We start from the raw sequence: 72,089 nt of genomic DNA on the forward strand, positions 1-72,089 counted from the left end.
TTTTGGCCAGTTTCCAATCTCCCCTTTCTGGGTAGTTATTGAACATGTGGTGGCCTCAAAATTCCAGGTATTCTTGGAAGACACTGATTATCTAAATCTGGCACAGTCTGGCTTTAGGTCGGGACACGGAACTGAAACAACAACTGCCTTAGTACAGTGATTCTCAACCTTCCTAATGACATGACTCCTTAATACAGTTCTTCATGTCGTGGTGACCCCCAACCATAAAATTATTTCCATTGCTACTTCATAACTGTAATTTTGCTACTGTTATAAATTGTAATGTGAATATCTGATATGAAGGATGTATTTTCATTCACAGGACCAAATTTGACACAAATACCCGATATGCCCAAATTTGAATACTGGGGGATTGATTTTGTCATTTGGGAGTTGTAGTTGCTGGGATTTATAGTTCCCCTGCAATCAAACAGCATTCTGAACTCCACCAATGATGGAATTGAACCAAACTTGGCACACAGAGCTCCCATAACCAGCAGAAAATACTGGAAGGGTTTGGTGGGTATTGACCTTGAGCTTTGGAGTTCTAGTTCAACTACTTCAGCAAGCACCATGGACTCAAAAAATGATGGATCTGGACCAAACTTGGCACAAATACTCAATATATCCAAATGTGAATACTGGTGGAGTTTGTGGAACATAGACCTTGACATTTGGGAGTTGTAGTTACTGGGATTTGTAGTTCACCTACAATTAAAGAGCATTCTGAATCCCACCAACGATAGAATTGAGACAAACTTCCCACACAGAACCCCTATGACGAACAGGAAATACTGTGTTTTCTTATGATCTTTGGTGACCCCTCTGAAACCCCCACATGACACCCCCCCCCCCAGGGTCCCGACCCCCAGGTTGAGAAATGCTGCCTTAGTGGATGATCTACACCGGGAACTGGACAGGGGGGAGTGTGTCCCTGTTGGTTCTCCTTGACCTCTCAGTGGCTTTCAATAGCATAGACCATGGGTCACAGGAATAAGGCTTGGAGGCACTGTATTGTATTCGCTATTTTGAGGTTACTATTTGGGTTCTTTGATGAAAGTAGTGATGCAAAAATCAAGAAAGCATTTGCCTAAAAATCCAAACTTTGTAAACCTCGCAGATCAGTCATAGTACAGGCATATGTAAATTAATTATATTTGAGATGGTTTCCTACAACCTTTCAAAAACAGAAGAATGAGGCAAAAATTCTTTTAATGGCAATATTAATGTTTTGCAAGAAGAATAGTACAAAGTAAGTATATCTGTATTGTGTTAGTATAATTTTTATTTTGTGTTGCTCTTTGTATGAGCTTAGGGTCTTATTATGCTTTAGAAAGTAGCATATTCTTAATACATCTGTGGTTATTAAGTTATGGCCAAAGCTATTCTTAATAATTTTTTGATTAAGATTAGCTTTGGCTGTGAGGATGTACAGAATCATCTCTGTGTTTTATTTCAGCTCCCCCAATCCCATATTTCTCCTTTCTGCAAAATGGCCCTTGATTTATCCCTCTAATTTTGCACCCAACCCCTGCCTATGATTTATACATGAGGTCAGCATATATCTGAGAGTATAATACCTTACTATTTCAAAGACAACAAGGAATTGTTTTTCCTGAATAGGCAGGGGAAATTTCTCTTTGGGAATTTAAAGAGGAATGATCTACTAAGGGAAATTGACAAGGAAGGCACTTTTTCCAACTTCTGCTGAGGTCACTGTGAGCATTATGTGTTCCAGGAGTGGCACAATATCCAATACAAACTCACTGCTCTGAGAATTGCTTTGTGAAACACTCATTTTCAAAACAAGAAATCAGCTTTGAAATTTCTCAAAAATGTGTTTCATTTGTTTTTTGTTTTTGGATTTGAAAGAGAGAAGGAATAGAATTCCAGCTGCGTGGCTTAATCAGATTAAATAGAGAAAATAAAACACTTTTCTTTGTTTGAGGTTTAATGCTGATTAAGATTCATGTCACCAAACAATTAGGAATATAGACAACTCTTCGCCCTGTTGTCAGGAGGCTAAAACGCTTACATTTTAGTCATTTTAATCACAGCAGTAGAACTTAACATCGTTAAGTCCAGTATCATCACTAAAGATTCCAGTTTTGCCAAGGTCCACTTTTGTTTGGATCCCACAAATTGCACCAGGTTCACAATCCTTGCTCCAGGGTCCAAAATGACCCCACTCTTTTGACTCTCCCTTCATCACATCCCCATTTTGACATCTGAACTGAATGTTGTTGGCTCCACTATCATCAAGCATTCCCTGTGAACTTTCCACATTTAGGGAGAAGGAGTTCAGGTGGTCTTTGGGACAATTTTTACTCTTTGACCACTCGCCGTTCCTGTCAGAGAAAATAATGATCAGAATGGTCAGAGAAATACATTTAGATGGAATCCAGAAAAACTAGTTGCTGACCTATGGAATAAAGCCATAAACTATGGTTGGAGGAAAATTGGCCTGCAGGTTATTTTGAATTAACAACTTGCACAGTTCTTTCTGACTAGAGTTTTGGAGAGATGAAATCCAAAATATCCATCAGGTCAAAGGTTCCTCACCCCTTCTTGTAAACCTTGGTGATTTGCTTCTAACTACATGCAGTTCAAGAGCTTATAGCTGTATGATTAGAATACTGTTGATTAGTTGTCAATCAATGAACAGTGAGACAATGCATAGATAATAGGCCTGGGTAACAACGGAAAAATTTGTTTCTAAAATCGATTCGTTTTTTGGGGGGTTTTGCGTTTCGATATTTAAAATAATTACAAAATTTTCCTTTTAAAAAGTTCGATATTTACGAAATTTCGTAAATGGTAAAAAAATAACAAATCGATTTCCGAAACAATAACGAATCGATTCGTTAATGGCGGACGCGACCGCGAAATACGCTAAAAAACCTCCAAAAACTTCTGAAGCTTCCCTCTCCCTCTGTTGTTGACTGTTGGTGTGATATTATAATTTTTTTTCACTAATTAAACCATAAAACTGGCCCAGACATGCGGAAATAATAACGAAACGACCTCGGAACAATAACGAAACGAATACAATAACGAAATACGAAGCATTTACAAAACATCTTTAAAAATTCGTTTTTTTAAAAAATTGCTCCAGAATGGTTCGTTATCGCTTCGTAATCAACAAAATTAACGAATTATTAACGAATTACGAATTAACGAAACGAAACCGCCCAGCCCTAATAGATAAATCCATCTGATTCAATGGCTCTGCTGTAGCTGAGACTTGTCAGTTTCTGCATTTTGGGTTATGCAGTAGATTTCCAAAAAGTGATTTAATGCTGTAAGCATGGGTATGTAATAATGTTCAGCAGAGATAGTGTTAAGTGTGTTAGTTCCTGCTTCCTGTATGTGACATACAATGCCTTGTATGGAATGTGAGTAGGCGTGTTCTACTGAGTATGAAGAAGAAGCCAAGAAGCCATTACTGAGTTGTCTTTTGCTGCAAGCAGACGCTACCATTCAACTCTGCTATGTATATAGTCTGTAAGTAAAGCAATTGGTTTATTGCTTTATGGTTGTGTGTTGGAACATTTTTATCTCCTCGTCAACCAACAATCAACAAGACTAACAATTGAATTTAGATTTCATCCCTAAAATAGTAGTAAATGTGGAAATATCCACATTACAGCATATCACAGTATGTCTTAATTGTCTAAGCAGAATAAAAGAATCATAGAGTTGGATGAGACCACAAGGCCCATGCAATCCAGCCACCTGCCATGCAGAAACAAAGAAACACACCTGGAACTTAGAAGCAAGAGTGAAAATATAATGTATATGCCAAGCTGATCAGAATCAGTTAACGATATATGCTGATGTTAAACCAGTCTATATGGCTTTATAAATTTGATAAAAAGAGGTATTTTCTAACACCTTCTGTACCACCTCCCACCAAGGAAAACAGCACTGTCTGTGGAGAACAGAAGAGCAAGCTTCCATGGACTTGTCTTTGTTGGGGATTGTCAGGGGAGTTCTGAAAGTGCCTGATTGCAGTTGTATAACTGGACAATGAAAGAAGACATTAATTTTTCCAGAATGTTAAAAAGTATATTTGATGGCAATCTGGGGAAATTCAATAACACCATCTCCTTCTGTTGATCAACAGGAAACATACAACTTGATTATTGGGTGTTCGCTTAATGAACACACACGTATAACAGTAATGTCCTGAATTATTTGGACTTTGGGTGAATCCAGACAGGCCTTTATCCCAGGAGAATCCATGTTTAAAAAATGCAGACTTTCCTGGGGGCCTGCTCACTCATACCTCAGAAAGAGTGTGTTTTCTGGGGTGGGTGTCCAGACATTCTCCTGGGACTACTGCAACAGAACATCTAGAACATCTTTCCTGGTACTGATATTATTATTACTACTACTAGTAGTAGTAAAAGTAGTAGTATGCAGTTTATTCTCTTAACAAAGATTCAAAGCAGCAGACAGTGCTAAAACAATATAATATTACTATCTAAAGATTATAACATTAAAATAGAATTTAACACCAAGCAACTTAACGGTAAACAGTGTAAATAATTAAAAACCTATTTAAAAATGCTGATCTAGAGAATTTCAGTGAATCTACTCTTTTGTTGTTCTACGGAATAAAATCAAAGAAGAAAAGGAAGAAAACAAATCCTCACGCTCCAACTGTAGACTCAATTATTTCTCCAGATTTACAGTAAAGACGGACGCCATTCAGAGATGTATCATCCTTGAACATACCTTGCGGTGCATGTACCTAATAAAAATGAAAAAAAAAAGACAGTGTTGAAATATTTGCTCTAATTGGCCTTTATGTATGTTTTCTGTCAGAATTTTTGAGGTGCACTGGCTTGTACCCCTAAATAAACATTATTCTGCTGCAAATATAGCCTTAAACCTAGTTTACTCTGAAATTATCATACTCCGAGTGGATTGTGTAATTTGGCTTTGTATTTCTTGAGCTTCCTGATGCTTTCCAAAATGGCAAATCTAGTACAGGCAGTCCCATCCAATTTATAAACAACTTATAATTAAGAACGGGGGTGAAACAACAAGAAGTGAGAGAAATCTACCTCTAGAAAAGGAAATTAACCCCTGAAAGAATTGTCATGGGGAAAAGGTGTCTCTATTGAAAGCTTATCACAATCCTCATTTCCATGTGCAGCCAATGGAAGTGAACCATATGAATAAAGCAATTTTGTTAGGAAGAATGGTGTAGATTGAATCTGGGATTTTCAATGTATTGTCAAGAGCTTTCATGGCCGGAATCACTATGTTGTTTGTAGGTTTTTTGGGCCATGTTCTAGAAGCATTCTCTCTGGACGTTTCACCTGCAACTATAGCAGGCATCCTCAGCCCAAAAAACCTAAAACAACTCTGGGATTTTCATTTTTCAAAGAATGCACTTTTTAAATGACTTATTATTACATGTAGCCGGGGGGGGGGGGGGGGGCTTGAGGGGCTTCAGCCCCCCCCCCCCCCGAAATTCTCATGGTGGTTCGCGAAAAGGCCTTACTGGTGCATTATTTAAACTGTTATGTTTATTCATATCATGATCTGATCACCATACTCAATATATCCCATATGCATGGGGGTATTGGGGTAACAATACAAAAGGTTTGCTAGGCTATTCCCTCTTTCACTCAGACTCAGCCCCCCCCCCCGAAACTCAGCCCCCCGAAACCCCCCCTGAAAATTTTAGCCCCTCCCCCCCCCCCCGAAACGAAATCCTGGCTACGGGCCTGATCTGTGCCATCCATGATTACATTCCTATTTAAGTGATTACCTTTCTATTTAAATAAATTCCCTTTTTGTAAGCTTGTCTTGGGTTTTAATCATGGAAAAACTCCAAAAGTCGTTGGGATATTCCACAACAATTGAAAGTGGTAAGAGGCATGCAGAGGATCAATATGAATGAATAAAAAAGCTTTCAATTCAGCCTGAATAGAAGTAGTCATTTTGTAATGTTCAGTGATACTTCTACTGAACTTTCTTTTACAATCACGTTTCAGGCTGAATTTGACTTTTTTTTTTAAATCATGCCTTAAACCCAGTTACTAGTGCCAACTAAAGGGGATTAATTTGATCATAGGTGTTGACTTATAATCATAGGTCTTACTTACTTACAACAACTGGATTTAGACTACTTTCTTTTGCTGATACACATGTGGCTCTCAAAATCAATTCTTTCTAATCAATCATGATACAGTTATAAATCAATGAACTAACCATCGAGAATTTCCTCAATGTGCACTTTTGGGGTTTTGTGGTTAATTCTGGGGAAAGGGGGAATTAAAATGAAAGAAGGAAAGGGCTTTTGGCGTATTGTTAACCTTTATTTACCTTAATTGCAAATCCAGTGGCATATCCTGTTGTACAGAATTGTGTTTCTCCCCAATCGCCCTGCGCTCCTCCATTTGGCACTGTTAAGACTGCATTTGATACCCGGCTTTCTGCATCCCAGACACAGCAGAAGACCAAGCAGATCACAATGTTCACTGAGAGGTCCATTGAAAAGCAATCAAATTAAGATTCACCTGCAAAATATTTCTGAAAAATAAATATCTCAAGATTTTTAATATGATTTACTGGAAATTCCTCATTAATCACTTCTGAAATCTAAAGGCAATTACATCTAGCTACAAAAAAGTACTTCAAGGGCCCAAATGCAGGATGGGAAATAATAGTGGATATATTCCTTTCCCCTTTAATTATAGGAACTAATCATGAATCAACCTGCAAATTGAGAAATCATTGGAGATGTGGAAAATTGTTATCAATATAATTCCAATGAGATTCCCCGGCTGACAGCATGCATGGAACATTGTAATATAAAAGTCTCAATGTATTGTTGAAGGCTTTCATGGCTGGAATCACTGGGTTGTTGTGGGTTTTTCAGGCTATATGGCCATGTTCTAGAAGCATTCTCTCCTGACGTTTTGCCTGCATCTATGGCAAGAATCCTCAGAGGTTGTGAGGTCCTATAGCAGTGGTTCTCAACCTGGGGTCCCCAGATGTTTTTGCCCCAGAAATCCTAACAGCTGGTAAACTGGCTGGGATTTCTGGGAGTTGTGGGCAAAAAACATGGTTCTCAATCTGTGGGTCCCCAGGTATTTTTACCTTCAATTCTCTGTAATCCTAGCCAGTTTACCAGCTGGGAGGTGAAGGCCAAAACATATGGGCACCCTCAGGTTGAGAACCACTGCTCTAGAGATCTCAGTAATCTTCATTTATTATATAGCTATAGGGATAGAGTCAGACATTTTCAAAACACACACTCTTTGCCCTTCAATAGCTATGGGAAGGTGCTAGGTGCCTACCTTTTCTAAGTGGTCAGTTAGGGATAGTTTTTTTTTTTGCAGAATTTAGAATGTAATACCCCTCAGACACAAAAGGACATAAGCAGGTAGAGATATGCTTTCATCTTCCAGTAGTAGGAACCCAGCCTTTGTCAGTTAAATTGACCTTTAAAGCCCTACATGATTTGGATCCAAGTTACCTACAGGATCATATTCTTCTGCAGAATCAGCCCCAAACATTAATGTCCTTTGAGGTATTTATTTATTTATTTACATCTTTTATATCCCGCCCATATCAGCCCGCAGGCGACTCAGGTTCCAGCCTGCCAGAACCCAACTGGCAACCACTATCCAGAGGAACTTTTCATCAGCCATCCCAAGACTGTTGAACGACCTGCCAGGAGACCTCCGGCAGCTAAATCAGCTGTCAGAATTTAAGACACAAGTGAAGACCAATCTCTTCTAGCAGGCCTACCCAGACAATTTTAATGACAAATTTTAAACTTCCACTCTATGTTGAATTTTTGTTTTGTGTATTTTAATATGTATTTTATGGAAATACATATTAATACATGTATTCTATGCAGTGTTTTTAAATGATTATGTGTTTTAGCAATGTAGGAACCCACCTCGAGCTGTGAGGAAAGGCGGATAAGAAATAAAATAATAATAATAATAATAATAATTATTATTATTATTATTATTATGGAACACAACACCCTCTAACATTACAGCTTTTATGATTTAGCATACTGCCCCACCCCACCCCACCCCTTACTGCATCACAAGTTGGAGCAATCTCTAAATAATTCTGATGAAGGAATACACATTTAAATACCCTGAGCTGATTCAATTTGGTTAATCTCTATTACAACAGACCCATTGAGTCACTTGTTATATTATATATTATATAAGGTATAGTAATCAGATGGTTCTCTCGAGTTGGGACAAACAGGAATTAAAATCCTGTATGGATTGCCTTTGTGGAAAAAAAATACTGTCCTTCAGTTCATCCCAACAATTACCACAAAACTACATGGCCTGACCAAATTTTTCCTTAGTTCTATTTTTTAGCACTAATAAGACTTGTATATTTCTTTCTTGCTCTTCCCAGTTCCCTCAGAAAGTCTCATTGTGAAGTACAATGCCGTTAAACTTACAGTGCAATAGCAATTGGGTGTCCTACAGGTGGAATGAGAGAAAGCCTGCAGTGAGCAGCAAATATAAGGGCATCCGGGGAGGGGAGTAAAGAGGGGCAGGACAAAAAAAAATGTGGAGTCACTTATTCTGAGTTATAACTTACTATGCAATATTGCTTGATAACTGAATGTAACAGAATAAAGGCTGTGAAGAATTATTTCTCCATTGCTTATCCTTTTTCTCTATTGTCTGCAAAAACAGAAACCTATTCACTGTAGTAGGAAGTGTCCTAAAGCTAAGACCCATTTCCAAACAGAAGGTTAGCAAATGGTCCAAATCCAAACTACAGAATACAGCAAAGAGGCAACAATGGCAGGGAATAATATCATTGAAGGAGATAGTCTGTTCTAAGATCCAAAATTGATTCCAACAGAACCTAGAGTCAAGGGTTAATCCAAACATCCAAATGCTGAAGTTCAAGATATATTTTAAAGTACATGAAACAACAGATCTCAAACAGTCAGAGGCCACCACTCCAAATACTGAAGTTGCTGCCAGCAAGAAGGATCTTAAGCCTCTTTTATGCAAGCTTCTCATGTGTTTTTTATTGATAGCCCATTTCTCTGATAACCTAGAGGACCTGCAAAATAACTTTCTGCCTTTGCAAGTCTAAAAGAACAGGAACACTTAACCCTACCTCCATCTACTCAGATGAATGTGCTGGTACTTGCTCTGTAGTCTGAGAAGTGCTAGCTTCCTCCATGGGCTCTTCTTTCAAGCTCGGCTGAGAAAGCTGTGTTTAGCAATGCTGAACTCTAGCTCAAAAGATGGCCTTTCAAACAGCACCTCCTCACCCTCGTTGTCAGAACAATTAATGACAGGAAGTGTGAGGTGACTCTGGAAGAGAAGAAATTCTTTTTTATGAGCTCTCTCAAATACTTTAATCATGCTTTCATTAATATATGCCTCCAAAAGGTTTAACCCATATTTATTCACCAAATCCTGCCATGTATAGAGAGGTGCTTGCATGCATATTTGTGTGAAGAAACTAGTCATCTTCTTGTGGACAGGATTTCTGGTCACCGCACCAAACTCTTGTTGTGGCATTACTTTGACTTTGATGTATGGCAATCTTATGAATAACAGATCTCCAAATCACTGTGTAACTTCTCAACAATCCTGCTTCAATCTTGCATATTCCATATACATTTGTAATGGAATCTTCTTCTTTTGTTATTACTTTCTGCTCTAATAAGCATTATTATTCTTTATAATGAATCGTGTCTTCTCATGATGGGGCCAAAGTATCACAGTCAGCTTACCTTCTTGGGAGAGGTCAGTCCAGATTTGCTCCAATATCTGTTTTTGGCAGAGTGTAGTATCCACAGAACTCTCCTCTAGTATCACCTTCCAAATGAATTGAGTCTCTTCCCAACAGCTTTTTTTAACTGTACAGCTTTCATATTCATATGTAGATATATGATGGCATGGACTAATCTGTCTTTGATATAGAATGATATCTTCACAGTTCAGGATCCTGTCTAATTGCTTCTTCTCTGCCCTTCCAAGTTCTAGCCTGCTTCTGATTTCTGGACTAAACTCATCCTTCTAATTGACTGATCCAATGGATAGAAATTTTGAGAGCCGCAATTCTTAAATATATGCAAATAATTGGTGACCATTCTGTTTTGTTTTCTTAGTCCCAACCTATAGTGTAGATGCACCCCAAGACAACACTTATGTACTTTCCATTAGTTCAGTACAATGAAGGAAAGATTATGTCAAAATATTCATTAGAAGCTGAAAGACAGATTTCCAACAGAAGAATAATGAAACAGAATTTTGCACAGTTCTAGGTATATTTGATGTCTTGAGGTATTGCACAGATATAGCGGGATGTTTGTGAGAAAGCACATAGGCTACCTATGCAGAGATTTTTGAGTTGCTTTTATTTTGTGTAAAAAACATTGATAATTTTCCCCAAAAAATTAAATTGCATTTTTGTAAGAAGCCCTGAAATATGAAAGATTATGTATTGTATTTGCTATTTTGAAGTTACCATTTGGATTTCTTGATGAGGGCAGTGACGCAATGATCAAGAAAGTAATTTCCTAAATATCCAAACTTTACAAATCTCGCAGGTCAGCTGCCTAAGTCGTAGTAGAAAACACAGGCATATGGAAATTAATTTATATTTGAGATTGTTGGCTACAACCTTTCAAAGACAGAAGAAGAACGAGGCAAAATGCCTTTCAATGCCCATTTCAATTTCAATATTAATGTGTTGCAAGAAGCATAGTACAAAGTAGGCATATCTGTATTGTGTTCGTATAATTTTTATTTTGTACTGCTCTTTGTAAGAGCTAAGGTTCTTATTATGCTTTAGAAAGTAGCATATTCTTAGTACATCTGTGGTTATTAAGTTATGGCCACAGCTGTTCTTAGTAATCTTATGAATAAGATTTGCTTTGGCTGTGAGGATGTACAGAATCATCTCGGTGTTTTATTTCAGTTGCCCCAATCCCATATGTCTCCTTTCTGCAAAATGGTCCTTGACTTATCCCTGGGTCACATTAAATCTCTAATTTTGCACCCATACCCTGCCTATGATTTATACATGAGGTCAGCATATAACCAAGAGTGTAATATCTTACAATTTCAAAGACAACCAGGAATTGTTTTTCCTGAATAGGCAGGGGAAAATTCTCTTTGGGAATTTAAAGAGGAATGATTTACTAAGGGAAATTGACAAGGAAGGCATTTTTCCACCTTCTGCTGAGGTCACTGTGAGCATTATGTGTTCCAGAAGCGGCGCAATATCCAATACGGACCCACTGCTCTGAGAATTGCTTTGTGAAACACTCATTTTTAAAACAAGAAATCAGCTTTGAAAGTTCCCAAAAATGTATTCCATTTGCTTTTGTTTTTGTTTTTTTGTTTCTGAGAGAGAGAAGGAAGGGGCTTCCATCAGTGTGGTTTAATCACTTTGAATAGAGAAAATAAAACACTTCTCTTTTTTTAAGGTTTAATGGTGATTAAGATTCATACAATTAGGAATATAGATAGCTCTTCGCCCTGTTGTTAGGAGGCTAAGACACATTGGAATCATTTAAATCACAGCAGTAGAACTTAACATCATTAAGTCCAGTGTTATCACTAAAGACTCTACTTTTGCCAGGATCCACTTTTGTTTGGATCCCACAAATTGCACCAGGTTTGCAAGACAAGCTCCAGGGCCCATAATGACCCCACTCTTCTGACTCGCCCTTCAGCAAGTCGAACATCTCCCCGTTTCGACAGTAGAACTGAATGTTGTTGGCTGCAGTATCATCAAGCACTCCCTGTGGTTCTTCCACATTTAGAGAGAAGGAGTCTAGGTAGCCTTTGGAACAATTTTTACTCTTTGACCACTCGCCTTTCCTGTCAGAGAAAATAATGATCGGAATGGTCAGAGAAATACATTTAGATGGACTCCAGAAAAAATAGTTGCTGACCTATGGAATAAAGCCATAAACTATGGTTGGAGGAAAATTGGCCTGCAGGTTATTTTGGATCAACAGCTTGTGCAATTCTTTCTGACTAGAGTTTTGGAGAGATGAAATCCAAAATATCCATCAGGTCAAAGGTTCCTAACCCCTCTTTTAAACATTGGTTATTTGCTTCCAACTACATGCAAACACTATATATACCAACAAACAATTCAAGAGCCTATAGCTGTATGATTAGAATACTGTTGATTACTTGTCAATCAATGAACAGTGAGACAATGCATAGAGAAATCCATCTGATTCAATGGCTTTGCTGTAGCTGAGACTAAGAATAGGATTTAGATTTCATCCTCAAAATAGTAAAAACTGTGGAAATATCTACAGTACACCATGCTATTGTATATCTTAATTGTCTAAGCAGAATAATAGAATCATAGAGTTGGACAAGACCACAAGGACCACGTAGTCCAGCCACCCGCCATCAGAAACAAAGAAACAAACCTGGAACTTAGAAGCAAGAATGAAGATATAATGTTTATGCCGAGCTGATCAGAATCAGTTAACGATATATGCTAATGTTACACCAGTCTATATGACCTTGTAAATGGGATAGAAAGAGGTATTTTCTATCTCCTTCTGTACCACCTTCCACCAAGGAAAGCAGTGGAGAACTGTCTTTGTTGGGGAATGTCAAGGGAGTGCCTGAAAGTGTCTGACAATGGACAATAAAAGAAAATGTTAATTTTCCAGAATGTTAAAAAGTATATTCAATTGCAATCTGGGAAAATTCAATGACACCATCACCATCTCCTTCTGTTGCTCAGCAGGAAACATACAGCCACTTGATTATTGGGTGTTATCTTAATGAACACACAGGTAAAATAGTAATGTCCTGAATTGTTTGGATTTTATTGTTTATCCTGGACATCTCTTTTCCTTTTGTTGCATGATACTTGAGAAGCTGCTGGTGTGAGTACTGTCAGCCTGTGAAAACTCAAGTTGTAAAAATAAATGTTGGTGCATCTACACTGTAGAATTTATGCTGTTTGACACTACTTTCAATGTCATGACTCATTGATAAAGAATTCTGGTACTTGTGGTTTGGTGGGATATCAAAACTTTTGGACAAAGTAAGTTAAAGAACTTAGAAAACTATAGCTCCCATGATTCCTTAGCAATCAGTGATGTTACTAAAGGTGTGGTCAAACAGTATTAATTCTACTATGCAGTTTATTCTCCTATCAAAGATTCAAAGCAGCAGACAGTGCTAAAACAATATAATATTACTATCTAAAGACTATAAACATTAAAATAGAATTTAACCCTAAGCAATTTAAGAGTAAACTGTTTAAACCATTAAAAACCAATTTAAAATACTAATCTAGAGAATTTCAGTGAATCTACTTTTATTCTAAGGAATTAAATCAAAGTGGAAAAAGAAGAAAATAAATTCTCACGATCCAACTGAAGACTCAATTGTTTCTCCGGATGTACAGTAAAGACGGATGCCATTCAGAGATGTATCATCCTTTAGTATACCTTGCGGTTTCTGTACCTAATAAAAATGAAAAAAGAGACTGTGTTGAAATACTTGCTCTAACTGGCCTTTATGTATGTTTTCTGTCAGAATTTTTGAGGTGCACTGGCTTGTAATTCTAATCAAGCACTATTCTGCTGCAAACATGGCCTAAAACCTAGGTTACTCTGAAGTTCTCATACTCTAATAAGATGGTATAATTGGGCTTTGTACTTCTTGTACTTCCTGATGCTTTCCAAAATGGCAAATCTAGTACAGGCAGTCCCGTCCAACTTACAAACAACTTCCACAAGCAGCCAATGGAAGTGAACCATACGAATGAAGCAATTACGTTAGTAAGAAGGGTGTAGATTGAATCTGGGATTTTCATTATTCAAAGAATGCACTTTTTAAATGACTTATGATAACTTCTGTGCCATCCATGATTACATTTCTTTTTTTTTTTAAAAAAAATCCCTTTTTGTAAGCTTGTCAAAGGTTTTAATCATGGAAAAACTCCAAATGTAGTTGGAAGCTAGTAAGAGGCATATAGGGAGTCAATATGAATATGGAAAAAGCTTTCAATTCAGCATGAATAGAAGTAATCATTTTGTAATATTCAGTGATACAGAACTTATACAGAACTAAATGGATCAGTACAACCAGAGATATGTTGGTATGCCATCAGAATATGGGGCTCCCAGGTCAAAAGATGGTCAAAATGCTACTGGGGAAGAGCAGAGAATAAGTTCAACTAGCTCCAGATGTCATGAAGCAGCTACTACTGCGGACAAAAGGAACACCGAAGAAATGGAGTAGCCTTCATAATTAATAATAAAGCCCAAAGGAAGGCTAGCGGCCTACGATTCTGGAAAGCGAATGACAAATCCAATGTTCTAAAGATCAACACACTATAGGAACCTGTAATGTAAGATCTAAGAACCAGGGCAAACTAGATGTTATTATAGGTTAGATGTCAAGATTAAGATAGACATTATGGGGGTCAGCAAACTGAAATGGACTGTAATGGGCCACTTCACATCAGATGACCACCAGATCTATTATTGTGGACAAGAGGAACACCGAAGAAATGGAGTAGCCTTCATAATTAATAATAAAGTCAATGATCTCAATTCGAGTTCAAAGTAAGCCATTTAATATCACAGTGATCCAAATATATGCCCCAACCTAATCTGCTGAAGAAGCATAAGTAGATCAGTTCTATGAGGATCTGCAACACCTATGGGATAATACATCAAAAAGAAACACTATTTTCATTACAAGAGACTGGAATACTAAAGTGGGTAGTCAAATGACAACTGGAATCACAGGCAAGAATGGTCTGGGACAACAAAATGAAGTGGGATGTATGCTGATAGAATTTTACCAGGAAAACTCACTGTGTATAACAAACACTCTCTTCCAGCAACCTAAAAGATGGCTTTATACATGGACTTTATCAGATAGTCAACACTGAAATCAGACTGACTACATCCTTTGTAGCCAAAGGTGGCAGACATCCACCCATTTGGTGAAAATAAGACCTGGATGGATGTCCGCCACCACTGGCTTCAAAGGATGTAGTCAATCTGATTTCACTGTTGACCATCTGGTGAAGTCCATATATAAAGCTGTCTTTTAGGTTGTTGGAAGGTCTAACTTACTCACAACTAACAACTGATTTAGACGGCTTTCTTTTGCTGACACACACAAGGCTCTCAAAATCAATCTTTTCTAATCTATCACGATACAGTTATAAACCAACAAACCAACCATCAAGAATTTCCTCAATGTGCACTTTTGAGGTTCTATGATTAATTTTGGGAAAGGTGTTTGAAAAAGAGGATACTATAGAAAGACAGTTACCTTAATTGCAAATCCATTGGCATGTCCTGAAGTACAGAATTGTGTTTCCCCCCAAATGCCCTCCGCTCCTCCATTTATCACTGATAGGACTTCATTTGATTCCCGGCTTTCTGTATCCCAGAAACAGCAGAAGACCAAGCAGATCACAATGTTCACTGAGAAGTCCATTAGAAAGCAATCAATTTAAGATTCGCCTGCAAAATGTTTCTGGAAAATAAATATCTCAAGATTTTTAATACGATTTACTGGAAATTTCTCCTTCATCACTTCTGAAATCTAAAGGCAATTACATTTAGTCACCAAAAAAAAAAAATACTTCAAGTGCCCAAATGCAGGATGGCAAATAATAGTGGATATATTCCTTTTCCCTTTAATTATAGGAACGAATCCGCCTTGAGTCGCCGATTGGCTGAGAAAGGCGGTATACAAATACAGTAAATAAAAAAATAATCCTGAATTAACCTACAAATTGAGAAATTGTTGGAGATATAGGAAATTGTTATCAAGATAACTCCAATGAGATTTCTTGGCTGACGGCATGTATGGAACCCTGCAATATAAAAGTTTCACTTGCAGAACTAGGTTCCATCTCACCCCTTTCAGCCAGACTCATTATTTGGCTAATTCAATGCACCAATCGCTCTTCCATGGTTGGTGGCAAGCAAAGGGCTCATTGAGGAGGATTGCAAGCTATCCTCTAGAGATGAGGTTCTCAATCTGTGGGTCTCCAGGTGTTTTGGCCTTCAACCCTCTGTAATCCTAGCCAGCTGGGAGGTGAAGGCCAAAACATCTGCGCACTCACAGGTTGAGAACAACTGCTCTACAGATCTCAGTAATCTTCATTTATTATATAACTAGAGGGATAGAGTCAGACATTTTCAAAACACCTTCAATAGCTATGGGAAGGTGCTAGGTGCCTGCTTTTTCTAAGTGGTCAGTTAGGGGTGGGGGTTTTTTGTAGAAGGTAGAATTTAATATACCACAGACTCAAAAAGACATAAGCAGGTAGATTTATGCTTTCATCTGACAGTAGTAGGAACCCAGCCTTTGTCAGTCAAACTGACTTTTAAAACCCTACATGGTTTGGATCCAGGTTACGTACAGGATCGTCTTCTTTCATACAATTTGCCCTGAACACTGATTCCTCTGAGGGATGACTGCTCCAACCTGCCAGAACCAGGCCCGTAGCCAGGGGGGGTTTCGGGGGGGGGGGCTGAGTTTCCGGGGGGCTGAGTCTGAGTGAAAGAGGGTCTACCCTAGCAAACCTTTTGTATCATTACCCGAATACCCCCATGCATATGGGATATATTGAGTATGGTGATCAGATCATGATATGAATAAACATAACAGTTTAAATAATGCACCAGTAAGGCCTTTTCGCGAACCATCATGAGAATTTCGGGGGGGGGGGCTGAAGCCCCCCGAGCCCCCCCCCCCCCCCCCCCCCCGGCTACATGCCTGGCCAGAACCCAACTGACAAACATTATTGAGAGGATCTTTTCTTTGGCCACCCCAAGACTGTGGAACGACCTGCTGGTAGATCCCTGACAGCTAAATCAGCTATAAGAATTTAAGACACAAGTGAAGACCAATCTCTTCTAGCAAGCCTGCCCAGATGGTTTTAATCACAAATGTTAAACTTCCCCTCCATATTTAATTATTGTTTTGTGTATTTTAATATGTATTTTATGGAAATCTGCTTTAATAAGTTTATCCCATGCAGTGTGTTTAAATGATTGTGTGTTTTTATTATGTATTTAGCAATGTTGTAACCCACCTTGAGCTGTGAGGAGAGGCAGATAAGAAATACAATTATTATTATTATTATTATTATTATCATCATCATCATCATCATCATGAACACAACACCCTCTAACATTAAAGCCTTTATAGTTTAGCATATTACCCCCTTGTTCCATCACAAGGTGGAGCAATCTCTAAATAAGTCTGAGGAAAGAATACACTTTAAATACCCTATCCTGATTCAATTTGGTTAATCCCTATTAAAACAGACCCATTAAATCACTTGTCATAAGGTATATTCATCAGAGGTCTACTCTAGTTGGGACGAACAGGATTTAAAATCCTGTATGGGTTGCCTTTGTGGAAAAAAAATGCTGTCCTTCAGTTCATCCCAAAAACTACCACAGAACTACATGGTCTGACCATATTTTTTCTTAGTTCAATTTGTAGCAACTAATAAGACTTGTATATTTCTATCTTGCTCTTCCCAGTTCCCTCAGAAAATCTCGTTGTGAAGTACAATGCAGTTAAACTTACAGTGCAATAGCAATTGGGTGTCCTACAGGTGGAATGAGAGAAAGCCTGCAGTGAGCAGCAAATATAAGGGCATCCAGGGAGGGGAGTAAAGAGGGGCAGGACAAAAAAAAATGTGGAGTCACTTATTCTGAGTTATAACTTACTATGCCCTATTGCTTGATAACTGAGTGTAACAGAATAAAGGCTGTGAAGAATTATTTGTCCACTGCTTATCTTTTTCTCTATTGTCTATAAAAGCAGAAACCTATTCACAGCTGTAGGAAGTATCCTGAAAAGAGCCATTTCCAAACAGGGGGTTAGCAAGTGGTCCAAGTCCAATCTACACAATACAGCAAAGAGGCAACAATTGCAGGTAATAACACCATTGAAGGAGATAGTCTGTTCTAAAATCCAAAATTTATTCCAACAGAATTTAGAGTCAAGGGTTAATCCAAACATCCTAATGCCAAAGTCCAAGAGATATTCTAAAGTACATGAAACCAAACGTCTTCAATAGTCCGAGTTCACCACTCCAAAAACTGCAGTTGCTGCCAGCAACAAGGGGCCACTCTTAAGCATCTTTTATGCAAGCTTCTCAGGTTTTGTCTCATTTCTCTGATAACCTGGAGGACCTGTGAAATAACTTTCTGCCTTTAAAGGTCTAAAATAGCCAGAACACTTAACCCTGCCTCCATCTACTCAGGTGAATGTACTTGTACTACCTCTGCAGTCTGAGAAGTGCTAGCTTCCTCCATGGGCTCTTTCAAGCTTGGCTGAGGAAGCTGTTTGGCAATGCTGAACTCTAGCTCAAAAGATGGCTTTTCAAATAGCATTTCCTCACCCTCGCTGTCAGAACAATCAATGACAGGACGTGTGAGGTGACTCTGAAAAAGTAGAGCTGTAATTCTTTTCTTTGAGCCCTCTCAAATACTTTCATTGTACTTTCTTTAATATATGACCCCAAAAAGGTTTAACCCATATTCATTCACCAAATCCTGCCAGATATAGAGGGATGCCTGTGTGTATATTTGTGTTAAGAAACGAGCCATGTTCTTGTGTACAGGATTTCCAGTCATCACACCTAACTCTACGACTGACTCTTGTTGTTGTGGCATCACTTTGACTTTGATGTATGGCAACATTATGAACAACAGACCTCCAAATCACTCTGTAACTTATCAACAATCCTTCTTCAATCTTGCATATTCCATATGGTGTCTGCCATTATTGAGTCTATTCACTTGTAATGCAGTATTTTTCTTTTACTATTACTTTCTACTCTAATAGAAGGGTGAGAAGGGTGGCCTGTAAATGTCATACATACATAAATACATAATAAGCATTATTATCCTTTAATAATATCATGTCTTCTCATGATGGGGCCAAAGTATCACAGTCTCAGCTTAGTCTGTCTAGGTCGGTCAGTCCAGATTTGCTCCAATATCTGTTTTTTGGCAGACTGTGATATCTACAGAACTCTCCTCTACTATGACCTTTCTAGTGAATTGAGCCTCTTCCCAACAGATTTCTTAACTGTACAGCTTTCATAGTTATATGTAGATACTATGATGGCATGGACAAATCTGTCTTTGATATACAACGAAAGCTTCACAGTTCAGGATCCTGTCTAATTCCTTCTTCTCTAGCCTTCTGACTTGCTTCTGATTTCTGGACTAAAGTCATCATTCTGATTGACTGATCCAATGGATAGAAATGTTGAGAGCCGCAATTCTTAAATATATGTAAATTATTGGTGACCATTCTGTTATGTTTTCTTAGTCCCAACCTACAGTGGAGATGCACCCCAAGACAACACTTATGTACTTTCCATTAGTTCAGTACAATGAAGGTAAGATTATCTCAAAATATTCATTCGAGGCTGAAAGACAGATTTCCAACAGAAGAAGTATGAAATAGTTATAATTTTGCACAGTTCTAGATATATCTGATGTCTTGAGGTATTGTATAGATATAGTGAGATGTTTGAGAGTAAGCACATAGGGTATCTATGCAGAGGTTTTGAGTTGCTTTTATTTTGTGTAAAAAACATTGCTAATTTTTCCTAAAAAGTTAAAATGCATTTTTGTAAGAAGCCCTCAAATATGAAAGATTTTGTATTTTATTTGCTATTTTGAAGTTACTATTTGGATTATTTTCAAATACAGAAGAAGAATGAGGCAAAATGCCTTTCAATGGCCATATTTTGCTTCCCGGTGAATCTTCTCTGTGTTTTATTTCAGCTGCCCAGATCCCATATGTCTCCTTATCCCTGAGTCATATTAAATCTTTAATTTTGGACCCAAACCCTGCCTATGAATTATACATGAGGTCAGCCTATATCTGAAAGTATAATCTCAGTTATACTCAGTTAATGATATATGCTAGTGTTTTACCAGTCTATATGGCTTTGTAAATTGGGTAGAAAGAGATATTTGTTACCTCACCAACAATAAAAACAGCAATGTCTGTGGAGAACAGAGTAGCAAGCTTCCATGTTTTTGTCTTTGTTGGGAAATGTCAGGAGAGTGCCTGAAAGTGTCTGGTTACAGTTATACAACTGGACAATGAAAGAAGACATTAATATTCCAGATCACTAAAAAGTATATTCAGTGGCAATCCGGGAAATTGCAGTGGCATCATCTCCTTCTGTTGCTCAGCAGGAAACGTACAGCCACTTGATTCTTGGGTGTTCCCTAAATGAACACACACTTAAATCAGTCATGTCCTGATTTTTTTGGACTATATTGTTTATCATGGCTTATATTTTTTGTTGTTGCATAATATTTGAGAATCTGCTGGAGCCTATGAAAACTCGTGTTGTAATATCTTGTTGCATCTGCACTTCAGAATTAATGCAGTCTGACACCATTTTCATTGGCATGACTCAATGATATATAATCTTGTATTTGTAGTTTGGTGGGGCACCAGACCTTTTTGTCAAAGTAAGCTAAAGAAGTTATAAAACTATAGTTCCCGTGATTCCACAGCAATGAGCCATCTTACTTACAGTGGTGTCAAACAGCACTAATTCTACTGTGTGTTATTGTTCATTCATTCAGTCATCTCCGACTCTTCGTGACCTCATGGACCAGCCCACGCCAGAGCTCCCTGTCAGCCGTCACCACCCCCAGCTCCTTCAAGGTCAGTCCAGTCACTTCAAGGATGCCATCCATTCATCTTGCCCTTGGTCGGCCCCTCTTCCTTTTACCTTCCACTTTTCCCAGCATAATTGTCTTCTCTAGGCTTTGCTGTCTCCTCATGATGTGGCCAAAGTACTTCAACCTTGTCTCTAGTATCCTTCCCTCCAATGGGCAGCCGGGCTTTATTTCCTGGAGGATGGACTGGTTGGATCTTCTTGCAGTCCAAGGCACTCTCAGAACGTTCCTCCAACACCACAGTTCAAAAGCATCTATCTTCCTTCGCTCAGCTCTAGTGTGGACTGATCCATAAGGCCACAAAGAGTCGAAAATGACTGAACAAATAAACAACAAACAAGCAGCCTATGGAAGTGAACCATATGAATAAAGCAATTATTTTAGTAAGAATGAAATAGATTTCTTTCACTTCCTGTTGTTTCACCCTGGTTCTGAATTATAAGTTGTCTGTAAATTGGATGGGACTGCCTGTACTAGATTTGCCATTTTGGAAAGCATCAGAAGCACAAGCAGTACAAAGCCCAATTACACAATCCACCCAGGATTACCTGTTGAACGTGTCTCTCCCTATGAACCATCAAGGACTTAAAAATAATCTGGGGAAACCCTGCTCTCGGTCCCGCCACCATCACATTTGGTGGGGACAAAAGACAGGGCCTTCTCTGTGGTGGCCCCTTGGCTGTGGAACTCCCTCCCCATATGCCCCCTCCCTCTTGACTTTTCGCAAGACACTTAAAACTTGGCTGTGGGAGCAAGCGTTCGCAGAATAGATGGTTTTTATTGGTGAAGATGAGATTTTATGGACCATATTTTTTGGACTGATTTGGGTGACATTTTAAACCTGGTGAACTATTTTAAATGTATATTTATTATCATTTTATATCATTGTGCCTTTATTGGTGTTTTTATATTGTTGGAAGCAGCCCTGAGTCCCTCTTTGGAGGTCAAGGATAGGATGGGATACAAAGGTTATAAATTAATAATAATAAATAAATATGAGAATTTCAGAGTAACATAGGTTTTAGGCCATATTTGCAGCAGAATAGTGCTTGATTAGGGATATTAGTCAATGCACCACAAAAATCTCAATCAAAAAGGAATCATTTCATCATAGATGTTTACTTATATTCATTGGTCTAACAACTGGATTTAGACTACTTTCTTTTGCTGACACTCATGTGGGTCTCAAAATCTATTCTTTCATATCAATCACAATTCAGTTACAAATCAATAAACTGCCCATCAAGAATTCCCTCAATGTGCACTTTTGAGGTTCTATGATTAATTTTGGGGAAGGGGAAATCATAATAAAAGATGGAAAGAAGGAAAGAGATTTTGACATATTGTTACTCTTCAAGGTGTTTGAAAAAGAGGGTATGATAGAAAGACATTTACCTTAATTGCAAATCCATTGGCATGTCCTGAAATACAGAATTGTGCCCGCCCCCAAAATCCCTCCACTCCTCCATTTGGCACTGTTAGGACTGCATTTGATTTCCGACTTTCTGCATCCCAGACACAGCAGAAGACCAAGCAGATCACAATGTTCACTGAGAGAGCCATTGGAATGCAATCTATTTCAGATCCATCTGCAAAATGATTCTGGGAAGTAAATGTCTAGAGATTTTTAATACAATTTAGTGGAAAATCCTTCTCGGTCACTTCTGAAATCTAAAGGCAATTACCTCTAGCTACAAAAAAAGTACTTCAAGGGCCCAAATGTAGGATGGCCAATAACAGTGGATATGTTCCTTTCCCCTTTAATTATAGGAACTAATCATGAATTAACTAGCAAATTGAGAAATCATTAGAGATGTGGAAAATTGTTATGGAATAAGTCCAATGAGGCTTCCTGGCTAACGGCATGTATGGAACATTTTAATATAAAAGTTTCACTTGCAGAACTATGCTCCATATCAACCCATTTATCCAGATGCACCATTTGGCTGATACAATTAAGCCATGGCTCTTCCATAGCTGATGGAAAGCAAATGGATCATGGAGGAAGATTGCAAGCTATCATCTAGAGGTCTCAGTAAACTTCACTTATTATCTAGTTACAGGGATAGAATCAAACATTTTCAAAGCCCACACTCTCTACTCTTCAATAGCCATGGGAAGGTACTAGGTGCCTGCATTTTCTAAGTAGTCAAGTTAGGGGCGTGGTGTTTTGTTTTGTCTTTTTTTTTTTTGCAAAAAGTAGGGTGTAATACATCACAGACCCAAAAAGACATAAGTAGGTAGATTAAACTTTCATCTGCCAGTAGTAGGAACCCAGCCTTTGTCAGTCAAACTGAGCTTTAAAGCCCTACATGGTTCCAGGTTATCTACAGAATCACCTGCTTACCAACAATCTGCCCCAAACACTGAGGTCCTCTGAGGGGTGGCTACTGCACCCTGCCAGAAACTAACTGGCAACCACCTCCTGGAGGACCTTTTCATCAGCCACCCCAAGACTGTGGAACAACCTGCCGGTAGAGCTCTGACAGCTACATCAGCTGTCAGAATTTAAGACATAAGTGAAGACCAATCTCTTCTAGCAGGCCTACTCCAATAGTTGTCATTAAAAATTGTAAACTTCTACTCTATGTCTAACTTTTGTTTTGTGTATTTTAATATGTATTTTATGGAAATAAGTTTTAATATGTGTTTTTTGCAGTAATATTAAATGATTATGTGTTTTGATTATATGTTTTAGCAATGTTGTAACTCACCTCAAGCTATGAGGAGAGGCGAATAAGAAATAAAATAATTATAAGGGACACAACACCCTCTAACATTAGAGCATTTATAGTTTTGCATACTAGCCCTCTTGTTCCATCACAAGTTGGAGCAATCTCTAAATAATTCTGAGGAAGGAATACATTTTAAATGCCCTGTCCTGATTCAATTTGGTTAATCCTTATTACAACAAATCCATTGAATCACTTGTTATAAGGTATTTTAATCAGAGGGTCTACTCTACTTAGGACAAACAGAATTTAAAATCCTGTGTGGATTGCCTTTGTGAAAAAAATGCCATCCCTCAGGTCATCCCAACAATTACCAAAAAAACTACATGGTCAAAAAACTACATATTTTTCCTTAGTTCTATTTTTAACAACTAACAAGATTTGTATATTTTTATCTTGCTCTTTCCAATTCCCTCAGAAAAATTCTTTGTGAAGTATAATGCAGTTAAACTTACACTGTAACAGGAACTAGGTGTCCTACAGGTGGAATGAAAGCAAACCTGCAGTGAGCAACAAATGTAAGGTCATCAGGAGAGGGGAGTGGGAAGACAAAGAAATGTGAAAGTCACTCATTCTGAGTTATCACTTGCCATGCTCTATTGCTTGATAACTGAGTGGAACAGAAAAAGGCAGTAAAGAATTATTTGTCCATTGCCTATTTTTTCCACTATTGACTACAAAAGCAGAAGCATAAAGCCAAGACCCATTTCCAAACAGCAAGTTGTCATGCTGTCCAAGTGCAAACTGAAGAATCCAGCAAAGAGGCAACAATGGCAGGGAATAACACCATGCTTGGCTCAGGAAGCTGTTTGGCAATGCTGAACTCTAGCTCTTTTATGAGCTCTCTCAAAGACTGTCATTGGACTTTCTTTAACATATGCCCTCAAAAGGCTTTAACCCATGCCAATTCAACTAATTCTGGCAAGTATAGTGGAGTGCTTGTGTGTATATTTGTGTCAAGAAACGAGCCATGTTTTTGTGGACAGGATTTCTGGTCACTACACTAAAGACTGACTTGTGGTTGTGGCATCACTTTGACTTTGATGTATGGCAACTTTATGAAAAACATGTCCAAATCACTCTGTAACTTAATCCTGCTCAAACCTTGCATAGTCCATATCCCTTTATTGAGTCTATCCACTTGTAATGCAGTTTTCCTCTTTTGCTATTGCTTTCTACTCTAATAAGCATTATTAACCATGATAACAAATCATTTCTTCTAATGATGGGGCCAAAGTATCACAGTCCCAGCTTAGTCAGCTTAGCTTCCTGGGAGAGTTCGGTCCAGATTTGCTCCAATATCTGATTTCTGAGCGAGGTATCTACAGAACTCTCCTCCAGTATGACCTTTCAAATGAGTTGATTTTCTTCTTAACAGCTTTTTGAATGTGGAGCTTTCATAGTCATATGTAGATATATGATGGCATGGACCAATCTCACTTTGATATACAATGATATCTTGACTGTTCTAGCCTTCTACTGATTTCTGGACTAAACTCATCATTCTGATTGACTGATCCAATGGATAGAAATTTTGACAACCCCAGTTCTTAGAGATATGTAAATTATTGGCTAATTCGGTGCAATGATTGTGTTGATTACGGATTGGTAATATGGATGATGCAATTGGACCACGATTTTAGTTAGGAGATGTATTGGATTGTGATTTCGTGTAATATTGTGTATTATGTTTTTTATGGTTTTAATTGTATACTGTGCACTGTATATTTTGTTGTAAACCGCGTTGAGTCGCCAATTAGGCTGAGAAACGGCGGTATACAAGGACAGTAAATAAATAAATAAATAAATAAATATTGGTGATAATTCAGTTTTGTTTTCTTAGTCCCAACCTACAATGTAGGTGTACTCTAAATCAACACTCATAAACATATTTAATATCTTGAGGTATTGCTCAGATATTGTGAGGTGTGTGAGAACAGATAGGGTATCTAAGCAGAGGTTTTTGAGATGCTTTATATTGTGTTAAAAGCATTGCTATTTTTTTTTTAAAAAAAAATGAAATTGCATTTTTGTAAGAAGCCCTAAAATATGAAATATTTTGTATTATATTCACTATTTTATTGAATAGATTACTGCAACACACTCTACGTAGAGTTGCCTCTGAAGACTGTTCAGAAGCTTCAATTAGTCCAATACTCGGCAGCCAGGTTGCTCACGGGAGCGTTATACCGAGAGTGTACAACGCCCTTGCTTCACCAGCTCCACTGGCTACCTATTAGCGTCTGAGCACAATTCAAAATACTGGCTTTGGCCTATAAAGCCCTTAACAGTTCTGGTCCAGTTTACCTATCTGAACATATCTCCTACTATGAACCACCTAGGAACTTCTGATCGTCCGGGGAGATTTGGCTCGCTGTCCCGTCCCCCCCCCCCCCCCCGTCCCCCACCGCCATTGCAATCACAGTTGGTGGGGACAAGAGGCAGGACCTTCTCCGTGGTGGCCCCTCAGCTATAGAATTCCCTTCCAAGTGAAATCAGATCTACTCCATCCCTCCTCACTTTCTGGAAAAAAGTGAAATCCTGGCTTTGGGATCAGGCCTTTGTGGGTTAGACTACCTTGATGGCAAAGCTATGGTTTTAATGGACTCTGATGGACTGCTCTTAGGATGATGACTTAAATTGGCGATAGTTTTAAAGTTTTTATAATGTTTTATGCTGTTTTTACTTGATATATATACCTATGTTTTTTGTTGTTGTTAGCCGTCCTGAGTCCCTCTGTGGAGACTGAGATAGGATGGGATATAAATGTCCTAAATAAATAAATAAATATTTTTGTTACCATTTGGATTTTTGATGAAGGTAGTGATGCAACGATCAAGTAAGCATTTTTCTAAATATTCAAACTTTTTAAGCCCCACAGGTCAGTTGCCTAAATTATAGTAGACCACATGCATACATAAATTAAGTTGTATTTGAGGTCATATATGGTTGCCTACAACCTTTCAAAGACAGAAGAATGAGGCAGAATGCCTTTCAATTACCATATTGCAAAATAGCCCTTGACTTATCCATGGATCATATCACAATCTCTAATTTTGAACCTAAACTCTGCCCATGATTTATACATGAAGTCAACCTATATCTGAGAATATAAAATATTAATATTTCAAAGAAAAATGTTTTTTTCTGGGTAAACAGGAAAATTTCTCTTTGGGAATTTTTGGAGGGAGCTACCATGGAAAATTCACAAGGAAGGCATTTTTTCCACCTTCTGTTGAGATCACCATGAGCTTTATGTCTTCCAGAAGTGGCATATCATCCAATACATAACCGTTGCTCTGAAAATTGCTTTGTGAAACAGTCATGTTCAAGACAACAATTCAGCTTTAAAGTCCCCTATGCTCCAATTCTGTGGAACTCATTGCCTCCATACATTAGAGCAATGTCGGAGTTGCAACCTTTTGTAAAGGCACTCAAGACTTGGCTGTTTGGTTGTGCATTTAAGTAATCAGATCAAATTGCCAAATAGTCACTGTTGAATGTTTTTATGTTGATTGTTTTTATATTGTGTAAATGCTATTTTAGATTGTAAGTCGCTCGGAGCACTTTGGTGGAGAGCGACTAATTAAGAAATAAAGTGAAGTGAAGTGAAGAAAAGGGAGGGAATACCAGCACTATGGCCGAATAAGATTTTAAAAGCCACTTATGAGAATGACACTATTTAAAAAGGTCTGTTCATTAACCTGTGCCTGTTTTTTTCTGTTGATCTTCCTTTCATCCTTCTGTTGGCCTTCTATCCATTTACAACACTTGTAGAGTCAAGAAATCGAATGAAGAAAAATAAAGCATGCACTCATCTCTTTGTTTAAGATTTAATTGTGGTGAACATTCATTGCACCAATGAGCTAGCAATGCAGACAGCTCTTCTCCCTGTTGTCAGGAGGCTAAAACTCTTACACTTTAATCACAGCAGTAGAACTTAACATCATTAAGTCCGGTGTTGTCATGCATGATTCCAGCTTTCTCAGGCTCCACTTTTGATTGGATCCCACATATAGCACCTTTTTCGCAAGCCTTGCTCCATGGTCCATATGTACCCCACTCTTTTGATTCACCCTTCAGCTGCTCCCCGCTTTGACATTTGAACAGAATGTTGTTGGCTGTACTATCATCCATCGGTCCCTGCGCTGCTTCCACATTTAGAGAAAAAGAGCTCAGGTAGTCTTTGGAACAACTTATAGTCTTTGACCACTCTCCTTTCCTGTTAGAGAAAACAATGATCACAATTGTCAGAGAAATACATTTGGATGGATTCCAGAAAAACTCAATGCTGACCTAAGGAATGAAGCCATAAACCATGTTTAGAGGAAAACTGGCCTGCAAGATGTTATGGATCAACAGCTCATACAATTCTTTCTGACTAGAGTTTTGGAGAGATGAAATCCAAAATATCTGTCAGGTCAAACATTCCTAATCATTTTGGAAACATTGATGATTTCCTTCTAAGTTCATACAGATATTATATAAACCAGCAACTAGTTCAAGAAAGTATAGCTGGATGGTTGGAATCCTGTAGATCAGTTGTGATCATTCAGTCAATCAATGAACAGTGCGACAATGCATAGAGAAATCCATCCTATTCAATGGCTCTGCTGTAGCTGTGTCTAATAATAGGATTTAGATTTGATCCCCAAAATCATGTTAAAAGTAGAAACATCTACAGTACAACATGGCATGGTATGCTTTAATTGTCTAAGCAGAATAATAGAATCATAGTTGGAAGAGACAACAAGGACCATCCATTCTAGCCCCCTGCCATGCAGAAACAAAGAAACAAAGCAAGTCTATAAAGGATATAGACTGTGATGTCTGCAATTACCTGGAAGTTAGAAGGAACATTTATCTATTTATTTACTTCACTTTTATACCATTTTTCTCATGGCGGGGGGAGCGGGGGCTCAAGGAGATTTCCAATATATTTGTGGCAAAAATTCAATCCCTCACATACACAGCATAAATCAAAAATAACATATGACTATCCTATTAAATCATAAAACATGCACATTTAGACATTAAACAGTTGAGTTAAAACATATTAATACAAACGTTAAAATCACGTAATTCAAAAATCTTGGTCCAAGGCCATTCTTAATTTCAAATATCAGTTGTACATAATTCTGATCATTCCTTGTATTGCTTACTGCCCAATGGCTTGGTCCTCCAGCCAATTTTTTTCCCTCGAAGGCCAGGAGAGAAAGCACTGATCTGACTTCATTGGGGAGGGAGTTCCATAGTCGAGGAGCCACCAGTGAGAAGGCCCTGTCTCTCGTCCTCACCAGTTGCACCTGCAAGAGAGGTGTGACCAAGAGCAGGGCCTCCCCAGATGATCTTAATCTCTGAGATTATTCATAGAGGGAGATACATTTGGCCAGGTCAGTTGGGCCGGAACTGTTTAGGGCTTTATAGGCTAAAGCCAGCACTTTAAATAATGCTCAGTAGCAGACTGGCAGCCAGTGGAGCTGGCATAACAGGAGGTTGTATGCCCCCTGTACCCTGCTCCAGTTAGCAATCTGGCTGCAGCCTGATGGACCAATTGGAGCTTCCAAACAGTCTTCAAATGCAACCCCACATAGAGTGTGTTGCAGTAGTCTATTTGTGATGTAACCAGAGCATGGACTACCATGGCCAAGTCAAACTTTGCAAGGTACAGGCACAACTGGCACACAGGCTATAATTGTGCAAATGTTCCCCTGGCCACCTGTGGTTCCAGATCAGCGATAAATCCAGGAGAACTCCCAAGCTGTGAACCTGTGTCTTCAAGGGCAATGTAACCCCATCCAACACTGGCTGTAACTCTATATCCTGTTCAGCTTTACAACTGTCTTGTCTGGATTCAATTTCAATTTGTTCACCCTCATCCAGACCATCACAGCTGCCAAGCATCACTTCAGGACCTGAACAGCCTCCTTAGCAGTAGGTGGAAAAGAGTAGTAGAATTGAACATAGACTTATAGAATGATAGAATCCTATAGTTTGAAGAGACCTCTATGAAATGTAACTTGGTAACAAAGTATTGAAAGATTATGAAGGTAGATATATAATAATGTATGGTGAAATAAGGGAAGGTGGATATGTATTAGTAAATGTATATACACCAAATGTAAAACAGCATGAAATTTATATGAAAAAGTACTAGGTCAGATAGAAAACTATCATCAACAATACATAATATTTGGAAGAGATTGCAATTGTTGTATGATAAATAAGATAAGACTACTCAAAAGGCAAAAATTTAAAATAGTGAAACAATGGACTTAAGTAAAGTGATGAATAAATGGCAATTAAAAGATGTGTGGAGAGTGGTAAAGGGAGAGGAAAAATATACATATTACAAGGTTGTACATAAAGTATATACAAGAATTGATTACATTTTTGGTTCTAAAAATATGTTAAATAATTTTAAATGCTGATATTGTAAATATTAAAGTTTCAGGCCATGCCTTGGTGTCAATTGAGATTGCTTTAAATGTGATTATGATAAAATGAGAAACTGGAGATTAAATACTAAAATTTTGAACTATAGATAAATTGTGGCTAGAATAAAAACTGACTGAATGGCAAGAAATTTGGGGAATTAATAAAAGGGAATTATCAGAAGGAGTATTATGGGATACAATGAAAGTGGTGGTGAGAAGACTATGTATAAAAGAGACAATTAATATTTTAAAAAGCAAGAAGAAAGGAAAGGAAATTTGGAAAAAGCAATAGAAGCTTTAGAAAAAGAGTACACAATAAAGAGAGATATCCAAATATACATAAGGGTAGGAGGCAAAAGAGAGGAATTTGATAAAATTGAAGTAGACAAAGTACAAGATTATTTAACATACTTAAAAAGGGATTTTTTTAAATTTAGCAATAGGAACTCAAAGCTATTGGTCACAAAAAAGAGAATGGAAAACATGATAAATATGATAAAAGATAAAATGGGTAAAATATGTAGATCAATGAAAGAAAAACTAACGATTTTGAAGGGTTTTTATAATGAACTATACCAAACAAAAGTCAGCTCCATAGAAAAAATTAGGAAATATGTGGAAGAAAATTGGGAGAGTAGGATGGAGGAGAAAGATAAAGAACTATTGGAATAACCTATTAAAAGGACAGAAATAGAGGAAGTTATTAAGAATTTAAACCTGGAAAAGCTCCATGTTTGGATGGATTGGGAACAGAATACTATGAAGGTTTTAAAGAAATATTGATTCCAAAATTGAGAGAATTGTAGAATGGAATAATGAAAGGAGAGAAAATACCAGAATAATGGAGGAAGTCATTAATAATACTAATACCAAAACCTCATAAATATTTAACAGACCCAGGATCATATAAGCCCATATCATTAGTTAATCAAGATACAAAGATATTATTAGCTATAATAGCCAATGGAATGAATAAATGCTTGTACTAATATATAAAAATAGAACACTGTGGGTTTGTAAAAGAAAGACAAATGTCAAATTTGATACGGAGTGTACTGAACAAAATCCATATTTGTTGAGAGAGAAAGATAAAAGTGGGGATATTAGCATTAGATATATTTAAAGCTTTTGATTGTGTGGAATGATGGAAATTAGGGGAGATTATGAATAAGTTCTTGTGGGTTTTTTCGGGCTATATGGCCATGTTCTAGAGGCATTTCTCCTGACGTTTCGCCTGCATCTATGGCAAGCATCCTCAGAGGTGAGGTCTGTTGTGAATTATGAATTCACAACAGATTGTGAAGATTATGAATAAATTTGGAATGGGAAGTAAAATAAAAGGATTATTAGAACAATCCTACAAAAATTCAGCATTAGTAGCAATTAATGATGGGGAAACGAAATAAATAAAAGTGACACTGAGAACAAGACAAAGCTGCCCTCTATCACCAATTTGTTTTGCTATGGTGGTAGAATTATTTGCAAATGCCATTGGGAAAGATAATGATTTAGAAGGGATAGGAATAAAGGAAAAGCAAAAGGAGAGCTTATTTGCTGGTGATACATTGTTATTTTTAAAAAATATGGTTGGTAAAATAAGTAGATTATTATATCACTTAGAGATATTTGGGGAAACAACAAGTAAGTTGGAATAAATCAGAAATGATGTTATTTAATTATACAAAAAAAAGAAAAATACTTTATAGAACAGAGGAATATATGAATTAGAATCAAGAACAAATTAAAATATTTGGGAGTAATTATAACAAAGGACTTTAAAGAAATGGAAGAAGTAAATCTAGTAGCATTAAGTAAAGTAGTTCATAAATTATTATAATATGAAAATATACATTTATCTTGGTTTGTAAAGATAGCATTAGTCAAAATGATAATTCTTGCAAGGATAAACTTCATTTTTAGAATACTACCACTCCAGATTACAGAAGAAGCACTGAATAAATGCAACAAATGATAAATAAATACTGCAATGGCAATAAAAGAAATAGATTAAATAAAAAATATGGTACAGATCACAGAAAGAAGGAGGATTAGCACTTCCCAATATTAAAGAATACTATGAAGCAAAGAGACTGAGATTGATTATAGAAGGAATGATAAATAAGATAGATATAGAATGGCTAACAATAGATTCGGAAAAAATTAGAGCAAGAAATTTGGAATATCTTTTTTATAGAGTTTACGAGAAAAGAAATTAGGGAAATTGGAAACCCAATGTTGAGTGATATAGTAGATATATGGAACATATACAGGAGAAAGGTGATAGTGGATGGTTCAGTAATAACACTAATTGCGACACTTCTCACCATAGGTTATGGGGCACTGTATCTGAGTTTAAATTATTGTTTTATATGCTATTGGTTTTATTTTTGTATTGTGCTGTGTGTTTATTTTATATGTTGCTTTAGGCATTTTGTGCCATATGTAAGCCACCCGGAGTCCCTTTGGGGAGATGGAGGTGGGGTACAAAAATAAAGTTATTATTATTATTATTGTTATTGCTACTACTACTACTATTGAAAGGAAATTTCCAAAAAATCAAAAAAACTCAATAGATAAAAATTAAGGAAAAAACTTAGATAAAATAGAGGATTTGATAAAGGTTGGAATGAAGAAGAAAATGATTATGGAAGAATTCAGGGGAATAATATTGACATGGTTCCATTGTATACAACTAGAACAATGGTTCAAAAATTGGGTTAAAAATGGAAGTAAGCTTAATCAATTTGAACAAATAATACAAAATGGAAGATATAGATGAACATAAAAATTTGAAAGGAATAACTAGCAAAGTACATAATATATTGAATTAAAGAAGGGGAAAAAATTGGACAGATGAAAGAAGTGACTCAAGGAAGGGGAGCACAGTGGCGAGGGATAGAAAATATGTATGTGTGAAAATAAAATAGATGCAAAATGATAATGTATTGTAGATTGTATTGAATATTGCATGTCTGCTTAATAACAAGTGATGTATCACAAATTATTGAATTATGATAAAATAAAAAGATTAAAAGTGGGACAAAACAAGGTTTTCCACTCTTCTCTAGTTTATTTGCCATGGCAATAGAAACTTTAGCTAATTTAATTAGAAATAAAAAAAAGACTAAAAGGATTTCAATTAGGTAAGGAATAAAATCAAAGTTAATTGATATGCCAAAGATGCAATGACAACATTAGGAACACCAGGGGATTCCATAAGGGAAGTAGTAAATATAATTGAAAGGTATCAGTTCTTACAATAAATCTTGAAAAATCAGAGATTTTACATAAAAATCTTTCTTGGAAAGAGTTAAAAGTAATCCAAACAATCCTGGGAATAAGACTGGGGGCGGGGGGTGGGGAGAAGCTTAAATACTTGGGAGTATATATCCCAAAAATCTAAATATTATAATACAAATAAATTGCAATCAATGATGGAAACAAATTAGTAAGCAAATTCAAAATTCGAATAAATAGAACTGAAACTTAACAAATAGGATCAAAATAGTCAAGATTATGAGTCTTCCAAAATTTCTATTTCAACATACCAAATAAAACAAATTTAAAATTGGGCACCACAATCAAAACATGGGTGGTAGGATCCAATAAAAGCAGAATATCTACTTTATCATTCAATTGCCACAAGAAAATGGAGAATGGGAAGCCCACAACCGACAAAGTTACTTTGAAGCATGCCAGCTAATGAAACTACTAGAATTAGATTTTGATGAGACAAAAAGATGGGTAAGAATACAGAAGTCAGTAACTGGGTGGGACCACTGTTTGTGTCTAAAAGAAAGGATGAACAGTCAAGAAATAAAGAAAATAAAAGGAAGTCCGCTATCCTCAACATTAGAATGCTGGAAATAATTGCAAAATAAATTCCCATTGAACAAAATAAACAGACTTCCAATAGGGATATTATAAAATAAGAAACAGCATATAGAGAGAGAAGTGAAAATAAAATTTAAATAAAAATAGTATAACAAAGATAGATGGCCTTATAAATTTGGATGGAACAATAAAAGACTGAGAAGAGTTAAAAGACACATGTGGATCAACCAATTTGTTGTTATGGCATGGAATGTCACAAAAGATAACAGTGTGGAAAAAGAAAGAAGGTTTCAAGATAGATATAGACAGAGGCGGCCCTAGGTAATTTTCAATGGTAAGCAAACAGTATTTTGGCGCCCCATCAACCAATCACTGATATATATTTTCTGTTCGTCATGGGAGTGCTGTGTGCCATATTTGGTTAAATTCCATCATTGGTGAAGTTCAGAATGCTCTTTGATTTTAGGTGAACTATACATCCCAGTAACTACAACTCGTATATGTCAAGGTCTATTTTCTCCCAAGAGCGCCTCAAGAGCACCCCTGAGCAAAATCAACTATACTGCAAATGTTTACTTTGCGTAATGGGTTAAGCCGCCCCTGGATATAGATCAAATATTACAATGGAATATGAGAAAAAGAAAGAAATTATGGGATTCATATATAACAAATTAATAAATAACCAATACAATTTACAACCCACACTGTTAGAAGCATGGAAAGACAAAATAAACTATAATCAGAAGAACATAGCAATGTAGAAAAGTTTAATCCAAAAACATAAACATTCAAAAATCAAAGAAATACAATGTAAAAGGTATCAGACCGACCGAAAATTAGTACACATTATGAAAAGAACATCTAAATTCTATTGACATGAATGCAGAGAAACTGGAACTTTTATTCATATGGGACTGTGCCAAGATACAGAATTCTATAGGAAAATGGGGGGGGGGGAGGTGGAAAGAAAAAAATAGGGTTGAACACAAACCAGTTTTTTTACCCTGAAACTGGAAGGGAAAAGTGTCAAAAAAGATTGTACCAAGACAACAAAATATATGTTATCTGCAGCACAAGCTATTGTTGCTCTGAGATGGAAAGAGCATAGAAACGGGATATACAAAAAGTGTACGAATAGTGAGGTGGTGTCAAACAGCTTTAATTCTACTGTGTAGATGCTTGTCCTGATATTGTCTTTCCTGGTACTGATATTATTATTATTATTAGTAGTAGTAGTAGTATGCAGATTATTCTCTTAACGAAGATTCAGAGCAGCAGACAGTGCTAAAACAATATAATATTACTATTGAAAGACTATAAACATTAAAATAGAATTTAATACCATGCAATTTAAAAGTAAACCACTTAAACCATTAAAAACCTATTTAAAATACAAATCTAGAGAATTTCAGGAATAAAATCGAAGAGTAAAAGGAAGAAAATAAATCCTCACCCTCCAACTGAAGACTCAATTGTTTCTCCAGATTGACAGTAGAGACGGATGCCATTCAGAGATGAATCATCCTTGAACATACCTTGCGGTGCCTGCACCTGATAAAAATGAAAAAGAGACTGTGTTGAAATACTTGCCCTAACTGGCTTTCTGTATGCTTTTTGTCAGAATTTTTGAGGCGCACTGTTTTGCACACCTAATCAAGCACTATTCTAGATTAATCTGAAGTTCTCATACCCTGAGTAGCTTTGTACTTCTTGTGCTTCCTGATGCTTTCCAAAATGACAAATCCAGTAAGGCAGTCCCATCCAACTTACAAACACTCATAATTAAGAATGGGGATGAGAAAACAGGAGATGAGAGAAATCTATCCCTAGGAAGGGAAATTAACCCCTGAAAGAATTATGATGGGGAAAATGTGTCTCAATTGAATTTTTTTCACAATCCTTGCTTCCACAAGTAGCCAATGAAAGACAACTATATGAATAAGGTAATTATGTTAGTAAGAATGGTGTAGATTTAATCTAGGATTTTCATTTTTTTAAAATAATGCGCGTTTTAAATGACTTATTGCAACTTCTGTGCCATCCCTGATTACATTCATATTTTTTAAAATACCCTTTTTGTAAGCTTGTCATGGGTTTTAATCATGGAAAAACTCCAAAGGTTGTGTAATTTTACAAATCTGAAGCTGGTAAGAGGCATGCAGGGAATTTATATGAATGGATTGGAAAAGCTCTCAATTCAGCCTGAGAAGTAGTCATTTTGTAATATTCAGTGACTCATACTGCACTTTCTTATTTGTTCTCCAAGTTGCATTTGGTGTTCTTTTAAAAAAAATTCCCAAAGCCAGTTACTAGTTCCAAATAAAGATAATAGGTATTGGCTTATAATCATAGCTCTAACTTAGGTATAATAAAAAATGACTGGATTTAGACTACTTTCTTTTGCTGACACACACAAGGCTCTCAAAATCTATCCTTTCATATCACTGACTATTCAGTTATAATTCAAACAACTAACCATTAAGAATTTCCTCAATGTTCACTTTTGGGGTTCTATGATTAATTTTGGGGAAGGGGGATGCATAATGAAAGATGGAGGAAGGAAAGTAATTTTGACATATTATTAATCTTCAACGTGTTTGAAAAAGAAGATACTATAGAAAGACATTTACCTTAATTGCAAATCCATTGGCATATCCTGAAGTACAGAATTGTGTTTCCCCCCAATCGCCCCACTGTGCTCCATTTGGCACTGTTAGGACTGCATTTGATTCCCGACTTTCTGCATCCCAGACACAGCAGAAGACCAAGCAGATTGCAATGTTCACCGAGAGATCCATTGGAAAGCAGTCTATTTCAGATCTACCTACAGAAGGTTTGCGGAAAATAAATGTCTTAAGATTTTTAATACAATTTAGTGGAAATTCCACCTGGACCACTTCTGAAACATCTAGCCACCAAAAAGTACTTCAAGGGTCAATAATAGTGGATATTAGGGCTGGGCGGTTTCGTTCGTTAATTTCGTAATTCGTTAATAATTCGTTATTTTTTGGGTAAACGAAGCAATAACAAACCATTCAGGAGCAACTAAAAAACGAAACGAATTTTTAAATCTATTTCGTAATTGTTTTGTAATTGTTTCGTTATTATTTCCGTATGTCTGGTGCAAGTTTTATAGTTGTTTCCCTCCCCTCTCCCTGGTTGCAAGCGGTCGGCATTCACCCCACTTCCGGGTCCCTGGCCTCTGCTTAAGTGGATCAAATTCTCCTCTCCTCCTGTCGTCACCTCACCTCGTTCCTCACTCTGGCCTGCGTGCATTGGGCAAAGAGACACAGCAGTACAGCACTCAGAGACCTGTTGCCTGCCTAACCTTTTTCCTTCTCCAGGTTAAAACTATTATATTTATTATATTTATTATATTTATTATTATTATTAAGAATGGATGGTCATCTTTCAGTACTGCTTTCACTGTGCCTTACATGCACAAAGGCAGAAAATGGTTTGTTGTTATTATTATTATTATTATTATTATTGAGAAGCATTGTCAAACCAGAATAGAGATCTCACCCCTCCTCTCTCTCTCTTTCCCCCCTCTTTCCTTCTCCAGGTTAAAACTATTATATTTATTATATTTATTACTATTATTATTATTATTAAGAATGGATGGCCATCTTTCAGTACTGCTTTCACTGTGCCTTACATGCACGACGGCAGAAAGTGGTTTGTTATTATTATTATTATTATTATTATTGAGAAGCATTGTCAAACCAGAATAGAGATCTCACCCCTCCTCTCTCTCTCTTTCCCCCCTCTTTCCTTCTCCAGGTTAAAACTATTATATTTATTATATTTATTATATTTATTATATTTATTATTATTATTATTATTATTATTATTATTATTATTAAGAATGGATGGCCATCTTTCAGTACTGCTTTCACTGTGCCTTACATGCACGAAGGCAGAAAGTAGTTTGTTATTATTATTATTATTATTATTATTGAGAAGCATTGTCAAACCAGAATAGAGATCTCACCCCTCCTCTCTCTCTCTTTCCCCCCTCTTTCCTTCTCCAGGTTAAAACTATTATATTTATTATATTTATTATTATTATTAAGAATGGATGGCCATCTTTCAGTACTGCTTTCACTGTGCCTTACATGCACGAAGGCAGAAAGTGGTTTGTTATTATTATTATTATTATTATTATTATTATTATTGAGAAGCATTGTCAAACCAGAATAGAGATTTCACCCCTCCTCTCTCTCTCTTTCCCCCCTCTTTCCTTCTCCGAGGTTAAAACTATTATTTAAAACTATTATTTTCACGTTGCGCAACCGCGTCCGCCATTTTAACGAATTGATTCGTTAATATTAACGAATTGATTCGTTAATATTACCGAAATTTCGTAAATATCAAACTTTTAAAAAGGAAAATTTTGTAATTATTTTAAATAACGAAACACAAAAAACCCCAAAAAACGAATCGATTTTAGAAACAAATTTTTCCGTTGTTACCCAGGCCTAGTGGATATATCTCATTTCCCTCTTCCCACAGCTTTTTATTGGGTGTTGGAAAGCAGAGGGATCATGGAGAAAGATTGCAAGCTATTCTCTAGAGGTCTCAGTAATCTTCATTTAATATATAGCTACAGGGATAGAGTCAGACATTTTCAAAACACACACTCTTTGCCCTTCAATAGCTATAGGAAGGTGCTAGGTGTCTGCATTTTCTAATCGGTCAGTTAAGGGAAGGTATGTTTTGTTTTGTTTTTGCAGAAGGTAGAATGTAATATACCACAGACTCAAAAAAGGCATAAGCGGGTAGATTTATGCTTTCATCTAACAGTAGTAGGAACCCAGCCTTCATCAGTCAAACTGACCTTTAAAACCCTACATGGTTTGGATCCAGGTTACATACAGGATCATCTTTTTTCATACAATCTGCCCCAAACACTGAGTTCCTCTGAGGGATGACTGCTCCAATCTGCCAGAACCCAACTGACAATCATTATCGAGAGGACCTTTTCTTTGGCCACCCCAAGTCTGTGGAACAACCTGCTGCTAGAGCCCTGACAGCTAAATCAGCTGTAAGAATTTAAGACACAACTGAAGACCAATCTCTTCTAGCAAGCCTACCCAGACGGTTTTAATCACAAATGTTAAACTTCCCCTCAATGTTTAATTATCGTTTTTTGTATTTTAATATGTATTTTATGGAAATCAGGTTTAATAAGTGTATTCTATGCAGTGTTTTTAAATGATTGTATGTTTTGATTTTGTGTTTTAGCAATGTTGTAACCTGCCTCGAGCTGTGAGGTGAGGCGGGTAAGAAGTACAATAGTAATAACAGTAATAATAGTAATAATAATAATAATATTATAAGGGACACAACACCATCTAACATTAGAGCATTTATAATTGGCATACTAGCCCCCCTTATTGCATAACAAGTTGGAGAAATCTCTAAATAATTCTGAAGAAGGGATATACATTTAAATACCCTATCCTGATTCAATTTGGTTAATCCCTATTAAAACAGACCCATTAAATCACTTGTCATAAGGTATATTAATCAGAGGGTCTACTCTAATTGAGACAAACAGAATTTGAAATCCTGTATAGATTGCCTTTGTAGAAAAAATGTTGTCCTTACATTTATCCCAACTATTACCGCAAACCTACATGGTCTGAGCATATTTTTCCTTAGTTACTATTTTTACCAACTTGCATATTTCTATCTTACCCTTCCCAATTTCTCAGAAAACTTCTTTGTGAAGTATAATCCAATTAAACTTACAGTGTAACAGCAACAAGGTGTCCTAGATGCGGAATGAGAGAGAACCTGTAGTGAGCACCAAATATAAGGTCATCTCCGAAGGAGAGTGGGGAGGGACAGGACAAAGATACGTGGGAGTCACTCGTTCCAAGTTATTACTTGCCATGCTCTGTTGGTCGATAAACAAGTGGAACAGAATAAAGACCATGAAGAATTATTTGTCCATTGCGTATCTTTTCCACTATTGAGTACAAAAGCAGAAGCATAAAGCCAAGACCCATTTCCAAACAGGAAGTTGTCACGCTGTCCAAGTGCAAACTGAAGAATCCAGCAAAGAGGTAACAATGTGGTAGCAAGTGGTCCAAGTCCAAACTTCAAAAGAGGCAACAATGGCAGGGAATAACACCAGTGACAGTGATTTTATTTATTTATTTACTTATTTATTTATTTATTTAGATTCCGCTGTGGAACTCAAAGTGGCAAACAAATGGTAAAAAGCAAACTACGTGATACAAAAACACAACATCCCCTAAACACGAGCATATAAAGAAAAACCAACACATCGCATAAATCATATAAGTAGGCTTTAAAATAACAAAATTTAACATTTTCAACAAACAACAATTTATTACGGTCCATAGACCCATCAGTAAAACCAACAATTATTATAAATTCTCCCATCTCAGGAGAAGTCCAATGTACAAAATATATCTACATGGTTTCAAGTAGTACCCCTATCAGAGATTAGTTGCTTTCTCAGCCTTGTTGGCACTGTGAGGAATTTTGTCACTATGAGAATCACCCTTTGGCACTTGTCCTCTAAAAGATATCTAACAATCCTCTGTAGGGGATGGTTACCATGCGGGACAGGATTGGATATAAACATTGGCTATGTTGCATTGTGTAGTAGTGGCACTGCAATAAAATGTGTTCTATTGTTTCTATTTCTATTCCACAGGGGCATAGTCTTTGGGAGTAAGGAACTCCAGACAGTCTGCCTCTTAGCAACTCTGAGGGAAATCCATTTAATCTCTCCTTTGTAAAAGGTTTGCAATATTTAATCACTGTAAGACTTTTTAGGTATTTGCAAGATTTAAATGGCTCCCTGTTTGGTAAATTTAAAACTCTGGGGAAACATGGTAAATTTGAGGGTGCTCTAAGCATTCCCAGGGCAATGTCCCACAGCCTTTGCTTCAGGGATTCTTGTGCCATTTTGAATCCCAAATGGAGCAGAAGGGGTGCAGATAGTCCAATTGAGGCTGCTTTTCATTCAGTCCTCCACGCCCAAAGGTGTCATGATGCCAAGGTTCTGCCGTTATTCCAGCAGAGGTGAACCAAACAAACTCCCAGTTTGTATTAAATAATTTAATTAAAGCAGCACTTAATGTCTGGCTGTTTTAATAGTCAAAAACATAAAACATAAAGATAGCACTCAGACACAGAATATAAAACAAAAACTGACAGCAAACACTGTTGCAGGTTCAAGATAACATCATAGTAAAAAAAAGTCCAGTCCAGTGGTCAAACGCCGAGAGTCCAATGAGCAAAGTCCAGGATCAAGAGTCTATACCATAGTCAAAAGCCAGTCCAGAGATTCATGGTTCCAGGGTTCAAAGATTACAGGAGAAGGGTCAGGATACTGAAAATCCACAAACCTGGGGGAAAACCAGCAGCATCTACCACCAAAATAAAACAAATACTTTTCTCCCAAAGATCAGTCCCAAGGCTAACTCCTTACATCCAGAAACACCCAGCTGTGACCTATCTCTTGCATACCTTCACCCTTAATTGCTTTCACCCATGAACTCTTACTTATAGATTACTCAACCCTTTAGAACTAAGACCCTTCCATCACCAACTGCTAGACCTACCACCATCAATTGTGGGACATGATACATGACAAAAGGGGTTTGGAGGCTTCATGAGGGAGGTGATGCAATAAACCTGTTCCCAGTTTGAAAACCATTTTTTTTAACCACAGATTCATTTTCAGAGTCCAGGCCCTAGTACTCAGTGAGCATTCACCAATTTCTAGAAGCAGGGCCGCATTTGGTATACAAGGAGGCACATTTAGAAAATCTCTTATAAACCTTGCTTGTACTCTATCTAGGGTAACAGCTGAGTTTTCACACCATATGGCTGCATCAAAAAGGAGTTTAGAGGCTGTTTTGGCATTAAAGATTTATAGTGCAGAGGGGACATATTGTCCTCATTTGGTGTAATACAGGGTTCTCAACCTGAGGTCCCCAGATGTTTTTGGCCTTCAACTCCCAGAAATCCCAGCCCATTTACCAGTTGTTAGGATTTCTGGGAGTTGAAGGCCAAAAACATCTGGGGACCCCAGGTTGAGAACCACTGGTGTAATAGAACATTATTAAGGCTGTTTGGCAGGCCTTTGTCTTTTGAATCACTATTTCAGAGTGCTCTCTCCAAGATAAGGTGTGGTGGAAATTAAGGCCCAAATACTGGAAGCTTCTAACTTGCTCTAGTGATAATTTGTCAGTGACCCATTTATAATTTATAAATTTTCTTTCAAAAAGCAGAACTTTTGATTTGCTGACATTTATATTTAGCTTATTTGTTTCACAATATTCTGTAAAGTTCCTAAGTTGGTGTATGAGCCCTGGTCTAAGACCTGGAGAGGATGGCTATATCATCTGCATACAGCAAGATGGGGAGTCTCCTTTTACCCAATCTGGGTAAGTGATCTTGTGGGTCTATCATGACTTCCTCAAGATCATTCAGGAATAAGTTAAACAAAGTAGGAGCTAAGATGCAGCCCTGCCTTACACCTCTGGTCATTTAAATTGGCCCTGAAATTTGGCCATGGGGTCCACATCTGACCTGTAAGCTACTATCTCTGTAAAGTTCTTTAATGAGAAAGAGCAGTCTTTTATCAGTTAAGTACTTATCTAATTTGGCCCATAGTTTGGGTCTAGAGATTGAATATGTGGCTTTTAAATCCATGAAGGCCATAAAAAAATTACCTTTCTGGGTTTTAAAATATTTCTCTGCTAGATGAGAAAGAACTAAGCTATGGTCCATTGTAGATGAGTTTTTCCTGAAGGCTGCCTGGGCATCTGAAAGAATTTTATTTTTCTCAATCTTCTTTGTCAGTTTCATACTGAGAAATCTTGCATACAATTTGCCTGGAATAGATAGCAGGCTGATCGGTCTATAGTTTCCAGGGTCTTTTGGGGAGCCTTTCTTATATATTGGAACTACAATTGCACAATTCCAGCTAGCTGGAATTTTGCTTGAGTTGTTTATTTGGGTGAAAAAGGCAGCTAATAGTGGAGGCCACCACTGTATGTTTGATTTTATAAATTCTATTGGTATGAAGTCATTTCCTGGGACTTTGCCATTTTTAAGTTGTGAGATGAGTTCCGCTATCTGCTCTGGTGTAACCTCAATCCAAATTGGGGTCTCTGTGAGTAATAAATCTGGAGAGTTTGTGTATTGTGGACTGGAGGAGTTATTATCTAAGAGGATGCCTCTAAAATAGCTTTCCCAGATAATGGGTGGTATCTGGTGACTAATTGCAGTGGGGTGGGAGCTAAGAGCACCTGAAATAAGGTGCCAGAAAAGTCTGGAATCATTCTTGTGCAATGTTTCAAGCAGGGTGGACCAAGCAAACGGATCTCCAAATCACTCTGTAACTTATCAACAATCCTGCTTTGATCTTGCATATTACATTTGGTGGCTCCCTTTATTGAGTCTATCCACTTTTAATGAAGTCTTCCTCTTTCGCTATTGCTTTCTACTCTAATAAGCATTATTATCCTTTATAATGAATCATGTCTTCTCATGATGGGACCAAAGTATCACAGTCTCAGTCAGCTTACTTTCTTGGGAGAGTTCAGTCCAGATTTGCTCCAATAACTGATTTTTGGCAGACTGTGGTATCTACAGAACTCTCTTCCAGCATTTTTAACCTGCAGCTTTCAGGTTATGACTACGTAGATATACGATGGCATTTACAATTCTGACTTCCATAGACAATGATATCTTGACAGTTCAGGATCCTGTTTAATTCCTTCTCATCCTCCCTTCCAGATTCTAGCTGCCTTCTGATTTCTGCTTTAAGCTCATCATTCTGATTGATTGATCCAATTGCTGTTTGACAGCCCCAGTTCTTAAAGATATGTAAATTATTGGTGGTAATTATGTTTTGTTTTTTGAGTCCCAATCTACAATGTAGATGTGTAGTCAACACTTATATAAATTCCATTTATTCAGTTTAGGGAAGGTAAGATTATCTCAAAATATGCCTTCCAAACTCAAAGAGAAGATTAATCAATGCACAGTTCTCCATATATTTAATATATTTAATGTCTTGAGGTATTGTTCAGATATTGTGAGGTGTGTGAGAAAAAGCACATAGGGTATCTATACAGAGGTTTTTGAGATGTTTTTATTTTGTGTAAAAAACATTGCTATTTTTCCCCAAAAAATTAAATTGCATTTTTGTAAGGAGTTCTAAAATATGAAAGATTTTGCACTTTTTGATGGGGGCAGTGATAAATTAAGTTATATTTGAGACCAAAGCCTTTCAAAGGCAGAAGAAGAATGAAACAAAATGTCTTTCAGTTGCCACATTTGGCTTTTCTGTGAGGATGAATATTATTTCAGCTGCCCTAATCCCAATCTCATTTTTTTTCCTTTTTGCAAAATGGCCCTTGACTTATTCCTGGGTCAATCTCTAATTTTGGACCTAAATCCTGCCCATGATTTATGCATGAGATTGACTTATATCTGCGTTTATAATATTTCAAAGAAAATCAGGAATTGCTTTTCCTGAGTATGCAGTGGAAAATTTCTCTTTGGAAATTTTAAGAGGAATGATCTGCCAAGGGAAATTCACAAGGAAGGCATTTTTTTTACCTTCTGCTGAGGTTACTGTGAGCATTATGTGTTCCAGAAGCGGTGCAATATCCAATACGAACCCACTGCTATGAGAATTGCTTTGTGGAACCCTCATGTTCAAACCAAGAAACCAGCTTGAAGTTTCTCAAAAACTTCCCTTTTGGGGGGCAGGGGAGAGACAGGAGGGCATACCAGCACTATGACCAAATCAGATTTCTGAAGCAACTTATGTAAGTGACACTACTTAAAGAGGTCCATTCTCTGTGCTCGTTCCTTCTATTGATCTTCCTTTCATCCTTCTGTTGGCCTTCTATCAATTTACAACACATGTAGAGTCAACAAATTGAATGAAGAAAAATAAAGCATGCACTCTTCTCTTTGTTTAAGATTTAATTGTGGTGAATATTCATGGCACCAATGAACTAGCAATGCAGACAGCTCTTCTCCCTATTGTCAGGAGGCTAAAACTCTTACGCTTTAATCACAGCAGTAGAACTTAACATCATTAAGTCCGGTGTTGTCATGAAAGAGTCCACCTTTGTAAGGTTCAACTTTTGTTTGGATCCCACAAATGGCACCAGGTTCACAAGCCTCGCTCCAAGGTCCAAATTTTCCCCACTCTTTTGACAAACCCTTCAGCTGTTCCCCGCTTTGACATTTGAACTGAATGTTGTTGGCTGCAGTATCATCAAACAAACCCTGTGGTTTTTCCACATTTAGAGAAAAGGACTTCAGGAAGTCTTTGGAACAATTTATACTCTTTGACCACTCTCCTTTCCTGCCAGAGAAGACAATGTTCAATGTTTAGAGAAATACATTGAGATTAACCTCAAAAAAACTAGTTACTGACCTAATTAACATTAGTGACTTGCTTCTAACTTCATGCAAACATTTTATGCACCAACTAGTATATGCAAACCATTCAAGAGTTTATAACTGCATGCTTGGAGTCCTATTGATTAGTTGTATTACCATTCACTCAACCAATGAACAATGAGACAAGAAGATGTTAATTTTCCAGGTCACTAAAAAGTATACATATATTTAGTAGCAATCCAGGAAAATTCAGTGGTACCATCTCTTTTCCGTTGCTCAGCAGGGAAAATGCAACAATTTGTTTCTTGGGTGTTCCTTCCATGAACACACTTCCCCCACACGCCTCAACTTCAAAATGACTATAGGGGTGCAATTCCATGCCAGGATGCACCCTTCCTCAAGACTTGGACATACTTCGGTGTAATAGTAACAGTTCATTTGTTAAATCAGGAATGTACTGAATTGTTTGGACTTTATTGTTTATATTGGGCATCTTTTTACATATTTGAGAAGCTGCTGACTTTCAGTCTATGAAAACTCAAAATGAAATGGATACTCTTGGTACATGCAGTTTGACACCACTTTCATTTCCATTGCTCAATCCTGAGATTTGTAATTAGATGAGACACCAGAGTAAACTAGATTCCATGGCAAAGAACCATATCACTTAAAGTGGTGTCAAACAGCACTAATTCTACTGTGTAGAGGCATCTCCTGACATTGTTGTTGTTGTTGTTGTTGTTGTTGTTGTTATGCAGTTTAGTCTCTTAACAAAGATTCAAAGCAGCAAATGGTGCTAAAAACAATATAGTATAATACCTAAAGACTATAAACATTAAAACAGAATGATACTCTATGATGTTGAAAAATGAACAGCTCAAACCATTAAAAGCCTATTTAAAATTCTGATCTAGAAGATTTAAGATAATCCCCTTTTTGTTATTCTAAGGACAAGATCAAAGTAGAAGAAGAGAAAAAAGAGATCCTCACGATCCAACTGCAGATTCAACTGTTTCTCCAGATTCACAGTAAAGACGGATGCCATTCAGAGATGAATCATCGTGAAAACCTTGTGGTGCTTCTACCTAATAATGAAAGAAGAGACTGTGTTGAAATACTTGCTCTCTCTTGGGCCACTATGTAACTGACCTTTATGTATGTTTTCTGTCAGAATTTTTGAGGTGCACTGACTTGTACCCTTAATCAAGCATTATTCTGCTGCAAACATAGCCTAGAAACCTAGGTGAAGTTCCCATCATCATAGCAACTTTGAGTCCCCTTTCGGTGAGCAAAAAGCAGGATAATAATAATAATAATAATAATAATAATAATAGGCTATCAGTCATGGCCAAGTATGATAGCCTTCCAAGTATAAGGTCTTGGCAGTGGTTCCATGGGTGACTGTAGAGACCTGTACTTGATCCGCATATTCTTTCACAGTGAAGACATTGATTTCCAGATGGAAGGCAGTCCTGACAAGGGTTGGCTTGACATGCCTTCCTTTTGTCACACTTCTCCCTTTCACCCTCAGTATTCATGCCTCTTCGAAGGACTAATGTGGACTAAGCTGATCTCCAATGAGAGCACTCAAGGGCCAGGACTTCCCTGTCCTCAGTGTCTATGCCAAAATTTAGTTTTGAGCCCGTCTTTAAATCTCTTTTCTTGTCTACTAACATTCCATTTTCCATTCTTGAGTTGAGGGTATAGTAATTACTTTGAGAGATAGTGACTAGGCATTCAGGCAACATGGTCAATCCAATGAAGTTGATGGAGGAGGATCATCACTTCAATGTTGGTGGTCTTTGCATTTTCCAAAATGCTGACATTTGTCTACCTGTCTTCCCAAGAGATTTGCAGGGTTTTTCGGAGGCAACGCTGATTGAATCATTCCAGAATTTGAGTGTAACATTTGTAGAGAGTCCACGCTTCACAGGCCTATAACAGGGTTGACTTTATAAACAAACATATTGGTGTCCCTATGAATGTCTCCATCGTCAAATATTCTCTGCTTCATTTGAAAAATGCTGCACTCACAGAGTCCAGATGGTGTTGTATTTCAGTGTTGATGTTCACTTTTGTGGAGAGGTGGCTGCCAAGGTAGCAGAAATGGTCAATGTTTTCTAATGTTATACCATTATACTTTATTTCTGGCATTTCAGAGAGATAATAATAATAATAAAAATAATAACGACAATAACAACAACAACTTCTTTATTTATACCCCGCCACCATCTCCCAGAAGTACTTTGGGTGGCTTACAGAACAACGTGCAAGTGCCACAACACATAAAAATAGAAGTCAAATTGCATCACATATGAAACGGTGACATCAGTTAAGATAAAAACAGCACATTACAAAAAGTCCAATTTAAAAATCCATAAAACACAATAAATTGCCATAAAAAATGAATAATACAACCAATTTATTTGCACACCTCTACTATCTACTAAGTTCTAATATTTTGTATACACTGTCATTGAATGCTGTATGGTCTGGAATTATTTATTTATTTATTTATTATATTTGTATACCACCCCTCTCAGCCCGGAGGCGACTCGAGGTAGTTTACATTTGGCAAGCAATGCCCCACAAGATAAAATACAGTCAAAAACAATTACATATAGTATAAACCATATAAAAACAATAAACAATAAACAATTAAAATCATAAAATACAGTTCTCAGTGTCTCATCATTAAAATCATTTTTCATCACATCATCCTGTCATTCCATGAGTCTCAATTAATCAGTTATACTGCATCTGCAAATGCCTGCTCGAACAGCCAGGTCGTAACTCTCTTTCAAAATTTCAGAAGGGAGGGGGTTTATCTAATGTCCCTAGGGAGGGCATTCAATAACCGGAGGGCCACTGCTGAGAAGGCCCTGTCTCTCATTCCTGCCAACCGGATCTGCAAAGAAGGCGGGACAGAGAGCAGGGCCTCTCCAGATGATCTTAAACACCTATATGGTTTATAGGAAGAGATGAGTTCAAAGAGGTAAACTGGGCCAGAACTGTTTAGGGCTTTATAGGCTAAAGCCGGCACTTTGAATTGTGCCCGGTAGCAAACTGGTAGCCAGTGGAGCTGGCGCAACAGAGGAGTTGAAGCTTCCGAACAGTCTTCAAAGGCAGCCCCATGTAGAGAGCGTTGCAGTAGTCTATACATGATGTAACCCGAGCGTGGACTACCGTGGCCCAGTTAGACTTCCCAAGGTACCAGCACAGCTGGCGCACAAGTTTTAACTGTGCAAATGCTCCCCTGGTTACCGCCGAAAACTGGAGTTCCAAGTTCAGTGATGAGTCCAGGATCACACCCAAGCTGCGAACCTGCATCTTCAGGGGGAGTGTAATAATTGCCCATAAGATTGTATAAGGGAACACTGCATTGGCTGGTGATTGCTGAAAGAACACTATGGTTTTGTCAGTGTTCAGTGAGAGGCCAAGCTTTTCGTATGGTTCTGTAAAGTTGTTTAGAGTGGCTTATAGGTCTGCTTCTGAAAGAGCACAGACTACATTATCATTAGCATATTGGAGTTACATAACAGACATTGTTGATTTTGACTTTCAGTTCCCATAACCTGAGTGGATTGTGTGTTGGGCTTTGAACTACTTGTGCTTCCTGATGCTTTCCAGAATGGCAGCTCTAGTATATCCAATGGAAGGGAACCATATGAATAAAGCAATTAAGTTAGTCAAGTTGCTCAAGAATGATGTAGATGGAAACTGGGATTTTTCCCCATAGGATGCACATTCTCTAAAATCACTAATAACATTTCTACTTAAAAAAAAAATATGTTGAACTAATATTACTTTGTTCTACAATCATTCTCCAGGCTGCATTTGGTAATTAAAACAAAAAAAAGATATCTTCAATCTAGTTACTAGTTCCAATTAAAGGAGATTTATTAAATGACTGGGGTTTACTTGTAATCATAGACCAATCTTAATTACAACTAGCAACAGGATTTACACTACTTTCTTTTGCTCACTCATGTGACTTTCAAAATCTATCCTTTCATGTCACTGACCTTTCAGTTATGGACCAAGCAATTAAGCATTATGGATTTCCTCAATGTTCACTTCTATGGTTCTATGATTAATTGGGGGAGGGGGGGTGAATGAGAAGGAAAGACAGATTCTTAATCTTCAAGGTGTTTCAAAAAGAGGATACTATAGAATGTCATTTACCTTAATTGCAAATGCATTTGCATGTCCTGTAGTACATAATTGTATTTCCCCCCAATCGCCCCACTGGGCTCCATTTGGCACGGATAGGACTGAATTTGATTTCCGACTTTCTGCATCCCAGACACAGCAGAAGACCAAGCAGATCACAATAATCTTGGAGAGATCCATTGAAAAGAAGTCTGTTTTAGATCCACCTGAAGAATGTTTCTGGAAAATAAATGTCTTGAGATTTTAAATAAAATTTAGTGAAAATTTTATCTCAATCATCACTTCTGAAATCTCCAATTACACCTAGCCACACACACACATGCAGGACAGGGCAATAATGGTGGAAACATTCTCTTTTCCCTTAGAATCATAGAATAATAGAGTTAGAAGAGACCCCATGGGCCATCTTGTCCACCCCCTGCCATGCAGGAAAAGCATGGAACCCAGACAGATGCCTTAATCACTGGAGATCAAGAAACTTGTTACAGACATTGATACAAATCTAATTATATTTCCTGGCTGACAGCCTCTTATGGAAGAGTGAAAAATACAGATTTAACTTGCAGAACGCTGCTCACCATTTGGCTGAAACCACCCCCCTCCCCAAAGGTACTTCCATGCCTGATGGAAACCAAAAAGATCATGCAGGATGATATTGAGCTATCCAGAGATCTCAGTAGTATTCATTTTGTACCTAACTATAGGGATAGAGTCAGACATTTTCAAAACACCCTCCCTCTACTCTTCAATAGCCATTGCAAGGTGCTGAGTGTCTGCATTTTCTAAGTCGACCAGGCATGTAGCCGGGGGGGGGGGGGGGCTCGGGGGGCTTCAGCCCCCCCCCCCCCTGAAATTGTCATGGTGGTTCGCGAAAAGGCCTTACTGGTGCATTACTTAAACTGTTATGTTTATTCATATCATGATCTGATCACCATACTCAATATATCCCATATGCATGGGGGTATTGGGGTAATGATACAAAAGGTTTGCTAGGGTAGACCCTCTTTCACTCAGACTCAGCCCCCCCTCCGAAACTCAGCCCCCCCGAAACCCCTCCTGAAAAAAATTCAGCCCCCCCCCCCCCAAAAAAAAACGAAATCCTGGCTACGGGCCTGAAGTGGACAGTTAGGTGTGCTTTTTGCAGAAGGTAGAATACAATACTAATCTGCACAACAGATCCCCAAAGCCATATGCTGGTAGACTTATGCTTTCATCTGCCATTTAATAGGATGCCACCCTTTGTGACTTAAACATCATAAGGGATATAACGGTCTCTAACATCAGAACCTTTATAGTTTAGCATCCTGCCCTATGTCACTGCATTAATTTTAAAATAATGCCAAATAAGGAATATATATTTAAATACCCTGGCCTTTAATAGGAGATCCATTGAATCATTTGTTGCAAGGTATAGGAACCAGAGGGTCTACTCTAACTGGGATAAACAGAAATTAAACTACTGTTTGAATGGTCTGTGTGAAGAATACAAGCTGTCCTTCAGTTCACCCCAACTACTACAACAAAAGTACATAGTCCATATTTTCCCTACTTCTACTTTTTGCCAAGTAGTTAAGCCTTGCATATTTCTACCTTTTTCCTCCTCATTCCCTCAACAAGTTGCATTGTGAAGCATAATGTAGTTGAACTTACAGTGTCACAGCAATCAAGGTGGAATAAGAGAGAACCTGCAGTGAGCAACAAATATAAGGTTGACTGAGGAGGGGAGTGGGGAGGGGCAGGACAAGAAATGTGGGAGTCACTCATTCTGAACTTTCACCTGCCATGCTTGATAACTATGGAACAGAATAAAGGCTGTGAAGAATTGTTTTCCATTGTCCATCCCAGCCTCTGTTGTCTCCAAAAGCAGAATCCTATTCACTGTGTGAGATGACTAAGAAAGAGTAAAGTGGAAATCCTTTTTTCCTGAGCTCTCTCAAAGACTGTCACTGTACTTTCTATAAAACATGTCATCAAAAGGGTTTCATAGAATCATAGAATCAAAGAGTTGGAAGAGACCTCATGGGCCATCCAGTCCAACCCCCTGCCAGTAAGCAGGAATATTGCATTCAAATCACCCCTGACAGATGGCCATCCAGCCTCTGTTTAAAAGCTTCCAAAGAAGGAGCCTCCACCACACTCCGGGGCAGAGAGTTCCACTGCTGAACGGCTCTCACAGTCAGGAAGTTCTTCCTCGTGTTCAGATGGAATCTCCTCTCTTGTAGTTTGAAGACATTTTTCCACGTCCTAGTCTCCAAGGAAGCAGAAAACAAGCTTGCTCCCTCCTCCCTGTGGCTTCCTCTCACATATTTATACATGGCTATCATATCTCCTCTCAGCCTTCTCTTCTTCAGGCTAAACATGCCAAGCTCCTTAAGCCACTCCTCATAGGGCTTGTTCTCCAGACCCTTGATCATTTTAGTCGCCCTCCTCTGGACACATTCCAGCTTGTCAATATCTCTCTTGAATTGTGGTGCCCAGAATTGGACACAATATTCCAGGTGTGGTCTAACCAGAGCAGAATAGAGGGGTAGCATTACTTCCCTAGATCTAGACACTATGCTCCTATTAATGCAGGCCAAAATCCCATTGGCTTTTTTGCCGCCAAATCACATTGTTGGCTCATGTTTAACTTGTTGTCCACGAGGACTCCAAGATCTTTTTCACACGTACTGCTCTCGAGCCAGGCATCCCCCATTCTATATCTTTGCATTTCGTTTTTCCTGCCAAAGTGGAGTATCTAAAGTAGCTAAAGTCAAGCTGGATAAGGAACTATGAAACATCTTTTGGGTCATCAAAGTCAAGAGGAGTAGCAATAATAATAGCAAAGAAATGTAATTTTGTCATAAACAAGGTATTGAAAGATGAAGAGGGAAGATATATAATAATATATGGGGAAATAGGGGAGGAAAAATATGTATTAGTAAATGTATACGCACCAAATGTAAAACAGCAAGAATTTTATGAAAAAGTGTTAGAACAAATAGAGAATTACCATCAACAAAATGTAATATTTGGAGGAGATTTTAATTGCTGTATGGATTTAAAGAAGGATAAAACTACGATAGCATCAAAAGCTAGAAACATTGAAACAACGGAATTAAGCAGAGTAATGAATAAATGGCAATTAAAGGACGTGTGGAGATTGGTAAAAGGGAATGAAAGTAGATATACATATTATTCATCGGTACATAAGGTGTATACAAGAATTGATTATATTTTCGTCTCCAAAAATATGACAAGTAAAGTGCTAAATGCTGATATAGGTATGATTAAGATTTCGGATCATGCTTTGGTTTCAATTGAGATTGCGTTGAAATGTGATTATGACAAAATGAAAAGGTGGAGGTTAAATACAAGAATACTAAATCATAAAGAGATAGTAGATAAAGTGCAAGCAGAATGGCAAGAAATATGGGGCTTTAACGAAAAGGGGGTGACAAAAGGAGTTCTATGGGACACTATGAAAGCAGTGACCAGAGGGTTATGTATAAAAGAGACAATTAACTTAAAAAGAAGGCAAGAAGAAAGGAAAAGGAATTTAGAAAGAGAAATAGAAGAGATTGAAAAAGCATATATAATAAAGAGAGATATACGAATTTATGCTAGGTTAAGAGCAAAAAAAGAGGAATTGGATAAAATGGAAATAGACGAAGTACAAGAAAATTTAATTTATTTAAGGAGGGAATATTTTGAGTTTAGTGATAGGAATTCAAAGATACTAGCCAAATCAACACAGAAAAAGAAAATGGAAGGAATGATAAATACGATAAAAGATAAAACAGGTAAACTAAGTAGAGCTATGAAAGAAAAATTGAAAGTATTTGAGGAATTTTATAAAGACCTATATCAAACCAAAGCAAGCCCCATAGAGGAAATTAGGAAATATGTGGAAGAAAATTGGGAGAGTAAGCTGGAGGAGAAAGATAAAGAGTTACTGGAACAACCTATTAAGAAAAAAGAAATAGAGGAAGTCATTAATAAATTAAAAGTAGGAAAAGCTCCAGGCTTGGATGGTCTAGGGACAGAATATTATAAAAGCTTTAGAGAAGTTTTAACCCCAAAATTATTGGAATTGTATAATGGAATAATGAAGGGAGATAAAATACCTGAATCATGGAGGAGATCATTAATAATATTAATACCCAAACCTGATAAAGACTTAACAGACCCAGGGTCATATAGGCCCATATCATTAATTAATCAGGATGCGAAGATACTGTCCGCGATATTAGCCAACAGAATGAATAAATGTATGTATAAGTACATAAAAGAAGATCAGTGTGGGTTTGTAAAAGGAAGACAAATGTCAAATTTGATAGGGAGAGTACTAAATAAAATTCATTGGGCTAAAAAGGGGAAGGGAAAAGCAGGGATATTATCATTAGATATTTTTAAAGCGTTCGATTGTGTGGAATGGGAGACATTAAGGGAAATAATGAATAAATTTGGAATGGGAAATAGACTAAAAGGAGTACTAAAACAATTTTACTCAAGGAACTCAGCAGTGGTAACTATAAATGATGGAGCGACAAATGAAATAAAAGTGACTAGAGGAACCAGACAAGGGTGCCCTTTGTCTCCGATACTATTTGCTATGGTGATAGAATTGTTTGCTAATAACATAAGGAACGATAAAAATTTAGAAGGGTTAGGAAAAAAGGAGAAACAGAAGGTGAGCTTATTCGCTGACGATACATTGTTATTTATAGAAAACATAGTGGAGAAAATGGACAGAATAAAAGAACATCTGGAGATATTTGAGAAAGCAACGGGTTTACAAATTAATTGGAACAAGTCAGAAATGATGCTATTTAATTATACAAGAGAAGAAGAAAAAGATTTTATAGAACAGAGAAAAATGGGAATAAGAATTAAGAATAAATTAAAATACTTGGGAGTAATAATAACTAAGGATTTAAAAGAGATAGAGGAAGTAAATGTAGTAACTTTAAGAAAAGAAGTTCAGAAAAAGTTAATAGAGTACGAAGGTATACACTTATCCTGGTTTGGAAGAATAGCATTAGTAAAAATGAAAATACTTCCAAAAATAAATTTTATATTTAGGATGCTACCACTTCAAATTACAGAAGAAGAACTAACTAGATGGCAACAAATGATTAATAAGTACTGTAATGGAAGTAAAAGGAACAGACTAAATAAACAGTTATGGTATAGATCGCAAAAGGAGGGTGGACTAGCGCTACCTAATATAAAAAAATATTATGAAGCAAGTAGATTAAGTTTGGTTATAGAAGGAATGGTCAAAAAAGAGGGAATAGATTGGCTTAGTAATGATTCAGGAAAAGTGGAAGATGAAATTTGGAATATATTTTTTAAACAGTTTACTAGAAAAGAAATGAGGGAAATTAGAAACCCAATGCTGAATAACATACTGAAAGTATGGAATAAATATAAGGGGAGGTTAATAAAGGAAGGATCAATTTTAACCCCAATAGTGATGGAAAAGAAATTCCCCAAAAAAAATAAAAAAAGCAATGGATAAAAAGGCAAGGGAAATAAATTTAGATAGGATAGGGGATTGGATGAAGGTGGAAATGAAGAGGGAAATGATGTTGGAAGAGTTTAAAGAAATAAAATTGTCATGGTTTCATTGTATACAATTAGAACAATGGTTAATGAACTGGAAAAAAAATAATAGAAATGGAAGCCAACTCAATCAATTCGAACAAATAATACAGAAGGGAAGGGCTGTAGAAGAACATGAAAACTTGAGAGGTATAATTAGCAAAATCTATAAGATACTAATTGAAATGAAGGATGAAAAAACAAAAAAGTGCACCCTTAAAGAGATTTGGGAAGAGGATTTAGGGATGAAAATAAGTGAAATAGAGTGGCGACAACTATGGGGACAAAGACATTTAAAAAATTTATCGATACGAGTTAAAGAAAATTATTACAAGTTAATATGGAAGTGGTACTTAACACCGGTAAGAATAGCATATATGAATAAAAATAACTCAGTAAATTGTTGGAGAGGGTGTCAAGAACCAGGAACATATATACACATGTGGTGGCAATGTAAATATGTAAATAATTTTTGGGAGAAAGTATTTAGAGAAATAGAAATTATAATGAATATGAAAATAGATAAAAGTCCTTGTATAGCCTTACTATCATTATATAACAATAAGCAATTGAAAAAGGAGGATAAAGAAGCGATAACAAACTTATTAACTATAGCAAGACTGCTTATAGCAAGGAATTGGAAAAAAGAAATGAATATACAAATAGAGGAGTGGTATAAAGAAGCATGGAAAATAGCAATAAATGATAAATTGACATGTATATTAAAGGTTAAAAAAGGTATATGGAAACAAAGCGATTTTGATGCTGTATGGGGAAGATTTGTGGTAAATGGATTAAAAAATAAGGAAGGAAAATTACCGTCACAAGAAGAAATGAAATTTTGGACAGATGAAATGTAAGAATGGTGGCTTGAGACGGGTGGAGGGGAGCACTGTGGCGGGGAAGAAAAAAAAAGGAAAAAAAAGAGAAAAGGAGGGGAATTGTCAAAGCAAAACAATAAAACAACATGTTAAAGAGGTTGATGTACAAAATGCAATAGTATGTAATAAATGTGATAAATCAATAAAAAAATTAAAAAAAAAACAAAGTGGAGTATCTTGCATTTGTCACTGTTGAACTTCATTTTGTTAGTTTCGGCCCATCTCTCTAATCTGTCAAGATCGTTTTGAATCCTGCTCCTGTCCTCTGGAGTTTAACCATATTGATTCACCAAATCTTGCCATGTACATAGGGGTGCTTGTGTGTATATTTGTGTTAAGGAAATAGTCATGTCCGGTTATCTCACCAAACTCTAAGACTGCCACAGGCTAGGGCCTCACTTAGGAGCTACTCTGTGGCAATGAAGGCAGCCAAGAAAGCTCATTAACCATGGTATCTTTCTGGACCAGCTCTCTGTGTTGGGTCTTGGGGGCACTGCTTTGCAGTGGCTCCACTCATTCCTGGAGGGTGGGACCCAGATGGTGGTGCTGGGGGATAGCTTTTTGGGCCCCTGGCCATTGGCCTATAGAGTCCCAAAAGGTTTGATTACATCTCCCATACTTTTCAACATCTACATGAAACCACTGGGTGAGGTCATCCAGAGTTTTGGAGTTCAGTATCATCTGTATGCAGGTGACATACAACTCTATTATTCATTTCCATCAAAATCCAAGGAAGCCCCCGGGGTGCTGGACCAGCATCTGGCAGCTGCGATGGGCTGGATAAGGGCTAACAAACTGAAGTATAATCCAGACAAGACAGAAGTACTCCAAGTCAGTTGGGAGCCCGATTAGGGTTTAGGGTGGAAACTTTTGCTCAATGGGGTTACACTCCCCCTGAGGACACAGGTCCACAGTTTGGGGGTCCTTCTGGATTCATCACTGACCCTGGAAGCCTAGGTGTTGTGGCACTCCAGGCCTGGAAACACCTATGACCACAGCACCACACAAGAGTGCAGGAATGTAAGCAAACAGTTTATTGTAAAAGCACATAAAAAGCATTAAAAAATCAGGAATAGAGCATATAAAAAACAGGAAAAATCAGGAAAGGAAGATATACAATCCAAAAGGGTTTAGCAAGAAGTGATAACCCAATAGTAATTCAAATGTCTCATAAAGTTCCAGAGGTGACAGTCCAGGAACAACTAGAAATCATAGGTCGACAAGCAAGAAGGTATAACTAGAAAAACCTGAACAGGAGTACATGAACAGGAACATACAAAACTTCCAGGATATATTAAATCCAAAACCAAAGCTTGACTTGAACTAGGAATGAGCTTCTTACTCTTATGCAGCGTTGCCTGAACTGCCCTTATGGTAAACACCTTGTTGTCCAATAGACCCCCACGAATGCATTACGTCTCCCCTGAATTTTCTCCACAACTTTCCCATGTAATCTCTCAGACCAACACAATCTGTTTTTGGTTCTGATTTGTAAACAAAGACTTTTGTTGATCTCTGTAGCTATAGGTGGTTTCACCTGGGAACCCTTCTTATCACTCAGCTCTTCACCCAATTCCTTATCTGCTGTTGCTACTTCTGGCTCCTCTGACTGGGCTTGATGCCCCACACTTTCTGAGCTACTTTTATCACAGAAAGAATCATTTCCCAGACCTCAATTTCCCAGACTTGAGGGTCCATCCCTTTGTGTCACAGGAAAGCCCACGATCCTCTCTAAATCATCAGTTAAACAATCAGTCTCTGGTTGATCTACAACAGGTGTCGATGGTGGCTGGGATGGCCTCTACACAATTAAAGCTTGTGCACCAGCAGTGCCCGTACCTCGAAAAGCCTAACTTGGTCACAATGGCCCATGCCTTAGTTACATCTTGGATGGATTACTGAAGTGCTATCTACATGGAGCTGCCACTGAAGATGCTTCAGAAACTACAACTAGTACAAAGATCTGCGGCCAGGTTGCTGACTGGAGCAAATTATAGGAAACCTACCACCACCACCCCACCCCCCATTAAAGCAGCTTCATTGGCTTCCTATATGTTTCCAGGCCCAATTCAAAGTGCAGGTTATTCCCTACAAAGCCTTATACTGTTTGGGTCCAGCCAAGTTATGTGACTGCATCTCTCTCTGTGAACCTGTCCAGGCCTTAAGATCTGCCATGGAGGCCTCATGGTCCCACCTCCATAACAAGTGCAGTTGGTGGGGGCAAGGGAGAGGGCCTTCTTGATAGTGTCCCCCCGGCTCTGGAACACCCGCCCCCCAGGGAGATCAGCCAAGGCCCCACACTTTCAACATTCTGGGAGGAACTGAAAACATGGCTTTTTAAACAGGCTTTTGATAATTGTTAAACAAAATAATACACAACTGTTGGAGAATTTAAATGGAATTAAATTTCTTAACTGGACTTCATTAGTTCCATCAACCAGAGCAGTGGCTGAAATATTTTCATTGCTTTTATATAATACAATAATACAATCACTGTTTATTTATGGGTGATTGTTGTGTTACTTTAATATGTTTTGGTTCACTTTGTATCAATTTTGTGTTATTACTTTTGTTGATTTGATTTAAATTGGTTGTTTATTTTATTATTTTTACTGTTTGTATTATTCACATTAATATAAGCCATTCTGAGTCCCCTCAGGGAGATTGGGTGGGATATAAATAAAGTATTATTAATATTAGTATTATTAGTATTAGTATTACTATTGACAGTTTGGAACCTGTCTAATTCCTTTTCATCTGCCCTTCCAAGTTCTAACCTTCTTCTAATTTCTGGACTACTTTTGTCACTCTGATTGACTGATCCAATGGAGAGAAATCTTTTACTGTCTCAATGACTCTGACATCTTTCATAATGATATGTAAATTATTGGTGATCATTCTTTTTTCTTAGTCTTCACCTACAATGTAGATGTGCTGTAAATCAGCAGTTTTGTAATTTTCATCCATTCAGTATAAGGAAGGTAAGTTTATCTCAAACTATTCATTCCAGGCTGAATGACAGATTTTCCGACAGAAGAATAATGAGCCAATTAGAACTTTGCACAATATTCTCCATGTATTTAAGGCATTCCACAGATATTGTGGGGTTTTTAGAGAAAACACAAGGATGTTCCCGCAGAAGAATATTCATTTTCCTTGAATGAGAAAGAAAATTACTTTAACTATTTTTCCTTGTATGCAAGGATGAAATTCCAAATGATTTACATTTCTAGTTCAGTGAGTACATTGGATTTAGCCCCTACTATTTTTATCCCCCACTATGAAAGTTGCCCATTTATTCCTATCTTTTTTCTTTCTAACCAGGTTACCAGTGCATGAGAGGACCTCTTATTTTCTTCTAACTTTGCTCATAAATCTTTGGTGATTTAGTGTCATCACACTGTAATCTACCTTTCTGGTTGGTTCACTAAAGCTCTCCATATGTTCTGCATGCTGTATTTAGGACTAAGTTGAAAATTATATCCCTTCTGAATTGTTATTGACGAGTGTAAATTAGATTTATTTATTTATTTATTTGCTTCATTTGTATACTGCTCTTCGCAGCCCTCAGGCGACTCAGAGCGGTTAACAACCAGTTTCAACAACACAATACAAAATCATTAATCAATTAAAACAGTAGTATCAATTAATTAACAACAAAATATCAATACAACATCTCAAAGAGATAGACCTATAATAAAAGAATAGTGCACACCTAGTGAGAAATTCCTCTTAATTATTGAGTGTCAAGAAACAGAGCAGCAGAAACTTATGGTATACCTGGCTACACCTTGTTTTAACTTGAACCGAAAATGAAGCCAATGTCAACATCAAGTTGGTCTTCAAGGGGAGGGCAAACCACAATAAAGAAAGTCCACATCCATATTCTCATATTGTGCATTGCTTCAACTAGTTTGATACAGAGGAGGGACTCTTTAGAAGACTTCAGGAGAAGTGCAATACCACCCAAGGAATGTTCCTTTTTTTCTTCGTTTGTTTGCTTATCTGAATGGGAATCACATACTCAGTTCATAGAGTCAAGAACAAGTAATCTATTCAGCCTATTCTCATCTGGTTTCAAGCTCAATTTGTTGGCTTGCATCCAGTGTTGATCTAGTATTTGCACGTTCCAAACTAATTTTGACAACAAGGCAAAGCAGAGTTGAATGACATCAGCATATCAGCATCCTAGTTTCACAATTCTAATGGCATCATAGAATTCCATATAGATATTGAACATTTTGGAAGGCAAGGTAGAATATTGTGATGATCCTGAGCTTAATAGCCATAGGATTGGAGTCCTATGGCTATCTTGGCACACTGCCTTCTGTTCCAGACCCAGGGCAGTAAAATATCAAGACCAATTGAATAAAAACCAACTGAAAAATCCAGAAAAATCAAAATGGCAGCACTATTTTGTCTTTCAAGCAGAATGGGCTGGTGATCACAGCAACGAAGTAAACTTTCCTCCAAGAACACAAGGTATTGCCCAGCTACCACATGCTCAAGCACCTTACCCGGAAAGTGAATATTAGCAATTGACTAGTAGTTCACAATATTTTGGTATCCAAAGAAATCCTCTCCCACTTCTGACATAGTGACATTAGTCACATGTGGATTTGCTTACAGATAGTGATTTCCCTGAATTTTCAGGTGTATACTTTTATGGCACTCCACTCTTCAGCAGGGTTTCTCCATCATCCAGTATGGTACTTGGGAATGATGATGGAGCTGCTGTAGAAATGGAGAGATGGATTAGGAGTCTATTTCCACTTAACTAATTGTTTGGCTCTAAATCTACATTCATTTCCATCTTTATTTACAGAGAATGTTTTTCCTCAATTTCTATTGAAGGGTTCATTGTGTAAATTAATTAACCAGGAAGTTCTATATATTTTAATGGATTCAATGCTTTCTGCCTTTAATTTATGAAAACGATACTTCAAATGAAACCCAGAAATAAACTTCTGAAACTAATCACCAAAACTGACCTTTAAAACTCAATATAAACAGTAACTAATGAAATGAATTCTTGAATGGTATAAATAGCATTGGTTGTTGAAACTAACCCTGCATGAAAACTATTTTGTATTAACTTGGGCTCATTCATCATCTGTAATTATAACTGGGCTGAGATAACTTTTCTTCATTTTTTTTTTTGCTCTAATAACCTTCTATTCAGATTGTAGCAATAGTGTTGCATGTATAGAGCTGCTTATTAAAGCTTTCCAGAATCTTCAATTAGCCGTAATAGAAGACTAACATCATGAACTGGATTTGGATGACTTCGCCATGTTATGCCATTCCCTTATCATGCATTCACAAAGAGCACCAGTACAAAGTGTTTTGATATTAGTTCCCCTGAAGTATCACTTCCTCTAGGGTGAAATACACTTTAGGACATTGTTTCCTCAGTTGCCTCTACTAAATGAGGTACAATGGGTGATTACTGAGCACCAAGACTTCTTGGTTATGGCTCCGTACTTTTGAAATATGCTCGCCAAAAAAAAAAACTCATCCAATGTATGCTTTGTGGCAGTTTTGGCATTAGGTTACCACTTTTCAAAAATCTTCTTGGACCTTTAAATTGCTAATGTCAAAATCCTACCTTGTTTTTAGATAGTTGTATAATTACAGTGTGCATTCTGCTATGTTATCTTTTTATTATTATTATTATTATTATTGACACAAAAGCACAGTATGTCACAGCAAACGAGATCTATATGCTGGATTTCGTATCACAAAATCACAAGTCGAACACTTCCCAAGCGTCTAGGACTGTGTGATGTATTTTCGAATGGTGCGCGCAGATCCAAGTAAGGTGGCCTTTTGCAGTTGACAGATCGTGATTTTGTCAATGTTTATTGTTTCTAAATGCTGGCTGAGATCTTTTGGCACAACACCCAGTGAGCCAATGACCATTGGGACCACCTGTACTGGTTTATGCCAGAGCCTCTGCAGTTCGATTTTGAGGTCTTGATAGCGGCTGAGTTTTTCCTGTTTTATTATTATTATTATTATTATTATTATTATTATTATTATTATTTGAAACACAACAAGATGAGTCCACAGCAGACACTCTGCTGGCTGTTGTATTGGATCACACGTCGGACACTTCCCAAGTGTCTAGGACTGTGTGATGTATCGGCGAATAATGCATGTAGATCCCAGTATGGTGGACTTCTGCAGCTGGCAGATGGTAATTTTGTCAGCACCGATTGTGTTTACGTGCAGGCCAAAGTCTTTAGGCACTGCACCCAGTGTGCCGATCACCACTGGTACCACCTTGACTGGCTTGTGCCAGAATCTCTGCAGTTCAATCTTTTATTAATATTATTTGAAACACAACAAGACTAGTACACAGCAAACAAAATCATTCTGCTGGCTGTTGTATTAGATCACACATCGGACACTTCCCAAGTGTCTAGGACTGTGTAATGTATTGGCGAATAATGCATGCAGATCTGAGTAGGGTGGGCTTTTGCAGCTGACAGATGGTAATTTTGTCACCGCCAATTGTGTTTAAGTGCAGGCCAAGATCTTTAGGCACTGCACCCAGTGTGCCGATCACCATTGGGACCATCTTTACTGGCTTGTGCCAGAGTCTTTGCAGTTTTCAATCTTTAAATATTCACATTGTGTCAACTTTTCCAGTTCTTTCTCTTCAATCCTGCTGTCACCTGGGATTGCAACATCGACGATCCATACTTTTGTTTTTTAACGCAATCGTGAGGTCAGGAGTATGGTGCTCCAAAACCCTGTCAGTCTGTAGTTTGAGATGTTCATTTTCTGCAACTTTTTCCAGCTTGTGATCTCATCAGTTCCAGCTTGTGATCCCATCAGTTCTTTGTCACAGGCAGATGGGACTTGTGGCACAAATTCCAATTAATCATCTCAGCAATTTATTAATAGTTTAAAATTCTGTACAAAAGCAATAGCTTGTAAGAGGCTTGTAGTCCATTTACATCATCAGCGTCGTCGTCCTCGTTGTCGTTGTTGTTGTTTTTGTTATACATTTTACATTTTCCCCTCTGAAAATGTAATACTGAATTTGTATGTTAGTCTTACTCTTTTGCGATTTCACTATTTATTTATTTATTTATTTATTTATTTAAAAATCACCCAAAAACATGTTTATTGATTTCCATATACATACTGTAAATTATATTTTAAATACGAATTATATTCACATGTATACATAGAAATTATAAATGTGGATCAGTAACTTATTCATTATGTAAACCTTGTTATTTTCTTACAAATGCAGTTATGAAAATGAAGGTGAAAATTTGGACATAACGAATCACGTTGTATTGAATCGCTGTCCATTTTGCTTTAACTTCCATTAATGCCAAAAGTATGAGATTATTCTTTTTTCTTATTTCACCTTCACTTTTAATATCAGTCTGTAATTGTAAAGGTGCAAATTTGTCATTTAAGGAAATGTGAGTGAAATACTATTAAACAATTTACAGTGAAATCCTATCATCCAAGTGTCCATAGGATATATATGATCTTTCCTTTCCTACCATCCTCTGGAATGAAAAAAGAAGCTATGAGATATTTCTTTGATTGCAAAAACAACGGTTCCAGTTTCTTTTCTAAAGATGGGGAAGTACGTGTGACAATGATGTATTGCATTTCTTCTAGCCCTTCTTCAGACATTGAGTAATTCTCTTCCATTGGTTTGATAAAACTTCTGCCTTACCAATACTGTATAATAAACTTCAGTGGACTTCTGTCTTACTGATAATGTGGTGAGATCTTGAATGTCTCAGAGATTCTAACCTTGAGGTTCTCCAAGACAGCTCTTTTAAAAAAAAAAAAACCTAATTTTTATTTGATAAAGTAAGTTATTTACTAGGCTTGGGCGGTTTCGTTCGTTAATTTCGTAATTAGTTATTAATTCGTATTTAAATTAGCTTACGATCCAATATTGAGCCATGCAGGAATAGTGTGAGGAGTAAATTAGATTCGAAACAATTTTTTCAATTTATTTCGAAATTATTTCGTTATTATTTCGTAATTATTTCAAAATTATTTCGTAATTATTTTGTAATTATTTCGTAATTATTTTCGCATGTCTGGTGCAAGTTTTATAGTTGTTGTTTGTTTTATCACACCAACAGTCAACAACAGAGGGAGAGGGAAGCTTCAGAAGTTCCCCCTGTCCCATTTGGAGGTTTTTTTAGCATATTGCGCAATCGCGTCCGCCATTAACGAATCGATTCGTAATTATACGAAATTTCGTAAATTTCAAAAATTTTAAAAGGAAAATTTCGGAATTCTTTTAAAAAACGAAACGCGATGGACCCCTAAAAACGAAACGAGTTTAGAAACAAATTTTTCCGTTGTTACCCAGGCCTATTATTTACATGTAATAAAATATTATAGAGTGAAGTAACATAGGAAAAGGAAGGTGAAAAAGAAAATAATAAAAAGGGATGAGGGGGATGGGGAGAATGGGGGGGAAAGTGTCCACTTCCAATCTTCTTCATCATGGTTTATTATTGTCCTTAATCTTTCTTTTTAATTATATCTTCTTCTTTTCGTTCTTCCTCCTTGTGGGACTATTTTTCTTTTTAATCCCCCATACTATATTATCATCTTTCTTTTTTCTTGTATCACACATTCTTTATAAGGTTTCCAGTCTGTTATTTTCTTAGGTCTTCCTTGGTGTTTTGTCAATAATTGAGTTTGTCCATGTTCATATTTCCATTCTTTTTATTAAACATTGTTCTATTGCGGGTATTTCTTTTGTTCTCCAATGCCTTGCATTGTTTCTATCCATATCTACATCCATTATTCCTAACGGAAAGTGTTCAGGTTTCAATTGTATTTTTATATTTAATATTTTCTCAATTATTTCTTGTATTTTCTTCCAATAGTTCTTTGCTTCTCTACAAGTCCACTGCATGTGGCAGAAGGTGCTCTCCTGAATTTCACGCATCTAACATTTATTTTGCATATTTTTATAACATTTTGCTAATTTTGAGGGGAGGGGGTTATATACCATTGGTGCATCATTTTGTACCAATTCTCTTTCAAATTGCAGGCATATATATATATATATATATATATATATATATATATAAAGTTTGTGGCTCCATATTCTTTCCCATTCCTCCAATTTTATTATATGACCCACGTTGGCTGCCCATTTAACCATACAGTCTTTCACTTGCTCTGTTTCTGTGGCCCATTCTAAATCCTCATATTGTGTAAGCTTTTCCAGTTGCTTCTTGTCAATTCTGCTGTCACCTGGGATTGTAATAGTTGCTGTTGTTGTTAAATGGCCATTGTAGATGGGATCCTAGATGTAATTTATCTTCCCTGGAACTTGAATTCAGTAAGAGTGACTAGTTATTCTTGTACTACCACTTTACTGATTCTACACCATTTTCCCTAAGCTAGACACCTTTCTAATTTTGAAGGGAGACTGAAGCAAATAAGATGTTGCATAGTTCTTCCTTATATCTGTCCCCTGTCAGCATTTCACCATCTTTTCCATGCAGTTGCCCTGCTATTACCTTGTTCTTCCTTTTGCTACAGGTATGATTTAATTTTTTTAATTGTTTATAACCTTTCTAGCAAGCTTGAGCTTATTTCATACTTTACGTTTTCTAACATTCTTCCTACACATCATGGCTATTTGTTTGAATCCTCTTTGGTGATTTCCTAATTTTTCCATTTCTTGCACATGTCCCTTTTAAGTCTTAGCTCACTTGAAAGTTCTTTGGTCATCCATTCCGGTTTCTTCAGAAATACATTTCATCTTCTCAGTAGAAATGTTTGAAAGGATGCCTTCAATACCTCATTTTGAAGAAACTCCTACTCATGATAATATGATTTTTCTGTACTCTGGAACCCTATTTTTCCTTGAACAATGTATTGCATTGAACAATGTATTGCACCTCCAGATGAAGTCGGCTACCAGAATTATACTGGAGGACCTTTAAAATGCCTAGAGAAATGCTATCTCCTGATCACAAGCACTATTACATAGTTAACGTCCAACAAAACCGCCAGCAGAGGTAGATCATAGCATCACTATGGAAGCCAAGAGAGAACATTTCTCTAGGCATTTTCAACATCCTCCAGCTTTATTCTAGGACATTCAAACATCAGACATTATCATTGTTAGCCATTGTTAAAAGACAGCAAGCTGGCTTCAGGAAAGGCAAAAAGTGCACATCACAAGTGTTGAACCTGACTCAGCACATAGAAGATGGTTTTGAGAGGCAGCAAATTACAGGAACTATCTTCATGGACTGGTCAGCAGCTTATGACACTGTAAATCATTGCCTTCACCTGAGAAAAAACGTATAATATCACAAAGGACCACCACCTCACTGGCTTCATAGGAAACATACTACAAAACAGAAACTTTTTTTTTGTTGAGTTCCAGGGCCAAAATAGCAGATGGTGAAAACAGAAGAATGGTCTGCCTCAGGGGAGCATGCTCACTCAATCAGTGTTTAACATTTACACAAATAATCAGTCACTGCCAAAACGGACAGAGAGTGTCATCTATGCTGACAATCGTGCCATCACTGCTCAAGCAGGGAGCTTTGAAATGGTTGAACAGAAGCTCTTCAAAGCTTTAGGTGATCTTACTGCCTATTACAAGGAAAACAAACCGATCCCTAATCCATCTAAAACACAAACGTGTGCTTTTCATCTTAAGAACAGGCAAGCATCTCGAGCTCTCAGGATTACCTAGAAAGAAATCCCACTGGAGCATTGCAGCACACCCAAATACCTGAGAGTTACCCTGGACCATGCTTTAACTTACAAGAAGCACTGCTTGAATATCAAGCAAAAAGTGGGTGCTAGAAACAATATCATGCGAAAGCTGACTGGCACAACCTGGAGATCACAACCAGACACAGTGAATACATCTGCCCTTGCGCTTTGCTACTCTGCTGTTGAGTATGCATGCATCTCACTATGCTAAAACAGTGGATGTGGCTCTTAATGAGACATGCTGCATTATTGCAGGATATCTGCTCCCTACACTACTGGAGAAATTATACTGTTTAGCCAGTATTGCACTATCTGACATCTGCCAGGAAACAGCCAATAATGAAAGGACCAAGGCAGTTACATCTCTCTGTACATCGATACCTTAAATCAAGAAATATTTTTCTAAGATCTAGAGAGATACTTGCAGGTACACCTCAGCAAGCGAGAGTCCAAAAATGGCAGGCTAAAACCAGCACCTCAATCCATGACTGATACCAAATGAGAGACTCCCCCCTTGGCACACAAAAGACTGGGAAACTTGGAAGGTGTTGAACAGACTGCACTCTGGCACCATAAGATGCAGAGACAGCCTTAACAAATAGAGCCACAAAGTGGAATTGACGACATGCAAGTGTGAAGAAGATCAAACCACAGACTACCTATTACAATGCAGTCTTGAACCCTGCCACATGCACAATGGAGGACCCTTTTACGGCAACACCAGAGGCACTCCAAGTGGCCAGCTACTGGTCAAAGGACATTTAGTATAATCCCAAGATTTTAAACTTTGTGGTTTTTTAAATACATTACAACTGCACCCTCATTTTACATCTGATATGATAAATAAATAAATTGTTAACCTTTTAATGATACTTTAATAGTCCGATAATAGTATTACCTCACCTTGGTATGGAGATAAAGAAAGACACAGATTTTATCATTTAATATTTAATTCTGCTTAGGATTCATGTCAGAAAATGCAAAGGAACACAGAGAGCTGTGTCTCAGTACATTGAGAGACCAGTTGTTTATTTACAGCAGTACATCTTCACATCATTAAGTGCCGTCTTATCAAGTTGTGCTCCCCAGTCTTCCACCTTTGTCTGTAACCCACATATGTAGCCCTCAGAGCAACGCTGGCTCCATGGACCATAAGTGCCCCAATCATGTGACTTAGTCGCCACTGTAGCTCCATCCTCGCAGGTGAACTGTATGTTGTTGGCTCCAACATCATCACCAATTCCCTGGCTTTCAACCACTTGCAGAGCGAAGGAAACCATGTAGCCTTTGGGACACTTCACAGTATCTGACCATGTTCCCTGCCTGACAGAGAAAAAAAAGATAGCAAAACAGTCCTGAGAAATATATGAAACATGCAAACCATAGGCATAACCAGGGTGATTTTGAGCAGAACGGTCTTTTCAATAGCAGCTATCTTCTTTCCTAGAGGAATTTAAAATCGTGACTTCCAGCTGAGCTACATAACAACTGTGTTTTTAACGTATTTTCAGTACTGTTTGTATTTTGAGATTTTGGGTATGTGTTCAAGAAAGAAAAGATTTTTCTTTCTTGGCTCAAAATCCCCAACAATATTTATGTGAAGGTAAAAAAAAAAAAAAGAAGAATATTTGTGATAAATCCATTTGAAAGCAAATTAGAGAGGCCACAGAATACAGTCCGCCCAAGTCCTAAAGAGTGACGTTAATGCTGTGGATTATTATCCAAAATAAAACCTAAGAGACCACAAAACTCTGTTGTTTTTGCTGCAACAGACTGCAATGTTTACCCTTTCTTACTTAAATTTGATTAGCTAGGTAGCATTTAAGTTCTTACGGGCCACCTAGACAGGCCCAAAAAACAGGACCTATCTTGGTTTTTGGGCCTGTCTAGATGGGTGTCCAAACGAATTAATTAAATACAAATTAATTTGGAACAAACCAACGTTTTTCCATAACTTTCCTCCAAGGGTTTGCCATAACTTCCTTCCTCATGTCCTACTGGTGCAAGGAAATGATGTGCGAGGAGATAGGGGATGAGGAGGGATTTTGCTCTTTGCCCCTCCTGTCTTCTCAGGTACCATTTCCTTGAGCCACGAGGACACGAGGAGGAAAGTTACAGTGGTCAGGTACCTTTTCTTTAACTTTTCAGAGGACGTTGGGGGGCTTTGGGCTGGCTACATGCCTCTCCACGCTCCCCACCCCCCAAGAAAGCCTGGGTGTTTGGGGGGCAGTGGACACAGAAACCCACTTTTGGTGTGGGTTTTGGTGCTGTCCATTAGTTTTTCATCTAGCATCAAGGAATGTCGCCTACACTCCCTATCTTGCACTTTCCAGCAAGAAAAGCAAGGACAAAGAAAACAGAGAAATCAAAAAATGACTCACGGCCCAGCTTTAGATTCTATTGTAGAGCCATTTGAGCAATGGAGACGAATAGAATTCAGAGATGTATCATCTTGCCATAGAAATACACCTTGATATTCTTGTACCTGGACAAGAATAAGAGAAGTGCCTGTGTTAAAACTGTTCCTTAAATTATGAATTACAATATTGCCCATCTTAATGAACATGTCCTTCTGTATTTGAAATGGGAATTTTCTCAGTACACCCTGATTGAGACTGTATTACGATATAGAGGTATGCAAACCTTTTGGACAAATTTGGCGATTCATAGATACAAACTGCCTAACATGGAAAGGGTCCTCCTGAACTCAAACAAAACAAAACAGCCCCCCCCCCCCTTGAAATTCAGGAAAAGTTTGTTAATTTTGTTAGTATATCTTGATCAGGTTTATTTTCCAAGTTGAAGCAGGAAATCTCTCTGTGGGACAATGGAACTGAGTGCAGTCAAACTTGCTGCATCACATGCTCTTCATCAGTCAACTGGCTGGTGGGGATGAGGGAGAGGGTCTTCTCTGTGGCGGCCCCCTGACTTTGGAACACTCTCCCCAAAGAGATTAGGCAAGCCCCCACCCATTATAACATCCCAGTACTTTTAGATTGTCCCCAAACCCCTACACATACACACACTTAAAATAACTTAAACACATCCCAGTAAGACCTGATGAAGACTAGAATAGATTGTTTCTGAGGTGGTGAGCTCTCCCACTTTGAAGGTCTTTATATTAAAGTTGAATTACCTGATCTTGGGAGTACTGTAGTTGTACATTTCATCTCTCTGATTCTAAATGCCAAACACCCCCAGACATCTTGGAAATTTTAGGCCTGGTCTTTAGCCTAGCCTAACTCTTTCTTTGGAAATAGAAGTCAGCTAAAATAGGCTTTTTCTGATTTTAAGCGGGACCAGGAGTAGAGTACTATGGTAAAGTTGTAAGCGTGCTGAAAATGACCTCTGGACCCTCAGAAGTTCCCAGTTACAGACAAGACAAACAAAGGAATTGCAAAATAAACACACCTTAATAGAAAAACCATCAGCGTATCCTTGAGGGCATAACACCACGTCCCCCCAGGTGCCCCATGATCCTCCATTTGGCACAGTGATAACAGAACTATGCTGCCGGGCTTCAGACATCCAGAGGCAGTAGATGAGGATCAAGGATTGCACAGCTCTGACACAGAGGACCATTTTCAGTCTTCTCTTTTGGTTCTAAAAGCAAAAACATTTGGGGAGAAGAACGGCCTTGAGAATGTGCTAAATACTATATTTTCTCAAATGTGTGTTTTCTTGTAACAGCTTTGACATTCTAAAAATAGTTTAGAAATTCTTTAACAAATTATAGATTTTCAAAATACACACAAATTGGAGACCAAGATGCAATCAGTGCCGGCACCACTGGCAGGCCCTCTGCAGTTTGTTGGTTTTATCATTAGTCTAGTGACTGCTGCTGAGCATTCAAATCCATTTTACTGCAGCATTTTATTGCTTTATAGTTTTCCTGTTGTTTTGCAAACAGGAACTCCCTCTCTCAATATTATAGACCCAGACCCAGATTCATCCCTATTAATCCCCAGAACTAAAGTCACAGCAAAAGGGTGTATCAGGAGAGATCACGAGGACAATTTACACCAGATTAGCCCTGCGGATTGGTGTGTATGGCCCAAGAAGGATTCTCTTTTAAGGAATAACTCCTGGAATATTGCTGGTTGGGCAATTAAAAGTGGGGATTGCAATTTTAGTAAATATATTTCTGCCTTCTTTGTGATCCTGCTGCAGGAAACATGGATACAATTGGTTTAAATAGTTTTGCCACCTACAGTAGAGTCTTGCTTATCCAACCTTCACTCATCCAACGTTCTGTATTATCCAACACAGTCTGCCTCCTGCCTGGATCTACAACTGTTTCAATACATTGTGATGTTTTGGTGCTAACTTCGTAAATACAGTAATTACTACATAATGTTACCGTGTATTAAACTGCTTTTTCTGTCGATTTGTTGTAAAACATGATGTTTTGGTGCTTAAGTTGTAAAATCCTTATTATTCAACATTTTCACTTATCCAAAGTTCTGCTGGCCCATTTATGTTGGTTAAGCGAGACTCTAATGTATTCCTTGAACGCTAGTCAAGTAAGCAAAAAAAGGGCATGCTTGGGAAGACCGTTCAGTTCTGGTGTCAACTTCACTGTTGGCCAAGGTAAGCTCTTTAGATAAGTGTGAACACCTAGCCTGTGGAATTCACTTGAGTTCTGCGCTAGCAGCTTTTTAATTTTGACTGTCTATATCCCACTATACAATATCCCAGAATACTTGTTCTGTCTATATCCCACCACTTAAATCTAAAGTTCAGACTGAAGGTTTTTGGGAGTAAACTCGAGAAGTATCTCTCTTCACTATTAACAAAATTTCCCCAATTCATATGTATACATTTTGGGCAATCTAAATGCAAGAATTTGTCTCAATAATATTTAGAAAACAAATATTCAGCATTAAAAGACTAAGGGTACAACAGGTCATCCCCCTTAAAAAAATCAAAAGAACGGAAATCATTTTTTGTTTTGTTTTTGGTGGCCCAACTCCAGTTTAATTTGGACCTGCTGATTCTAAATGGGTGGCTCCTCAAGGATAGCTGGGGTGAACTCACCTTTTCAAACCCATTTGGTTCTATTACAGTGGATTATGCCTTGGTCTCTAGAAATGCTTTTCACCGAGTTCAGTATTCTAGCATTGGCGCTAGAATGTGATCACCAGCCTCTGATTTTTGTTATACTTGTTTCTGGACATAAAGTGCACCTGACTCAAACCCATGTATCAAAGATTGCCACAGGGAGCCCTACAAGAGTCAAGTCCATTGTAACAAGGCATTGAATGTTTGCCTGCATCTGTTTATATGCTGTAATCTGCTCTGAGTCCCCTCAGGGAGAAGGGTAGAAGATAATTTATATATTATTTATATTATTTATTTATTTATTTATTTATTTATTTATTTATTTAGTGATGCACATGGATGACTGATGATTAAACTAAATTCAGAACCAGCAAACAGATTAAGATTAGTAATTATATTGGACTGACTGGCAGCATCCATTTTGGTAGCCTATGAAAAACTATTCCATCTTTTTCAGGAAAATCTAGTTTAAGTCCCCAAGCCAGGTTACTCTCAAGTT

The 72,089-nt window shown here is 37.5% G+C and overlaps 5 protein-coding genes across 5 annotated transcripts in view; all 5 read right to left on the reverse strand.

The window, feature by feature from the left end:
• Window positions 1-2,047: 2,047 nt before the first annotated feature.
• On the reverse strand, window positions 2,048-6,543 carry LOC137096611 (vitelline membrane outer layer protein 1-like). Its single transcript, XM_067466300.1, has 3 exons — window positions 6,343-6,543; window positions 4,659-4,756; window positions 2,048-2,348 (listed from the first exon to the last, which is right to left on the reverse strand). The coding sequence occupies exons 1-3, from the start codon at window positions 6,508-6,510 to the stop codon at window positions 2,048-2,050; spliced, it is 567 nt and encodes a 188-aa protein (XP_067322401.1). The 5' UTR covers window positions 6,511-6,543.
• Window positions 6,544-11,527: 4,984 nt separating this feature from the next.
• On the reverse strand, window positions 11,528-15,476 carry LOC132770277 (vitelline membrane outer layer protein 1-like). Its single transcript, XM_060767149.2, has 3 exons — window positions 15,309-15,476; window positions 13,384-13,481; window positions 11,528-11,858 (listed from the first exon to the last, which is right to left on the reverse strand). The coding sequence occupies exons 1-3, from the start codon at window positions 15,474-15,476 to the stop codon at window positions 11,528-11,530; spliced, it is 597 nt and encodes a 198-aa protein (XP_060623132.2).
• Window positions 15,477-27,375: 11,899 nt separating this feature from the next.
• LOC137096612 (vitelline membrane outer layer protein 1-like) lies at window positions 27,376-36,523 on the reverse strand. Its single transcript, XM_067466301.1, has 3 exons — window positions 36,356-36,523; window positions 35,179-35,276; window positions 27,376-27,676 (listed from the first exon to the last, which is right to left on the reverse strand). Exons 1-3 carry the CDS (start codon window positions 36,521-36,523, stop codon window positions 27,376-27,378), a joined length of 567 nt encoding a protein of 188 aa, XP_067322402.1.
• An 8,281-nt stretch (window positions 36,524-44,804) lies between these two features.
• LOC137096704 (vitelline membrane outer layer protein 1-like) lies at window positions 44,805-49,496 on the reverse strand. Its single transcript, XM_067466548.1, has 3 exons — window positions 49,329-49,496; window positions 46,134-46,228; window positions 44,805-45,105 (listed from the first exon to the last, which is right to left on the reverse strand). The coding sequence occupies exons 1-3, from the start codon at window positions 49,494-49,496 to the stop codon at window positions 44,805-44,807; spliced, it is 564 nt and encodes a 187-aa protein (XP_067322649.1).
• Window positions 49,497-67,461: 17,965 nt separating this feature from the next.
• The window catches only part of LOC132770074 (vitelline membrane outer layer protein 1-like), an 8,722-nt gene continuing 4,094 nt past the window's right edge, over window positions 67,462-72,089 (reverse strand). Inside the window, exons 3-5 of the mRNA XM_060766959.2 lie at window positions 69,941-70,132; window positions 68,911-69,014; window positions 67,462-67,852 (exon numbers count right to left, since the gene is read on the reverse strand). Coding sequence (XP_060622942.1) covers window positions 67,558-67,852; window positions 68,911-69,014; window positions 69,941-70,111 — 570 coding nt within the window. The 5' untranslated portion in view covers window positions 70,112-70,132 and the 3' untranslated portion in view covers window positions 67,462-67,557. The remainder of the gene's footprint in view (window positions 67,853-68,910; window positions 69,015-69,940; window positions 70,133-72,089) is intronic.

This window comes from Anolis sagrei, chromosome 3 (assembly GCF_037176765.1).
Source record: "Anolis sagrei isolate rAnoSag1 chromosome 3, rAnoSag1.mat, whole genome shotgun sequence".
In the NCBI taxonomy this organism is placed as follows: Eukaryota; Metazoa; Chordata; class Lepidosauria; order Squamata; family Dactyloidae; genus Anolis; species Anolis sagrei.

Coding starts and splice junctions, on each gene's coding strand:
- LOC137096611 (XM_067466300.1), bottom strand. CDS start 6,510: ATGGACCTCTCAGTGAACATTGTGATCTGCTTGGTCTTCTGCTGTGTC. Junction 4,757..6,342: donor CCACTGGATTTGCAATTAAG/GTAAATAAAGGT, acceptor CATTTTTATTAG/GTACATGCACCGCAAGGTAT. Junction 2,349..4,658: donor ATTGAGTCTACAGTTGGAGC/GTGAGGATTTGT, acceptor TTTCTCTGACAG/GAACGGCGAGTGGTCAAAGA.
- LOC132770277 (XM_060767149.2), bottom strand. CDS start 15,476: ATGGACTTCTCAGTGAACATTGTGATCTGCTTGGTCTTCTGCTGTTTC. Junction 13,482..15,308: donor CCAATGGATTTGCAATTAAG/GTAACTGTCTTT, acceptor CATTTTTATTAG/GTACAGAAACCGCAAGGTAT. Junction 11,859..13,383: donor ATTGAGTCTTCAGTTGGATC/GTGAGAATTTAT, acceptor TTTCTCTGACAG/GAAAGGCGAGTGGTCAAAGA.
- LOC137096612 (XM_067466301.1), bottom strand. CDS start 36,523: ATGGATCTCTCGGTGAACATTGCAATCTGCTTGGTCTTCTGCTGTGTC. Junction 35,277..36,355: donor CCAATGGATTTGCAATTAAG/GTAAATGTCTTT, acceptor CATTTTTATCAG/GTGCAGGCACCGCAAGGTAT. Junction 27,677..35,178: donor ATTGAGTCTTCAGTTGGAGG/GTGAGGATTTAT, acceptor TTTCTCTAACAG/GAAAGGAGAGTGGTCAAAGA.
- LOC137096704 (XM_067466548.1), bottom strand. CDS start 49,496: ATGGATCTCTCCAAGATTATTGTGATCTGCTTGGTCTTCTGCTGTGTC. Junction 46,229..49,328: donor CAAATGCATTTGCAATTAAG/GTAAATGACATT, acceptor TTTCATTATTAG/GTAGAAGCACCACAAGGTTT. Junction 45,106..46,133: donor GTTGAATCTGCAGTTGGATC/GTGAGGATCTCT, acceptor CTTCTCTGGCAG/GAAAGGAGAGTGGTCAAAGA.